The sequence below is a fragment of the Triticum urartu genome, chromosome 2, assembly GCF_003073215.2.
Source record: "Triticum urartu cultivar G1812 chromosome 2, Tu2.1, whole genome shotgun sequence".
NCBI classification, from domain to species: Eukaryota; Viridiplantae; Streptophyta; class Magnoliopsida; order Poales; family Poaceae; genus Triticum; species Triticum urartu.
The window spans coordinates 420,032,431-420,102,098 of NC_053023.1; the positions used below are offsets into that span (position 1 = coordinate 420,032,431).

At 44.0% G+C, this 69,668-nt stretch overlaps 2 protein-coding genes across 5 annotated transcripts; both read left to right on the forward strand.

Annotated features, from left to right (window-relative positions):
• The first annotated feature begins 32,697 nt into the window (after positions 1 to 32,697).
• LOC125537627 lies at positions 32,698 to 52,847 on the forward strand. Of its 4 annotated transcripts, none has more exons than XM_048700953.1 (27): positions 32,699 to 32,955; positions 33,037 to 33,152; positions 33,280 to 33,415; positions 35,241 to 35,339; positions 35,427 to 35,495; positions 35,578 to 35,712; positions 35,812 to 35,880; positions 37,100 to 37,155; positions 37,304 to 37,463; positions 38,569 to 38,733; positions 40,161 to 40,245; positions 40,319 to 40,522; positions 40,686 to 40,777; positions 40,860 to 40,902; positions 42,065 to 42,222; positions 45,514 to 45,624; positions 45,960 to 46,028; positions 46,132 to 46,275; positions 46,373 to 46,447; positions 46,530 to 46,706; positions 46,798 to 46,883; positions 48,183 to 48,237; positions 50,610 to 50,735; positions 50,820 to 50,933; positions 52,157 to 52,293; positions 52,410 to 52,509; positions 52,588 to 52,847. In XM_048700953.1, exons 1-26 carry the CDS (start codon positions 32,800 to 32,802, stop codon positions 52,489 to 52,491), a joined length of 2,919 nt encoding a protein of 972 aa, XP_048556910.1. In that variant the 5' UTR covers positions 32,699 to 32,799; the 3' UTR covers positions 52,492 to 52,509; positions 52,588 to 52,847. The 4 variants fall into 4 exon arrangements, 3 of the variants coding, with proteins under 3 accessions (XP_048556910.1, XP_048556911.1, XP_048556912.1); XM_048700954.1 differs by having other exon boundaries at positions 32,700 to 32,955; positions 52,157 to 52,276; XM_048700955.1 differs by lacking the exons at positions 32,699 to 32,955; positions 33,037 to 33,152 and adding an exon at positions 33,506 to 33,629.
• Positions 52,848 to 53,023: 176 nt separating this feature from the next.
• Positions 53,024 to 54,545, forward strand: LOC125537628 (fasciclin-like arabinogalactan protein 3). The gene has a single exon (XM_048700956.1). It carries the CDS (start codon positions 53,354 to 53,356, stop codon positions 54,227 to 54,229), a length of 876 nt encoding a protein of 291 aa, XP_048556913.1. The 5' UTR covers positions 53,024 to 53,353; the 3' UTR covers positions 54,230 to 54,545.
• The last annotated feature ends 15,123 nt before the right edge of the window (positions 54,546 to 69,668 follow it).

Here is a 69,668-nt window from a genome sequence, read left to right on the forward strand (position 1 = left end):
TAATTCTACGTGGCTTCTCAATTTATGGATATGTGACCATTTGAAGAGGAATGCATTCGTTCATTTTGTTCGGATGTGAAGACTATATGTTGCAATTTTCATTCCGTTGGATTCAGCTTCAATATTTATCTCTCAATGTGCTAATGGTGGTCAACCTCTTCAGGATGGCTCCTCCAACGCGCACGACTCCGAATCCTGATCCGCCACCGCCTCCACCTCCTCCAGAGGCATGGCAAGCTGCGACGGCCGCAACCAATGCAAACACTCAGCTGATCATGCAAATTCTTTAAGAGCGCAATCAGGGCATTCAAGGGAATCAAGGCAGCAATCAGAGTCACTTTGCTACACTCAACCAGTTCCTTGCTAACGGGCCAAAGACTTTCAGCAATTGTGTTGAGGCAACCGATGCTGACGATTGGCTTGTGGATCTGTGTAAGCATTTCGAGTGTAGTAATGTCAGGCCTGAGGACTTTGTCAAGTTTGCTTCCTTCCAACTCAAAGATCAAGCTGCAGAATGGTTCCAGCAGTACAAGGACTCCAGAGGTGGACGTGTTATCACTTGGGATGATTTCCGTCGAGATTTCCGAGCTCATCATATTCCGCAGAGTGTGGTTGAAAGCAAGTGTGAGGAATTCCGCAATCTGAAGCAAGGCTCTTTGTCTGTCTATGACTACAACAAGTTGTTCCAGAAGCTTGCCCGCTTTGCCAAAAAGGACGTGCCTGATGAGAAGAGCATGATATATCAGTTCAGGGGTGGTCTCAGAGAAGAAATTCAGCTCGCTCTTGTGCTCTTTGAGCCCTTGAGATACGATGAGTTCTACAACATGGCACTGAAGCAAGAGGCTGCTCAGTTGAGGTGTGATGCTTCCAGGAAGCGAGTCAGAGATGTTACTCCTTCTTCCTCTACTCAAGTGGCCAAGCAGCAGAAGTTTTGGCTTCCTCCTCCTCCGTTCCGTCAGCCATATCAGCAGAAGAGCAAAGGTGGCAGTGGTTCTTCCCACCCACCCAACCCTGGCTTTCAAAACAAAACTTCGTCTCAACCTCCAAGATCGAGTGCTCCGTATCACCGTCCGCTTTCAGAGGTCACATGCAACAAGTGCCAACAGAAGGGTCACTATGCCAACAAGTGTTTCAACCAGAGGCGTCTTCCTCCTCCTCCTCCTGTCAGATCGGCAAGTACAGTTGTGGTCAAGCATAACCCCAAGTCCGCCAAGGTCAATTTGATGAATGCAGCTCAGGCAGAGGACTCGTCAGATGTGATCATGGGTAACCTTCCTGTTAATGATATTCCTGCTAAAGTTCTTTTTGACACGGGTGCATCGCATTGTTTCATCTCGAGGCCATTTGTTTCTAAGCATGAGTTGCCTTTGCAAGATTTGCCTAGACAGTTATCTGTTGTTTCTCCGGGTAAATTCATGAATGCAAGCGCTATTGCCCCAGATGTTTCTATCACATTGGGCGATTACAAGTTTCTCTCTTCTCCGGTGGTTCTTGGTAACTCGGATATTGATCTTATTCTCGGAATGGACTGGCTTTCTAAGCACAAGGCTCAGCTTGATTGTGCAGCCAGACGATTCAATTGACTCATTCGTCTGAGGATGTAATTGTCTTTGCCGCTCGAGATGATACTATCCGTCTGTTTTCTCTCAATGAGAAGGGTGAATTGGACGCTATTTCGCAAATTCCAGTCGTTTGCGAATATCAAGACGTCTTTCCAGAAGAGCTCCCAGGAATGCCTCCGCACCGGCCAGTTGAATTCGTTATTGAACTTGAGCCTGGCACGGAACCTGTGTGCAAACGTCCTTACAAGCTCGGACCTGAAGAGTTGAAGGAGCTGAAGAAGCAACTTGATGAGCAAGAAAGAATGGGTCTCATCCGGCCTAGTTCTTCTCCCTGGGGTTGTGGTGTTCTTTTTGTGAAGAAGAAGGATGGAACGGACCGACTTTGTGTTGATTACCGTCCGGTGAACAAGAAGACCATCAAGAACAAATACCCACTTCCCAACATCAATGAGCTGTTCGAACAACTCAAAGGTGCCCAAGTATTCTCCAAGCTTGATCTCCGTATGGGTTATCACCAGATTCGCATTCATGAAGAAGATAGTCCCAGGACAGCATTCAGAACAAGCTTCAGTTCATATGAATACACTGTCATGTCTTTTGGCCTCGCCAACGCTCCTCCGACGTTCTCTCGCATGATGAATTTCATCTTCAATGCCTACACCAATGACTTCGTTTTGGTCTATCTCGATGACATTCTGGTTTTCTCGAAGAACAAGGAAGATCATGACAAGCATTTGCGTTTGGTTCTCGATAAGCTCAGGGAACATCAGTTCTACGCCAAGTTCTCCAAGTGTGAATTTTGGCTTGATGAGGTTCTTTATCTTGGTCATATCATCTCTGCCAAGGGCATTGCCGTGAATCCTGAGAAGGTGTCTGCAATTGTGAATTGGGAACCTCCTCAGAATGTGAAGCAACTCCGCAGTTTTCTCGGTCTCGCAAGCTATTGCCGAAGATTCGTTGAAAACTTTTCTAAGATCGCGATGCCTCTCTCAAATCTTCTTCAGAAGCACGTCAAGTACGTTTGGTCTCCGGAGTGTGATATTGCTTTCAACACTTTGAAAGAGAAATTGATCACTGCTCCAGTTCTGACTCCGCCTGATGAATCCAAGCCGTATGAGGTCTTTTGTGATGCCTCTCTCCAAGGTCTTGGCGCAGTATTGATGCAAGAGAAGAAAGTTTTTGCTTATACATCTCGCCAGTTGAAGCCTAATGAGAAGAACTACCCCACTCATGATCTCGAGTTGGCGGCAGTTGTGCATGCTCTTTTGACTTGGAGACATCTTCTATTGGGAAGAAAATTGGACATTTTCACTGATCACAAGAGTCTCAAGTACATTTTCACTCAGCCTAATCTCAACCTCAGGCAAACTCGATGGGTCGAAATGATTCAAGAGTATAATCCGAGTATTGAGTATACTCCAGGCAAGGCCAATGTGATTGCTGACGCTTTGAGCAGAAAGGCCTACTGCAACAGTCTGATTCTCAAGCCTTATCAACCCGAGCTTTGTGAAGCTTTCCGCAAACTTAATCTGCAAGTTGTTCCTCAAGGTTTCCTCGCCAACCTTCAAGTCTCTCCTACCTTAGAAGACCAGATTCGCCAAGCCCAGCTTCTTGATGCTATGGTGAAAAAGGTGAAGATTGGGTTTGCCAAGAGTCAGTCCAAGTACAAGTGCTACCGCCTTGATGACAAGGACACTCTCTTCTTCGAGGATCGTATTGTTGTGCCCAAAGGTGACCTCCGTAAAGTGATCATGAACGGGGCTCACAATTCTCTCCTCTCCATCCACCCTGGGAGCACGAAGATGTATCAGGACCTTAAGCAAGCTTATTGGTGGACTCGAATGAAGCGCAAGATCGCTCAATTCGTGAATGAATGTGATGTCTGCAGAAGAGTGAAGGCAGAACACCAAAGGCCAGCTGGTCTCCTCCAACCTCTTGCCATTCCAGAATGGAAGTTTGACCACATTGAGATGGACTTCGTGACTGGGTTTCCAAAGTCCAAGTGTGGCAATGATGCTATATTTGTTGTCATCGATAAACTCACCAAAGTGGCTCACTTTCTGCCTATCAAAGAGTCGATCACTGCAGCTCAATTGGCGGAACTTTATACCTCTCGCATTGTCTCTCTGCACGGTATTCCTCAAGTGATATCTTCAGACCGTGGCAGCATCTTTACCTCGAAGTTTTGGGATTCTTTCCAGAAGGCCATGGGCACTAACATCCGCTTCAGCACAGCTTTCCATCCTCAAACAAGCGGTCAAGTCGAGCGTGTCAACCAGATTCTTGAAGATATGCTCAGGGCTTGTGTGATCTCCTTCGGCATGAAGTGGGAGGATTGTCTTCCTTATGCTGAATTCTCCTACAACAATAGTTTTCAAGCAAGTTCGGGCAAGGCCCCTTTTGAAATTCTGTATGGCAGGAAGTGCCGTACCCCTCTCAACTGGTCTGAAACCGGTGAACGTCAACTTTTGGGTAATGACTTAATCACAGAAGCAGAAGAAATGTGCAAAGTCATTCGTGATAACCTCAAAGCAGCCCAATCCCGCCAGAAGAGCTACTATGATAGTAAGCACCGTGATTTGGCTTTCGAGATCGGAGATCATGTTTACCTCCGTGTCTCTCCTATGAAAGGTACTCATCGCTTCGGTATCAAAGGGAAGCTTTCCCCTAGATACGTGGGACCTTTCAAGATTGTCAGCAAGAGAGGCGACCTCGCCTATCAACTCGAGCTTCCTTCAAACTTTGCAAATGTTCATGATGTGTTCCACGTCTCTCAGCTTCGAAAGTGCTTCAAGACTCCTGACCGCACCGTCAACTTCGAGGACATTGAGCTCCAAGAAGATCTCTCTTATCGTGAGCACCCAGTTGCTATTCTTGAAGAGACTGAACGCAAGACTCGCAGCAAGTCAATCAAATTTCTCAAAGTCAAGTGGTCACATCATTCCGACCGTGAAGCTACCTGGGAACGCGAGGATCACCTCCGTTCTGAGTACCCGGAGTTCTTTCAGTCCTAGATCTCGGGACGAGATCTTTTCGTAGTGGTGGAGTGTTGTAACACCCCGGATGTAACTTTCCCAATTTGTACTCCAACTCTTGCCGTTTCCGGCGTTAAGTTATATTTATTTCTCGGGTTCGGGTCTTTGTCTCCGTGTGTTGTTTTCGTTGTCATGCATCTCATATCATGTCATCATGTGCATTGCATTTGCATACATGTTCGTCTCATGCATTCGAGCATTTTTCCTGTTGTCCATTTTGCATTCCGGCGCTTCGTTCTCCTCCGGTGGTCATTTCTAGCTTTCTTTCATGTGTGGGGATTAAACATTTCCGGATTGGACCGAGACTTGCCAAGCGGCATTGGTTTACTACCGGTAGACCGCCTGTCAAGTTTCGTATCATTTGGACTTCGTTTGATACTCCAACGGTTAACCGAGGGACCGAAAAGGCCTCGTGTGTGTTGCAGCCCAACACCCCTCCAATTTGGCCCAAAACCCACCAAACTCTGCTCCATCATCTAGAGCGTTCGATCACGATCGTGTGGCCGAAAACCGCACCTCATTTGGACTCTCCTAGCTCCACTTATGCCTATAAATAGCCCCCCCCCCCGTTTTCGGATCTCGGATCTCTCCCCGTCCAACCCTAGTCTAAAAAAACAGATCCCCGCACTGACGGACGTGTCTGCGCCAGGCCGGACAATGTCCGCCGCTCGCCTCCACCAACCCGCCGCCGCCACGTGGCGCCGCCGCCGCGGGCCGGGAGGCCCGGATCCGGCCCCCGCGGCCCGGAGTCGCCGCCGCCAGCCTCGCCTACACCGCCGCCTTGCCGCCCGCCGCGCCGCCCCGCCGTCCGCCGGAGCTCCACGCCGGAGTCGGGCGCCGCGCCACCTGCCACCTCGACGGCCGAGCCGGCCCCGCCGCCCCTCGTCGCGGACGCCGCCGCCGCCGCCCTCCACCGGCCTACCTCGACGCCGGCCAAGCCCCGGCCTCCTCTTCTTCCTCTCCGGCAAGTCTCCGGCGGTGAGCAGTAGAATCCGGCGAGCCTCGGGAACCGTGCAAATCTGGATCTGAAAATATCCCGGTTGACTTTCTCCTCCGAACCCTAATTTTTTATGCCTACTTTGACCTGCCGTATCTCCGCATCCGTAGCTCTGTTTTGGGCATATAATATATCAAAATGTTCGCCTCGACGAGTACATCATTTCATTTCATTGCATCATTTTAATTTGAGCTCATCTTGATGCCCAAAATGCTGTTAGAAGGAGGCTTCCTGAGTTAATTGTCAGATCTGCTAGTTCATCTTAGACTTTTGTCATTTTTGTCATGATTATTGTGTGCATGATATGCCTGTGAGTCCTTCATATGTTTTGTTAAGGATTTTGTCTTCTTTCCAGAGGTGTAACCCATGCATTTTTAGGATGTGTGTGGTGACTTGTGCAAGCTTGCAAAGTGAGGCACCCGGGAAATCTGTTTTCAGAGACTTGGTTGTTTTCACCAAGTCTGGGGTTTTCACTAAGTCTGGGATTATTTAGTTCATGATGCCATATGTTCAGCTTGTTTCCTAGTGATCCGTGCCTCTTTTGAGGATGATCAGTAAAGGAGTTTTGTTAATCATGTTATGCTCTATCCATCCATGTCTTTGTTTGCAATTATGGAGCACCCTAGCTTGAGTCAATCGAGCTCTACTTTTGCTTCATGGTGAATCTGGGCAGATCGTCAACTCGTTTGCGATTTTGCCGATGTTATTGTAGTTGATCCGTGCATGCTATGCATTTGTTCTTGCCATGTATAGCTAGAATTTTGTGCCTTCTTAATGGATGTATGCTTTCCTTGCCATTACTTGCACCGTAGTGATTGCATCGAGCTCGTTTACATGCCTTCGTGAGTAAATTCAGCATGTCTCAGTTTTCACCAAGTCTGAAAACTGATTATGTTTTTGCTATGTTCGTGTGCCCGTTGTATATTTTGTGATCCCTTTTGGCCCCAGGTCACTTTGGGTCTTTTGTTAAGCTTGTTGAGTAGCTCCATCCATGTTCTTCTTTGTCATAATCAGGTCATGTATCATGTTGTTTTTCTGCTCCGAAGAGGGCTTCGTGATCTGAAATTTCAGACAAGTGTTAATTTCACTAAGTCTGGAATCTGTTTTGCATTTGCGTTTTTGCCATGCTTGTTTGAACCTCATAATGGATGAATTGGCCGTAGCTCAGTGCTAGTCTTTTGTTAAGCATCTTGTGTGCATCCCTGCCATGTATTTTGTTGTCATGTTTGGTGGCTGTAGCATGTTCATTTCGCATTGCATTTAGATGCCTACTTGCTGTAAATCGCAGACCGGTGTCATATCTTAAAACGCTTGCCATTTCCAAACCGTAACTCCGATTCCAATGATCTTTATATCGTTTTCAAGCGATTTCATCCCCTCTATCCAGTGGCACACTTGGTTTTCCAAGTTGAGGCCAGGTTCATGCATTTCCTGTCATATCTTGCATTTTGCATCCCGCATAGCATATCATCATTTCATCATATTGCTTGGTCTTGCACGTGGTTGATTGTATCCTTGTTGCTTGTTTGTCTTGTTGGGTAGAGCCGGGAGACGAGTTCGCTACCGAGGAGCCCGTTGAGTTTGCTTGTGAGGATCCAGTCAACTCTGACAACTGTGCAGGCAAGATGATCATACCCTCGAAATCACTACTATCTTTGCTATGCTAGTTTGCTCGCTCTTGCTATGCCAATGCTATGATGCCTACCTTTTGCTTGTCAGCCTCCCAATTGCCATGTCAAACCTCTAACCCACCATGTCCTAGCAAACCGTTGATTGGCTATGTTACCGCTTTGCTCAGCCCCTCTTATAGCGTTGCTAGTTGCAGGTGAAGATTGGAGCCGTTCCTTGTTGGAACCAATTTATTTATTGTTGGGATATCATTATATTGCTATGTTATCTTAATGCATCTATATACTTGGTAAAGGGTGGAAGGCTCGGCCTCTCGCCTAGTGTTTTGTTCCACTCTTGTCTTGTCGCCCTAGTTTCCGTCATATCGGTGTTATGTTCCCGGATTTTGCGTTCCTTACGCGGTTGGGTTATAATGGGAACCCCTTGATATTTCGCCTTGATTAAAGCTTTTCCAGCAATGCCCAACCTTGGTTTTACCATTTGCCACCTAGCCTCTTTTTCCCTTGGGTTTCCGGAGCCCGAGTGTCATCTTATTTTAAACCCCCCCCCCCCCGGGCCAGTGCTCCTCTGAGTGTTGGTCCCACCGAGCGATGTCCGAGGCTACCAGGGGCAACTCTGGGCTGGCTTACCCGACGTCTGGCTCATCTGAGTGTGCCCTGAGAAAGAGATATGTGCAGCTCCTATCGGGATTTGTCGGCACATTCGGGCGGTGTTGCTGGTCTTGTTTTAACCTGTCGAATTGTCTTGTTGTACCGGGTTGCCGAGTCTGATCGGTGTGTCTCGGGTGGAGGTCTATTCCTTCGTTGACCGTGAGAGCTTGTCATGGGCTAAGTTGGGACTCCCCTACAGGGATTGAACTTTCGAAAGCCGTGCCCGCGGTTATGGGCAGATGGGAATTTGTTAATGTCCGGTTGTAGATAACTTGAACCTTAATTAATTAAAATGAATCAACTGAGTGTGTTACCGTGATAGCCCCTTCTCGGCGGAGTCCGGGAAGTGGACACGGTGTTGGAGTAATGCTTGCGCAGGTTGTTCCTCTAGCTTCTCGCTCGTGCTTTGCTTCCTCTTCTCACTCTCTTTTGCGTATAAGTTAGCCACCATAAATGCTAGTCGCTTGCTGCAGCTCCACATACATTTGCCTTATCCTTCCTATAAGCTTAAATAGTCTTGATCGCGAGGGTGCGAGATTGCTGAGTCCCTGTGGCTCACAGATACTATAACTCCAGATGCAGGTCCAGGTGATTCTGCTCCAGGTGACGAGTACGAGCTCAAGTGGGAGTTCGACGAGGACTCTCAGCGTTACTACGTGTCTTTTCCTGATGATCAGTAGTGGTGCCTAGTTGGGGTTCGATTCAGGGCCTTGTCGCATGTTGGGTTTTCTTCTATTTTGGCGCCGTAGTCGGGCCATGAGTGTTTGTATGATGGATGTTATTTATGTACTTTGATGTGACGTGGCGAGTGTAAGCCAACTATGTTTCTCCCCCTTTTATTATATATTACATGGGATGTTGTAATGATTGCCTGACTTGCGACATTGCTTTCAATGCGGTTATGTCTCTAAGTCGTGCCTCGACACGTGGGAGCTATAGCCGCATCGAGGGCGTGACATGGACGTCAAAACGGTATTCCTTAATGGTTTCCTTAAGGAAGAATTGTATATGATGCAGCCGGAAGGTTTTGTCGATCCTAAGAATGCTGACAAGGTGTGCAAGCTCCAACGCTCGATTTATGGGCTGGTGCAAGCATCTCGGAGTTGGAACATTCGCTTTGATGAGATGATCAAAGCGTTTGGGTTTATGCAGACTTATGGAGAAGCCTGCGTTTACAAGAAAGTGAGTGGGAGCTCTGTAGCATTTCTCATATTATATGTAGATGACATACTTTTGATGGGAAATGATATAGAGCTTTTGGACAACATTAAGGCCTACTTGAATAAGAGTTTTTCAATGAAGGACCTTGGAGAAGCTGCTTATATATTAGGCATCAAGATCTATAGAGATAGATCAAGACGCCTCATAGGTCTTTCACAAAGCACATACCTTGATAAGATATTGAAGAAGTTCAATATGGATCAGTCTAAGAAGGGGTTCTTGCCTGTGTTGCAAGGTGTGAAATTGAGCTCAGCTCAATGTCCGACCACGGCAGAAGATATAGAAGAGATGAGTGTCATCCCCTATGCCTCAGCCATAGGTTCTATTATGTATGCCATGCTGTGTACCAGACCTGATGTAAACCTTGCCGTAAGTTTGGTAGGTAGGTACCAAAGTAATCCCGGCAAGGAACACTGGACAGCGGTCAAGAATATCCTGAAGTACCTGAAAAGGACTAAGGAAATGTTTCTCGTTTATGGAGGTGACGAAGAGCTCGTCGTAAAGGGTTACGTCGACGCTAGCTTCGACACAGATCTGGATGACTCTAAGTCACAAACCGGATACGTGTATATTTTGAATGGTGGGGCAGTAAGCTGGTGCAGTTGCAAGCAGAGTGTCGTGGCGGGATCTACATGTGAAGCGGAGTACATGGCAGCCTCGGAGGCAGCGCATGAAGCAATTTGGGTGAAGGAGTTCATCACCGACCTAGGAGTCATACCCAATGCGTCGGGGCCGATCAAACTCTTCTGTGACAACACTGGAGCTATTGCACTTGCCAAGGAGCCCAGGTTTCACAAGAAGACAAGGCACATCAAGCGTCGCTTCAACTCCATTCGTGAAAATGTTCAAGATGGAGACATAGATATTTGTAAAGTACATACGGACCTGAAAGTAGCAGATCCGTTGACTAAACCTCTCCCTAGAGCAAAACATGATCAACACCAAAATTCCATGGGTGTTCGATTCATCACAATGTAACTAGATTATTGACTCTAGTGCAAGTGGGAGACTGTTGGAAATATGCCCTAGAGGCAATAATACGAGTAAAGTGAGTGAAGTAACTAGATTATACGAGTAAAGTGACTTGCCGGTAACGAGATTGAACGAGGTATTGGGATACCGACGATCGAATCTCGGGCAAGTAACGTACCGATTGACAAAGGGAATTGTATACGGGGTTGCTTGAATCCTCGACATCGTGGTTCATCCGATGAGATCATCGAGGAGCATGTGGGAGCCAACATGGGTATCCAGATCCCGCTGTTGGTTATTGACCGAGAGCCATCTCGGTCATGTCTACATGTCTCCCGAACCCGTAGGGTCTACACACTTAAGGTTCGGTGACGCTAGGGTTGTAGAGATATGAATATGTAGTAACCCGAAAGTTGTTCGGAGTCCCGGATGAGATCCCGGACGTCACGAGGAGTTCCGGAATGGTCCGGAGGTGAAGAATTATATATAGGAAGTACTGTTTCGGCCATCGGGAGAGTTTCGAGGGTCACCGGTATTGTACCTCGACCACCGGAAGGGTCCCGGGGGTCCACCGGGTGGGGCAACCCATCCCGGAGGGCCCCATGGGCTGAAGTCGGGAGGGGAACCAGCCCATAGTGGGCTGGTGCGCCCCCCTTGGCCCACCCCCTGCGCCTAGGGTTGGAAACCCTAGGGTGGGGGGGCGCCCCCACTTGCCTTGGGGGCTACTCCACCCTTGACCGCCGCCCCCCTAGGAGATCCCATCTCCTAGGGCCGGCGCCCCCCCTAGGGGAGCCTATATAAAGGGGGGAGGGAGGGGCAGCCGCACCCTTGAGTCTTGGCGCCTCCCTCTCCCCTGCTACACCTCTCCCTCTCGCAATAGAACGGCGAAGCCCTGCTGCGGTGACCCCTGCATCCACCACCACGTCGTCGTGCTGCTGGATCTTCATCAACCTCTCCTCCCCCCTTGCTGGATCAAGAAGGAGGAGACGTCACGCTGACCGTACGTGTGTTGAACGCGGAGGTGCCGTCCGTTCGGCGCTAGGATCTCCGGTGATTTGGATCACGTCGAGTACGACTTCCTCATCCCCGTTCTTTGAACGCTTCCGCGCGTGATCTACAAAGGTATGTAGATGCAATCCGATCACTCGTTGCTAGATGAACTCATAGATGGATCTTGGTGAAACCGTAGGAAATTTTTTGTTTTCTGCAACGTTCCCCAACACCTTCAAGTCTCTCCTACCTTGGAAGATCAGATTCGCCAAGCCCAGCTTCTTGATGCTATGGTGAAAAAGGTGAAGATTGGGATTGCCAAGAGTCAACCCAAGTACAAGTGTTACCGCCTTGATGACAAGGATACTCTCTTCTTCGAGGATCGTATTGTTGTGCCCAAAGGTGACCTTCGTAAAGTGATCATGAACGAGGCTCACAATTCTCTCCTCTCCATCCACCCCGGGAGCACGAAGATGTATCAGGACCTCAAGCAGGCTTATTGGTGGACTCGAATGAAGCGCGAGATTGCTCAGTTCGTGAATGAATGTGATGTCTGCAGAAGAGTGAAGGCAGAACACCAAAGGCCAGCGGGTCTCCTCCAACCTCTTGCCATTCTAGAATGGAAGTTTGACCACATTGAGATGGACTTCATGACTGGATTTCCAAAGTCCAAACGTGGCAATGATGTTATATTCGTTGTCATCGACAAACTCACTAAAGTGGCTCACTTTCTGCCTATCAAAGAGTCAATCACTGCAGCTCAATTGGTGGAACTCTATACCTCTCGTATCGTCTCTCTGCACGGTATTCCACAAGTGATCTCTTCAGACCGTGGCAGCATCTTTACCTCCAAGTTTTGGGATTCTTTTCAGAAGGCCATGGGAACCAACATCCGCTTCACCACAGCTTTCCATCCTCAAACTAGCGGTCAAGTCGAGCGTGTCAATTAGATTCTTGAAGATATGCTCAGGGCTTGTGTGATCTCCTTCGGCATGAAGTGGGAGGATTGTCTTTCTTATGCTGAATTCTCCTACAACAACAGTTTTCAAGCAAGTTCGGGCAAGGCCCCATTTGAAATTCTGTATGGCAGGAAGTGCCGTACCCCTCTCAACTGGTCTAAAACCGGTGAACGTCAGCTTTTGGGTAATGACTTAATCACAGAGGCAGAGGAAATATGCAAAGTCATTCGAGATAACCTCAAAGCAGCCCAATCACGCCAGAAGAGCTACTATGATAGTAAGCACCGTGATTTGGCTTTCGAGATAGTAGATCATGTTTACCTCCGCGTCTCTCCAATGAAAGCTACTCGTCGCTTCGGTATCAAAGGGAAGCTTGCCCCTAGATACGTGGGACCTTTCAAGATCGTCAGCAAGAGAGGCGATCTCGCCTATCAACTCGAGCTTCCTTCAAACTTTGCAAATGTTCATGACGTGTTCCATGTCTCTCAGCTCCGAAAGTGCTTCAAGACTCCTGACCGCACCATCAACTTCGAGGACATTGAGCTCCAAGAAGATCTCTCTTATCGTGAGCACCCCGTTGCTATTCTTGAAGAGACTTAACGCAAGACTCAAAACAAGTCAATCAAATTCCTCAAAGTCAAGTGGTCACACCATTTCGACCGTGAAGCTACCTGGGAACGTGAGGATCACCTCCCTTCTGAGTACCCGGCATTCTTTCAGTCCTAGATCTTGGGACGAGATCCTTTCGTAGTGGTGGAGTGTTGTAACACCCCGGATATGATTTACCCAATATGTAATCCAACTCTTGCCGTTTCCGGCGTTAAGTTATTTTATTTTCTCGGGTTTGGGTCTTTGCCTCCGTGTGTTGTTATCGTTGTCATGCATCTCATATCATGTCATCATGTGCATTGCATTTGCATATGTGTTCGTCTCATGCATTCGAGCATTTTCCCCGTTGTCCGTTTTGCATTCCGGCGCTTCGTTCTCCTCCGGTGGTCATTTCTACCTTTCTTTTGTGTGTGGGGATTGAACATTTCCGGATTGGACCGAGACTTGCCAAGCGGCCTTGGTTTACTACCGGTAGACCGCCTGTCAAGTTTCGTACCATTTGGACTTCGTTTGATGCTTCAACGGTTAACCGAGGGACCGAAAAGGCCTCATGTGTGTTGCAGCCCAACACCCCTCCAAGTTGTCCCAAAACCCACCAAAACCCTCTCCATCATCTAGAGCATTCGATCACGATCGCGTGGCTGAAAACCGCACCTCATTTGGACTCTCCTAGCTCCCTCTACCTCTATATATAGACCACCCTCTCAAAATTCGCGGTTCCACTCTCTCCCTAACCCTAGATCCATCCTCTGTCGCCGCCGGACACGTCCGACCCCCTCCGGACAAACCGCCGCCGCCAACTGGGGCGCTCCACGTGGCGTGGGCGCCCCACATCGCCGCCGACTCCGCGCGGGCCCGCTCGGCCCGTGGCCGGCCCCAGCGGCCCGGGATCCGCCGCCGCCGCCCGGGGCTTCGTCTCCCTCGCCCCGCCGCCTGGAACACCGCGCCTTCGCCGCTCGGCCTCGCCGCCGGGGAGCTCCACCGCGGCGGCTCCTCTCCACCTCCGCCACCTCGCCGGCCACCGCGCGCCCGACCGCCGCTGACCTCGTCGCCGGCGCCTCCCCGTGGTCCCGAGGCCCCCTCCGGCGAGCCCCGCTCCGGATCCGGTCGCCTCCCTCCTCTCCGGCAGCAATTCCGGCAAGATCCGCCACCTCGGTTCGCGTGCACCCGGCTGCTACAGTAAACCCTAGATCTGAGGGTTGACTTCTCTCCTAACTCCCGTAATTTTTAGCATTTTTCCACATGTGGTAACTTTGCATACGTGGCTCCGTTTTGGGCATATAGCATATCAAAATGTTCGTCTCAGAGAGCACATCATTTCATCTCATTGCATCATTTTCATTTGAGTTCATCTTGATGCCTGAAATGCTGTTAGAAGAATGCTATTTGAGATAAGTGTCAGATCTGCTGCTCCAATTAGATATTTGTCATTTTTGCCATGATTATTGTGTGCATGATATGCCCCTGAGCTCTTCATGAGTTTTGTTATATGTTTTGCCATCTTTCCAGAGGTGCAACCCATGTATTTTTGTGATGTGTGTGGTGACTAGCACAAGCTTGTAAAGTGGAGCATTCGTTAATGCTGATTTCAGGGACTTGGCATTTCCACCAAGTCCTTGGACTGTTTATCTCATTATGCCATATGTTCATGTTGTTTCCTAGTGATCCGTGCCTTTTTTGAGGATGATCATTAAGGATGTTTTGTTAATCTTGTAGTTCTCTATCCATCCATGTCTTTGTTTGCAATTATGGAGCACACTAGCTTGAGTCAATCGAGCTCTACTTTTACTATTTCGTGAATCTGGGCAGATTGTCTACTTATTAGCGATTTTGCCGAGGATGTTGTAGTTGATCCGTGCATGCTATGTTATAGTTCTTGCCATGTCTAGCTTGCATAATATGTATTCTTGATGGGTGTATGCTTAGATTGTCATGACATGCTCTGTAGTGAGTGCATCGAGCTCGTAAACATGCCTACTTGATATCTGTTTTAGCATGCTCCAGTTTTCACTAAGTCTGTGATCTGATTATGTTTTTGCCATGTTCACATGCTTGCAAATGTATTTTCTGATCCCTTTTGGCTCAAGGTCACTAAGGGACTTTTGTTAAGCTCTTTGAGTAGCTCCATGCCATGCTTTACTTTGCCATGTTCAGGTCCTGTAGCATATTGTTTTCATGCTCCAAAGAGTGCTATCTGATCTGAAATTCCAGACTAGTGTTAATTTCACTAAGTCTGAGATCTGTTTGCCAAATGCATTTTTGCCATGCTTGTTTGACCCTGTTAATGGATGAATTGGCCATAGCTCAGTGCTAGTCTTTTGTTAAGCATTATGAATGGATCCTTGCCATGTATTTTTTTGCCATGATTGGATACTGTAGCATGTTCATCTTGTTGCATTTAGATGGCTACTTGCTGTAAATCGCAGAACGTGGCCATATTTGAATTGCTTGCCATTTCCAAACCGTAACTCCGATTCTGGTGATCTTTATATCGTTTTCAAGCGATTTCATCTCATCTTTCCAGTGGCACACTTGGATTTCCAAGTTGAGGCCAGGTTCATTCATCCCTTGTCAAATCTTGCATATGCATCACATATTGCATCCCGCATAGCATATTATCCTTGCATCATGTTGTTTGAGTTTGCACGTGGTTGATTGTGTCCTTGTTGCTTGTTTGTCTTGTTTGGGTAGAGCCGGGAGACGAGTTCGCTAACGAGGAGCCCGTTGAGTTTGCTTTCGAGGATCCAGTCAACTCTGACAACTTTGCAGGCAAGATGATCATACCCTCGAAATCACTACTATCTTTGCTATGCTAGATGCTCGCTCTTTTGCTATGCCTATGCTACGATACCTATGACTTGCTTATCATGCCTCCCAAATTGTCATGTTAAGCCTCTAACCCACCATGTCCTAGCAAACCGTTGATTGGCTATGTTCCCGCTTTGCTCAGCCCCTCTTATAGCGTTGCTAGTTGCAGGTGAAGATTGGAGACCGTTCCTTGTTGGAACATTATTTACTTGTTGGGATATGATTATATTGCCATGTTATCGTAATGCATCTATATACTTGGTAAAGGGTGGAAGGCTCGGCCTCTCGCCTAGTGTTTTGTTCCACTCTTGCCGCCCTAGTTTCCGTCATATCGGTGTTATGTTCCCGGATTTTGCGTTCCTTACGCGGTTGGGTTATAATGGGAGCCCCTTGATAGTTCGCCTTGATTAAAGCTTTTCCAGCAATGCCCAACCTTGGTTTTACCATTTGCCACCTAGCCTCTTTTTCCCTTGGGTTTCCGGAGCCCGAGTGTCATCTTATTTTAAACCCCCCCCCCCCCGGGCCAGTGCTCCTCTGAGTGTTGGTCCAACCTAGAGCCCCTTGCAGCGCCACCTCGGGGAAACTCGAGGGCTGGTTTTAGTTGTACGGATTGCTTATCCGATTGTGCCCTGAGAACGAGATATGTGCAGCTCCTATCGGGATTTGTCGGCACATTCGGGCGGTGTTGCTGGATTTGTTTTAACTGGTCGAAGTGTCTTGAAGAACCGGGATACCGAGTCTAATCGGAACGTCTCGGGAGGAGGTCTATTCCTTCGTTGACCGTGAGAGCTTTTCATGGGCTAAGTTGGGACTTCCCTGCAGGGATTTGAACTTTCGAAAGCTGTGCCCGCGGTTATGGGAAGATGGGAATTTGTTAATGTCCGGTTGTAGATAACTTGAACCTTAACTTAATTAAAATGAATCAACAGTGTGAGTTACCGTGATGGTCTCTTCTCGGCGGAGTCCGGGAAGTGAACACGGTGTTGGAGTAATGCTTGCCGCAGGATGCCCTCTAGTTACTCGCTCGCGCTTTGCCTCCTCTTCTCGCTCTCTTTTGCGAACAGGATAGCCACCATATATGCTAGTCGCTTGCTGCAGCTCCACATATTTGCCTTGCCTTACCTATTAAGCTTAAATAGTCTTGATCGCGAGGGTGCGAGATTGCTGAGTCCCTGTGGCTCACAGATTACTTCCAAACCAGATGCAGGGCCTGATGATTCCGCTCCAGATGACGCGCTTGAGCTCAAGTGGGAGTTCGACGAGGACTCACATCGATACTATGTGTCTTTCCCTGATGATCAGTAGTGGTGCCCAGTTGGGGTGATCGGGACCGTGTCGCATGTTGGGTTGTTCTTTTATTTTGGCGCCGTAGTCGGGCCATGAGTGTTTGAATGTTGTAATGTTATTTATGTACTTTGAATGATGTGGCGAGTGTAAGCCAACTATGTATCTCCCCTTTTATTATCTATATTATATGGGATGTTGTGAAGATTGCCTAACTTGCGACATTGCTTTCAATGCGGTTATGTCTCTAAGTCGTGCCTCGACACGTGGGAGCTATAGCCGCATCGAGGGCGTTACACCATGAGGGTGGGGGCGCGCCTACCCCCCTGGGCACGCCCTCCTGCCACGTGGCCGCCTCGTGGCGTTCCAGACTTCAACTCCATGTCTTCTGGTTTGCTTTCGGTCCAAGAAAGATCATCGCGAAGGTTTCATTCCGTTTGGATTCTGTTTGGTATTCCTTTTCTGCGAAACTCTAAAATAGGGGAAAATAGAAACTGGCACTGGGCCTCCGGTTAATAGGTTAGTCCCAAAAATAATATAAAAGAGCATATTAAATCCCATTAAACATCCAAAACAGATAATATAATAGCATGGAACAATCAGAAATTATAGATACATTGGAGACGTATCATAATTTATTTTATTTGGCATTCGATCTATCAATATTTATAACTCTCTCACGTCCGTTTGTCAATTTCTGGCACCGTTACCCGAAAGGGATTGACACCCCTTTTACACTTCGGGTTGCGAGTATTTGTTATTTGTGTACAGGTGTCGTTTAAGTTGTGTTGTTTGGTTCTCCTACTAGTTCGATAACCTTGGTTTCATATCTGAGGGAAATACCTACCGCTATTGTGTTGCATGATCCCTTCCTCTTTGGGGAAATACCGACGTAGCTTCAAGCGACATCAGATGGCAATGCGAATAAAGGTATATTTGATATACATGTTATTGATGTGTACCATGCTAGTATTCGTACTAGCCCCTGGGTATTTGATACCGGTTCAGTTGCTAAGATTAGTAACTCGGAACAGGAGTTGCAGAATAAATAAAGACTAGTTAAGGGTGAGGTGATGATGTGTGTTGGAAATGATTCCAAGGTTGATACGGTCACCATCGCACACTCCCTCTATCTTCGGGATTACTGTTGAACCTAAATGAATGTTATTTGGTGTTTGCATTGAGCATGAATATGATTTGATCATGTTTATTGCAATACGGTTATTCATTTAAGTCAGAGAATAATTGTTGTTCTGTTTACATGAATAAAACCTTCTATGGTCATACACCCAATGTAAATGGTTTATTGAATCTTGATCGTAGTGATACACATATTCATAATATTGATGCCAAAAGATGCAAAGTTGATAATGATAGTGCAATATATTTGTGGCACTGTCGTTTAGGTCATATTGGTGTAAAGCGCATGAAGAAACTCCATGCAGATGGACTTTCGAAATCACTTGATTATGAATCATTTGATATTCGCGAGCCATGCCTCATGGGCAAGATGACTAAAACTCTGTTCTCTGGAACAATGGAGCGAGCTAATGACTTATTGGAAATAATACATACCGATGTATGCGGTCCGATGAGTGTTGAAGCACGCGGCGGGTATCGTTATCTTCTGCCTTTCATAGATGATTTGAGTAGGTATGGGTATATCTACTTAATGGAACACAAGTCTGAAACATTTGAAAAGTTCAAAGAATTCTAGAGTGAAGTGAAGAACCATCGTAACAAGAAAATAAAGTTTCTACGATCTGATCACGGAGGCGAATATTTGAGTTACGAGTTTGACATTCATTTAGAACAATGTGGAATTATTTCACAACTCATGCCATCTGGAACAACACAACGTAATGCGGTGTCCGAACGTCGTAATCGTACTTTATTGGACATGGTGTGTTCTATGATGTCTCTTATCGATTTACCACTATCGTTTTGGGGTTATGCATTAGAGACAGTTGCATTCACGTTAAATAGGGCACCGTCTAAATCCGTTGAGACGACATCGTATGAACTATGGTTTGGCAAGAAACCTAAGCAGCCGTTTCTTAAATTTTGGGGTTGCGACACTTATGTGAAAAGGCTTCAGCCTGATAAGCTCAAAACCAAATCGGAGAAGTGCATCTTCATAGGATACCCTAAGGAAACAATTGGGTACACCTTCTACCACAGATCCTAAGGCAAGATCTTTGTTGCCAAGAATGGAACATTTCTAGAGGAGTTTCTCTTGAAAGAAGTGAGTGGGAGGAAAGTAGAACTAGATGAGATAATTGTACCTTCTCTCAATTTGGGAAGTAGCACATCAGAGAAATCCGTTCCCGTGATACCTACACCAACTAGAGAGGAAGTTAATGATGATGATCATGAAACTTCGGATCAAGTTACTACTGGATCTCATAGGTCGAACAGAGCATGTTTCGCACCAGAGTGGTACGGTAATCCTGTCCTAGAAGTCATGTTACTAGACCATGACGAACCTACAAACTATGGAGAAGCTATGATGAGCCCAGATTCCGATAAATGGCTTGAGGCCATGAAATCTGAGATAGGATCCATGCATGAGACCAAAGTGTGGACTTTGGTGGACTTGCCCGATGATCGACGAGCCATTGAGAATAAATGGATCTTCAAGAAGAAGACAAACGCTAATGGTAATGTCACCATCTACAAAGCTAGACTTGTCGCGAAAGGTTTCTGACAAGTTCAAGGGGTTGACTACGATGAGACCTTCTCACCCGTAGCGATGCTTAAGTCAGTCCAAATCATGTTAGCAATTGCCGCATTTTATAATTATGAAATTTGGCAAATGGACGTCAAAACTACATTCCTTAATGGATTTCTTAAAGAAGAGTTGTATATGATGCAACTAGAAGGTTTTGTCGATGCTAAAGGTGCTAACAAAGTGTGCAAGCTCCAGCGATCCATCTATGGACTGGTGCAAGCATCTCGAAGTTGGAATATACGCTTTGATGAGGTGAATCAAAGCATATGGTTTTATACAGACTTACGGTGAAACCTGTATTTACAAGAAAGTGAGTGGGAGCTCTGTAGCATTTATGATATTATATGTGGATGACATATCGTTGATCGGAAATGATATAAAATTTCTGGATAGCATAAAAGGGTACTTGAATACAAATTTTTCAATGAAAGACCTCGGTAAAGCTGCTTATATATCGGGCATCAAGATCTATAGAGATAGATCAAGACACTTGATAGGACTTTCACAAAGCACATACCTTGATAAAGTTTTAAAGAAGTTCAAAATGGATCAGTCAAAGAAAGGGTTCTTGCCTATGTTACAAGGTGTGAAGTTGAGTAAGACTCAAAACCCGACCACGGCAGAATATATAGAGAGAATGAAAGTCATTCCCTATGCCTCAGTCATAGGTTCTATAAAGTATGTCATGCTGTGTACCAGACCTATTGTGTGCCTTGCCATGGTTTCGGCAAGGGGGTATAATAGTGATCTAAGATTAGATCACTCGACGCTGGTCAAAATTATCCTCAGGTACCTAAAGATGACTAAGGAAATGTTTCTCGGTTATGGAGGTGATAAAGAGTTCATCTTAAAGAGTTACGTCGATGCAAGCTTCGACACCGATTCGGATAACTCTGAGTCTCGATCTAGATACACATTGAAAGTGGGAGCAATTAGGTAGAGTAGCTCCATGCAGAGCATTGTAGACATGGAAATTTCCAAAATACATACGTATCTGAATGTGACAGACCTGTTGACTAAACCTCTCTCACAAGCAAAACATGATCACACCTTAGTACTCTTTGGGTGTTAATCACATGGCGATGTGAACTAGATTGTTGACTCTAGTAAAGTCTTTGGGTGTTGGTCACATGGCGATGTGAACTATGGGTGTTAAATCACATGGTGATGTGAACTAGATTATTGACTCTACTACAAGTGGGAGACTGAAGGAAATATGCTCTAGAGGCAATAATAAAGTTGTTATTTTATATTTATTCATGATAAAGGTTTATTACTCATGCTAGAATTGTATTGATTGGAAACCTTAATACATGTGTGAATACATAAACAAACACCGTGTCCCTAATGAGCCTCTACTAGACTAGCTCATTGATCAAAGATGGTTAAGGTTCCCTAACCATGTACATGAGTTGTCATTTGATAACGGGATCACATCATTAGGAGAATGATGTGATGGACAAGACCCATCCGTTAGCTTAGCATAATGATCATTCAGTTTTATTGTTATTGCTTTCTTCATGTCAAATACATATTCCTTCGACTATGAGATTATACAACTCCCAGATAACGGAGGAATGCCTTGTGTGCTATCAAATGTCACAACATAACTGGGTGATTATAAAGATGCTCTACAGGTATCTCTGAAGGTGTTTGTTGAGTTGGTATAGATCGAGATTAGGATTTGTCACTCCGAGTTTCGGAGAGGTATCTCTGGGCCCTCTCGGTGATACACATCATAATCTTGCAAGCAAACGACTAAGGAGTTGGTCACGAGGTGATTTATTATGGAACGAGTAAAGAGACTTGCTGATAATGAAATTGAACTAGGTATGAAGATATCGACGATCGAATCTCGAGCAAGTAACATACCGATGGACAAAGGGAATTACGTATGTTGTCATAACGGTTTGACCGATAAAGATCTTCATAGAATATGTAGGAGCCAATATGGGCATCCATGGTTTGCTATTGTTTATTGACCGGAGAGGTGTCTCGGTCACGTCTACATAATTCTTGAACCCTAAGGGTCTGCATGCTTAACGTTCGATGACGATATAGTATTATATGAGTTATGTGATTTGGTGACCTAATGTTGTTCGGAGTCTCCGATGGGATCACAGACATGATGAGGAGTCTCGAAATGGTCGATAGGTAAAGATTGATATATAGGACGATAGTATTCGGACACCGGAAGTGTTTTGGGGGGTACCGGATACTTATCGGGTCATCAGAAGGGGTTCCGGGCACCCCCGACAAAAGATATGGGTCTTATGGGCCAAGAGGGGAAACACACCAGCCACAAGGGGCTGGTGCGCCCCATATGAGCTGCGCTAAGAGGAGTAGGAAAGAGGGGAAGGGAAAGGAAAGAGAGGAATAGGATTCCCCTTCCTTCCCTCCCCCTTCTTTCCTTCCCCCTCCGACAAACATGGCAGGGGGCGCGGCCAAGGGCAGGAGCCCAAGTAGGATTTGGACCTACTTGGGGCTCCCCTTGGCCTCTTCCCTCTCCCTCCCACCTATATATATGAGGAGGGGGCGCCTAGCACACCCCAGATCAATTTTTAGCCGTGTGCGGTGCCCCCCTCCACCGTTTACACCCCTGGTCATATTTTCATAGTGCTTAGGCAAAGCCCTGCGAAGATCACTTCACCATCACCGTCATCATGCCGTCGTGCCGACGGAACTCATCTACTACCTCGACGTCTTGCTGGATCAAGAAGGCGAGAAACGTCACCGAGCTGAACGTGTGCAGAATGCGGAGGTGTCGTGCATTCGGTGCTTGATCGATTGAAGCACGAAGAAGTTTGACTACATCAACCGCGTTGTGAAACGCTTCCACTTACGGTCTACGACGGTACATAGACACACTCTCCCCCTCGTTGCTATGCATCTTCATGGATAGATCATTGCGTGTGCGTAGATTTTTTTGTTTTCCATGCAACGATTCTCAACACTTGGTGCTGAATCTAGGCAACTACAGAGTGTTTTGTAGCAACTTATAAGAACAAAAACAAATAATAAGTAACTCTTTCATCAAGAAACTTAAAGAAAAAAGAGTATGCTGTCAGAAAATCATAAAAAAACACATAGGCGGTTACATGGTGGCGCTGGCACAAAAACGTCTTCCAAAAAGTGCTACTGGATGTAGAAAAAAAAAGCAATATTGCTTTATTTAATTACAACTCCCAGAGAAAAGAAGAGGTCTCATTACCCCCTTCATCTGGGTGATGCCGTCTACATGGGCAACTATTTGTTCTATTTCCTTGCAGATGCGTGAGAAAAATTTGAGCAACTACTGTCATATACCTATACAGCTGTTGGGGAACGTAGTAATTTTAAAAAAATTCCTACGCACACGCAAGATCATGGTGATGCATAGCAACGAGAGGGGAGAGTGTTGTCTACGTACCCTCGTAGACCGAAGCGGAAGCGTTGACACAACGTAGAGGAAGTAGTCGTACGTCTTCACGATCCGACCGATCCAAGTACCGAACGGACAGCACCTCCGAGTTCTGCACACGTTCAGCTCGATGACGCACCCCGGGCTCTGATCCAGCAAAGCTTCGGGGGGAGTTCCGTCAGCACGACGGCGTGGTGACGATCTTGATGTTCAACCGTTGCAGGGCTTCGCCTAAGCACCGCTACAATATGATCGAGGTGTAATATCGTGGAGGGGGCACCGCACATGGCTAAGGAACGATCACGAGGATCAACTTGTGTGTCATGAGGTGCCCCCTGCTCCCGTATATAAAGGAGCAAGGGAGAGGGGGGGCGGCCTAGGAGGGGCGCGCCAAGGGGAGTCGTACTCCCACCGGGAGTAGGACTCCCTCCTTCCTTGTTGGAGTAGGAGAAGGGGAAAGAGGGGGAGAGAAAGAAGGAAAAGGGGGCTGTGCCCCTTGTCCAATTCGGACCAGAGGGGGGGCGCAGGCCTCCTTCCTTTTGGCCTCTCTCCTCTATTCCCGTATGGCCCAATAAGGCCCATATACTCCTCCCGGCGAATTCCCGTAACTCTCCGGTACTCCGAAAAATACCCGAATCACTCGGAACCTTTCCGAAGTCCGAATATAGTCGTCCAATATATCGATCTTTACGTCTCGACCATTTCGAGACTCCTCGTCATGTCCCCAATCTCATCCGGGACTCCGAACTCCTTCGGTACATCAAAAGTCATAAACTCATAATATAACTGTCATCGAAACCTTAAGCGTGCGGACCCTACCGGTTCGAGAACAATGTAGACATGACCGAGACACGTCTCCGGTCAATAACCAATAGCGGAACCTGGATGCTCATATTGGCTCCCACATATTCTTCGAAGATCTTTATCGGTCAGACCGCATAACAACATACGTTGTTCCCTTTGTCATCGGTATGTTACTTGCCCGAGATTCGATTGTCGGTATCCAATACCTGGTTCAATCTCGTTACCGGCAAGTCTCTTTACTCGTTCCGTAATACATCATCTCGCAACTAACTCATTAGCTGCAATGCTTGCAAGGGCTTAAGTGATGTGCATTACCGAGAGGGCCCAGAGATACCTCTCCGACAATCGGAGTGACAAATCCTAATCTCGAAATACACCAACCCAACAAGTACCTTCGGAGACACCTGTAGAGCACCTTTATAATCACCCAGTTACGTTGTGACGTTTGGTAGCACACAAAGTGTTCCTCCGATAAACGGGAGTTGCATAATCTCATAGTCATAGGAACATGTATAAGTCATGAAGAAACCAATAGCAACAAACTAAACGATCAAGTGCTAAGCTAACGGAATGGGTCAAGTCAATCAGATCATTCATCTAATGATGTGATCCCATTAATCAAATAACAACTCTTTGTCTATGGTTAGGAAACATAACCATCTTTGATTAATGAGCTAGTCAAGTAGAGGAATACTAGTGACATTCTGTTTGTCTATGTATTCACACATGTATTATGTTTCCGGTTAATACAATTCTAGCATGAATAATAAACATTTATCATGATATAAGGAAATAAATAATAACTTTATTATTGCCTCTAGGGCATATTTCCTTCAAACGGGAGTTGCATAATCTCATAGTCATAGGAACATGTATAAGTCATGAAGAAACCAATAGCAACAAACTAAACGATCAAGTGCTAAGCTAACGGAATGGGTCAAGTCAATCAGATCATTCATCTAATGATGTGATCCCATTAATCAAATAACAACTCTTTGTCTATGGTTAGGAAACATAACCATCTTTGATTAATGAGCTAGTCAAGTAGAGGCATACTAGTGACACTCTGTTTGTCTATGTATTCACACATGTATTATGTTTCCGGTTAATACAATTCTAGCATGAATAATAAACATTTATCATGATATAAGGAAATAAATAATAACTTTATTATTGCCTCTAGGGCATATTTCCTTCAGTCTCCCACTTGCACTAGAGTCAATAATCTAGATCGCATCGCCATGTGATTTAACATCAATAGTTCACATCTTTATGTGATTGGTTCACATCTCCATGTGACTAACACCCAAAGGGTTTACTAGATTCAATAATCTAGTTCACATCGCTATGTGATTAAGACCCAAAAAGTGATCATGTTTTGCTTGTGAGGGAAGTTTAGTCAACGGGTCTGCCACATTCAGATCCGCATGTATTTTGCAAATTTCTATGTCAACAATGCTCTGCATGAAGCTACTCTAGCTAATTGCTCCCACTTTCAATATGTATCCAGATTGAGACTTAGAGTCATCTGGATCAGTGTCAAAACTTGCATCGACGTAACCCTTTACGACGAACCTTTTGTCACCTCCGTAATCGAGAAACATATCCTTATTCCAGTAAGGATAATTTTGACCGCTGTCCATTGATCTACTCCTAGATCACTATTGTACTCCTTCTCTTAACACAATGTATGGTATACAATAGATCTGGTACACAGCATGGCATACTTTATAGAACCTATGACTGATGCATAGGGAATGACTTTCATTCTCTTTCTATCTTCTGCCATGGTCGGGCTTTGAGTCTTACTCAACTTCACACCTTGTAACACAGGAGAGAACTCTTTCTTTGACTGTTCCATTTTGAACTACTTCAAAATCTTGTCAAGGTATGTACTCATTGAAAAAACTTATCAAGCGTTTTGATCTATCTCTATAGATCTTGATACTCAATATGTAAGCAGCTTCACCGAGGTCCTTCTTCAAAAAACTCCTTTCAAATACTCCTTTATGCTTTGCAGAATAATTCTACATTATTTCCGATCAACAATATGCCATTCACATATACTTATCAGAAATGCTATAGTGCTCCCACTCACTTTCTTGTAAATACAGGCTTCACCACAAGTCTGTATAAAACTATATGCTTTGATCAACTTATCAAAGCGTATATTCCAACTCCGAGATGCTTGCACCAGTCCATAGATGGATCGCTGGAGCTTGCACACTTTGTTAGCTCCCTTTGGATCGACAAAACCTTCTGGTTGCATCATATACAACTCTTCTTCTAGAAATCCATTCAGGAATGCAGTTTTGACATCGATTTGCCAAATTTCATAAAATGCGGCAATTGCTAACATGATTCGGACAGACTTAAGCATAGACACAAGTGAGAAACTCTCATCGTAGTCAACACCTTGAACTTTGTCAAAAACCTTGTTCGACAAGTCTAGCTTTGTAGATAGTAACACTACTATCAGCGTCCGTCTTCCTCTTGAAGATCCATTTATTCTCAATTGCTTGCCGATCATCAGGCAAGTCAACCAAAGTCTACACTTTGTTCTCATACATGGATCCCATCTCAGATTTCATGGCTTCAAGCCATTTTGCGGAATCTGGGCTCATCATCGCTTCCTCGTAGTTCGCAAGTTCGTCATGGTCAAGTAGCATGACCTCCAGAACAAGATTACCGTACCACTCTGGTGCGGATCTCACTCTGGTTAACCTACGAGATTCGGTAGTAACTTGATCTGAAGTTACATGATCATCATCATTAGCTTCCTCACTAATTGGTGTAGTAGTCACAGGAACAGATTTCTGTGATGAACTACTTTCCAATAAGGGAGAAGGTACAATTACCTTATCAAGTTTCTACTTTCCTCCCACTCACTTCTTTCGAGAGAAACTCCTTCTCTAGAAAGGATCCATTCTTAGCAACGAATGTCTTGCCTTCGGATCTGTGATAGAAGGTGTACCCGACAGTCTCCTTTGGGTATCCTATGAAGACATATTTCTCTGATTTGGGTTTGAGCTTATCAGGATGAAACTTTTTCATAGAAGCATCACAATCCCAAACTTTAAGAAACGACAACTTTGGTTTCTTGCCAAACCACAGTTCAGATTGTGTCGTCTCAACGGACTTAGATGGTGCCCTTTTTAACGTGAATGCAGCTGTCTTTTAATGCATAACCCCAAAACGATAGTGGTAGATCGGTAAGGGACATCATAGATTGCACTATATCCAATAAAGTACGGTTATGACGTTCGGACACACCATTATGCTGTGGTGTTCCAGGTGGCATGAGTTTGTGAAACTATTCCACATTGTTTTAATTGAAGACCAAACTCGTAACTCAAATATTCTCCTCCACGATCAGATCGTAGAAACTTTATTTTCTTGTTACGATGATTTTCAACTTCACTCTGAAATTCCTTGAACTGTTCAAAATGTTTCAGACTTATGTTTCATCAAGTAGATATACCCATATCTGCTCAAAATCATCTGAAGATTCAGAAAATAATGATAACCTCGCGAGCTTCAATATTCATCGGACCACATACATCAGTATGTATGATTTCCAAACAAATCTGTTGCTCGCTCCATTGTTCCGGAGACGGAGTCTTTAGTCATCTTGCCCATAAGGCATGGTTCGCAAGCATCAAATGATTCATAATCAAGTGGATTCCAAAAGCCCATCAGCATGGAGTTTCTTCATGCGCTTTACACCAATATACCTAAAACGGCAGTGCCACAATAAGTTGCACTATCATTATTAACTTTATCTTTTGGTTTCAATATTATGAAATATGTGTATCACTACGATCGAGATCCAAAACCATTTTCATTGGTGTTATGACCATAGAAGTTTTATTCATGTAAACAAACCATATTCTCTAACTTAATGAATAACCGTATTGCAATAAAACATGATCAAATCATATTTATGCTCATGCAAACACCAATAACACTTATTTAGGTTCAAACTTAATCCCGAAGTAATAGGGAGTGGTGCGATGATGAATCATAATCAAATCTTGGAACCACTTCCAACCACATCGTCACTTCACCTTAAACTAGTCCTCTGTTTATTCTGGCACTCCCGTTTCGAGTTACTAATCTTAGCAACTGACTAGTATCAATACTGAGGGGTTGCTATAAACACTAGTAAAGTACACATCAATAACATGTATATCAAATATACTTATGTTCACTTTGCCATCCTTCTTATCCGCCAATCTTGGGGTAGTTCTGCTTCAGTGACCAGTCCTTTGCAGTAGAAGCACTTAGTCTCAGGCTTAGGACCAGACTTGGGTTTTTCACTTGAGCAGGCACTTGCTTGCCGTTTTTCTTGAAGTTCCCTTTCTTCCCTTTGTCCCTTTACTTGAAACTAGTGGTTTTGTTTACCATCAACACTTGATGATTTTCTTGATTTCTACCTTCGTCGATTTCAGCATCACGAAGAGCTTGGGAATCGTTTCCGTTATCCCTTGCATATTATAGTTCATCATGAAGTTCTACTAACTTGGTGATGGTGACTAGAGAATTCTGTCAATAACTATTTTATCTGGAAGATTAACTCCCACTTGATTCAAGCGATTGTAGTACCCAGACAATCTAAGCCCATGCTCACTAGTTGAGCGATTCTCCTCCATCTTTTAGCTATAGAACTTGTTGGAGACTTCATATCTCTCAACTCGGGTATTTGCTTGAAATATTAACTTCAACTCCTGGAACATCTCATATGGTCCATGACGTTCAAAATGTTTTTGAAGTCCCGATTCTAAGCCGTTAAGCATGGTGCACTAAACTATCAAGTAGTCATCATATTGAGCTAGCCAAACGTTCATAACGTCTACATCTGCTCCCGCAATAGGTCTGTCACCTAGCGGTGCATCAATGACATAATTCTTCTGTGCAGCAATGAGGATAAACCTCAGATCACGGATCCAATCCGCATCATTGCTACTAACATCTTTCAACTTAGTTTTCTCTAGGAACATATCAAAATAAACACAGGGAAGCAATAACGCGAGCTATTGATCTACAACATAGATATGCTAATACTACCAGGACTAAGTTCATGATAAATTAAAGTTCAATTAGTCATATTACTAAAGAACTCCCACTTAGATAGACATCCCTCTAATCCTCTAAGTGATCACGTGATCCATATCAACTAAACCATGTCCGATCATCACGTGAGATGGAGTAGTTTCAATGGTGAACATCACTATGTTGATCATATCTACTATATGATTCACGCTCGACCTTTCGGTCTCCGTGTTCCGAGGCCATATTTGTTATATGCTAGGCTCGTCAAGTTAAACCTGAGTATTCCGCGTGTGCAACTGTTTTGCACCCATTGTATTTGAACGTAGAGCCTATCACACCCGATCATCACGTGGTGTCTCAGCACGAAGAACTTTCGCAACGGTGCATACTCAGGGAGAACACTTTTACTATGATAATTTAGTGAGAGATCATCTTATAATGCTACCATTAATCAAAGCAAGATAAGATGCATAAAACATAAACATCACATGCAATCAATATAAGTGATATGATATGGCCATCATCATCTTGTGCTTGTGATCTCCATCTCCGAAGCATCGTCATGATTTCCATCGTCACCGGCATGACACCATGATCTCCATCATCTTGATCTATATCAATGTGTCGTCATATGGTCGTCTCGCCAACAATTGTTCTTGCAACTATTGCTATCGCATAGCGATAAAGTAAAGCAATTATTTGGCGCTTGCATCTTATGCAATAAAAAGACAATCATAAGGCTTCTGCCAGTTGCCGATAACTTTAACAAAACATGATCATCTTATACAACAACTTATATCTCATCACATCTTGACCATATCACATCACAACATGCCCTGCAAAAACAAGTTAGACGTCCTCTACTTTGTTGTTGCAAGTTTTACGTGGCTGCTACTGGGCTTTAGCAAGAACCGATCTTACCTACGCATCAAAACCACAACGATAGTTTGTCAAGTTGGTGCTGTTTTAACCTTCGCAAGGACCGGGCATAGCCACACTCGGTTCAACTAAAGTTGGAGAAACTGACACCCGCCAGCCACCTGTGTGCAAAGCACGGCGGTAGAACCAGTCTCGCGTAAGCGTACGTGTAATGTCGGTCCGGGCCGCTTCATCCAACAATACCACCGAACCAAAGTATGACATGCTGGTAAGCAGTATGACTTATATCGCCCACACTCACTTTGTGTTCTACTCGTGCATATACATCAAAACCATAAAACCTAGGCTCGGATGCATTGTTGGGGAACGTAGTAATTTCAAAAAAAATTCCTACGCACACGCAAGATCATGGTGATGCATAGCAACGAGAGGGGAGAGTGTTGTCTACGTACCCTCGTAGACCGAAGCGGAAGCATTGACACAACGTAGAGGAAGTAGTCGTACGTCTTCCCGATCCGACCGATCCAAGCACCGAACGGACGGCACCTCCGAGTTCTGCACACGTTCAGCTCGATGACGCACCCCGGGCTCCGATCCAGCAACGCTTCGGGGGGAGTTCCGTCAGCACGACGGCGTGGTGACGATCTTGATGTTCAACCGTTGCAGGGCTTCGCCTAAGCACCGCTACAATATGATCGAGGTGCAATATCGTGGAGGGGGCACCGCACATGGCTAAGGAACGATCACGAGGATCAACTTGTGTGTCATGGGGTGCCCCCTGCCCCTGTATATAAAGGAGCAAGGGGGAGGGGGGCCGGCCTAGGAGGGGCGCGCCAAGGGGAGTCCTACTCCCACCAGGAGTAGGACTCCCTCCTTCCTTGTTGGAGTAGGAGAAGGGGAAAGAGGGGGAGAGAAAGAAGGAAAAGGGGGCTGCGCCCCTTGTCCAATTCAGACCAGAGGGGGGGCGCAGGCCTCCTTCCTTTTGGCCTCTCTCCTCTATTCCCGTATGGCCCAATAAGGCCCATATACTCCTCCCGGCGAATTCCCGTAACTCTCCGGTACTCCGACCCGAATCACTCGGAACCTTTCCGGAGTCCGAATATAGTCGTCCAATATATCGATCTTTACGTCTCGACCATTTCGAGACTCCTCGTCATGTCCCCGATCTCATCCGGGACTCCGAACTCCTTCGGTACATCAAAAGTCATAAACTCATAATATAACTGTCATCGGAAACCTTAAGCGTGCGGACCCTACGGGTTCGAGAACAATGTAGACATGACCGAGACACGTCTCCGGTCAATAACCAATAGCGGAACCTGGATGCTCATATTGGCTCCCACATATTCTTCGAAGATCTTTATCGGTCAGACCGCATAACAACATACGTTGTTCCCTTTGTCATCGATATGTTACTTGCCCGAGATTCGATCGTCGGTATCCAATACCTAGTTCAATCTCGTTACCGGCAAGTCTCTTTACTCGTTCCGTAATACATCATCTCGCAACTAACTCATTAGCTGCAATGCTTGCAAGGCTTAAGTGATGTGCATTACCGAGAGGGCCCAGAGATACCTCTCCGACAATCGGAGTGACAAATCCTAATCTCGAAATACACCAACCCAACAAGTACCTTCGGAGACACCTGTAGAGCACCTTTATAATCACCCAGTTACGTTGTGACGTTTGGTAGCACACAAAGTGTTCCTCCGATAAACGGGAGTTGCATAATCTCATAGTCATAGGAACATGTATAAGTCATGAAGAAACCAATAGCAACAAACTAAACGATCAAGTGCTAAGCTAACGGAATGGGTCAAGTCAATCAGATCATTCATCTAATGATGTGATCCCATTAATCAAATAACAACTCTTTGTCTATGGTTAGGAAACATAACCATCTTTGATTAATGAGCTAGTCAAGTAGAGGAATACTAGTGACATTCTGTTTGTCTATGTATTCACACATGTATTATGTTTCCGGTTAATACAATTCTAGCATGAATAATAAACATTTATCATGATATAAGGAAATAAATAATAACTTTATTATTGCCTCTAGGGCATATTTCCTTCAACAGCTACCCATGTAGATCCAAGCAACTCCACGACACCGAAACGAAACCTCACCTCTACCCTCCTCATGAACCCCAGCCCCTGCCATATCCCCACCCCCCGAATTGAGCAACTATTGTCGCATACATACATAACTGCCCCTGGACGTACAAGCAACTCCACGACACCCACACCGCCAGGGATTTCGTCAAGACAAATTGCCGTAAACCACACCTCTACCCATCTCCGAACCCCAACCCCCGCCGCACACCCAATCTCAACTGCCAACCTCAACCCCCCGACCCCAACCCCAGGCGACACGATTGCCATGGCAACGCCGTGCCCCGCGGATGCCATGGACAAGCCCCATGCTCGCTCCTCCTTGCGCGTGATGGAGACAACCCTATCGCACCGGCACATCACCTAAACCCTATGCCAAAAAGGAACAGGGACGGACCAGCACGAGGAGATGCCAGGATTACCTCCGCCAGTAGCCGCCGCCGCGCCGCACCCACGGACGGCCTCCAGCGCCGACGAATCCTCGCCGAACCCACGATCGCAGCCCCGCGCAGGTCGTCGTCGTGGAGAGGAGCAAAGAATGGGAGGACAGTTTCAAATCGAAAATGGAATAGGAAGGAGTTCGAGTATGGAGGAGGCAAGTGGGGCGTGCGGGCAGTTTCACCTGGGAATTTAGGACGCGGGGCCCACCACTACACCGCGTATCCGACCTCTCTCCTACCGCCACCTGTGTCGGGACGCTGCAGATCGCTCCGTTGCAATCGCGTGTGATGGACGGCTGAGACGCGTGCGCTCGCGAACGCCGAATCGTGCAACTGCACGATTGTGAATTTGGGTTTTATTTTAGCCATCTATTGGAGCACTAATGCACTATTTTAGGGCATCTATTAGAGTTGGAAGTTTTTGATGTCATATAAAAAGTTTTGGGTGTTGTAAAATTTACTCCAACTACTTTTGGTGCCTTTTACTGGGCAGATGACTGTTTTTCTTTTAAAAGAAGCTCCAACACCCTTTCTCCCTCTCTCTCTCTCAACAAAAATAAAAAAGAAAACAAAAAACTCGAGCTCCTCTGAAAAAAGAACTCAAGGAGGGAGAAGCATTTTTCTCCCCCTTCTTTCCTTCGTCCGCACTCCACCTCGTCGCCATGGATGCAGACCTCCTGCAGCGCTGCCTCGAGGCCGGCGGCCGCGACTTCCTGCTCCACCATCCTTCGTCCCCTCCCTCCCCCACATCCGCCTCTGCCGCCGCCGCCGCCTCCTCCTCCTCTTCTTCCATCCTCCAGTCCCTCCCCCTCCATGTGGTAAACCCTCTCCCCCTTCGCCCCCCTCTCTGTTCTCCTCCATTACTCCCCCCTTAATCCCACCCGCTGCGTTTGATGCAGTCATTCGACCGCGGCTACTACCTCCTCGTGAAGGCGATCCAGGAGCTGCGGGAGCGCAAGGATGGCCTTGTCGTCACCGTCGGCATCGGCGGGCCTACCGGCTCCGGCAAGACCAGGTAGATTATAACCATATTCTCCCCCATCCCTGCGACCGTTTCGCGATGGCTGTTCGATACTATCTATTTCGTTTGGTAAGGAGCTGATTGGTTGTTCATTTGGGGCTGGTGGTGCCGTGCTGCGCAGCTTGGCGGAGAAGGTGGCATCGGTGCTGGGGTGCGTCGTGATTGTGTCCATGGAGAACTACCGCACGGGGGCAGGGGCTGACGAGGGGAGCGACATCGACTCCATCGACTTCGACGCCCTCGCGTGCAACCTCCAGGTCCGTGTCCGCTTCTCTCGGAGCCGTTCAACATGCGGATGGGATTGGATGCGTGCAGCTTGTTTGCTTTAATGACGGGTCAGAGTGCAGCCAGAATGGTGGGCGTGGATTCCCTGCTCGATCGTATTCTGAAGGCGCGTGTACTGGTTGTTGCTGTTGGAAGGAGAATACCAGCACTAGTACAATTTATGCCTTCATGGGTGGCTGCATACGGGTAAAGCGGAGTTGTTTCCAGAAAGAGGAGTGCCCAGTTTCTAGTGTTAGTGACACTTTCTGTTATAGTCCTCTATGCAAGAAAATAATAGAACAGAGTCCAAAGATGCATATGCTCCGTGAAATTTGGCCGAACCACCAACTTCCGTATTGTGATTATTATTTGAAATAGTAACCGTCCCATGCTAATGATCTTTTAGCCACCTCAGGAGTAAGGTCCAAGCCTAACTGTATGACTTATGATTCACATGTCCGACCTAACTGTATGACTTAGGATGCACATGCCCGAGAAGTCGACGGAAGATATGATCATGCCTAGTGGTTTTATACTATGTATGTAGTTGAATTAGAGAAGTTGCCATATAAATTTGGCAAGCAGAATATATGGGGGTAGCTAACATGGGAAAAGGGTTTATGCTTTAATTTGTATCTTTGTTGCACTATTGCTTTCCACCGCAACCCTCATACATCTGGATGCTGCAGAATATTTATACTCATACCAGCAGGGGTTATTAGTATGTTTGATTGTTTATGTATTTATTGTCTTGGCTCTGGAAGTAAGCACATGTTAGAAAAGAACCAAAATCTGTCTTAGGACTGTTTTCCGGCAAATGGTTCGGAGTGCTTCTTTCTGACTCTTGATTGTCTCTCAGAAGGGATCAGAATCATGTCAGCAGTGACCAAAATGCTACCAGAATATTAATAGAGGCAGAAAAAATATATTTGATGGAACTGGATAATGCTTGCTTTTATCAGATAAATATGTTAATAATCTATCTCATGAGAGCAAGCATGATCACCTGCATCAATTATTATTTCAATGTTGTGCCCCCTAGGTATGCGATTTGACAGATATTGTGAAATGGACTAGTAAAAGATATTAGCTTATGGCACGAAGACATGTATACATGAGCTACCTACCATCCTTAAGTTCCGTGCATATGTTCCTACTTGATTATGTAACTTGATCAACATGGCCACTGGCACAAAGCATATCTCACCTGTTGAGCATGCTCTTGGTATTGACTGGGCTTGGTCTTGTTCTTATGCATTTGTGCATGGGCTGCGTGATCTTGTTTTTCTTCTATACTTTTCATTTTGTGGTGTTTTACATACAAAATGTAGTGCATGATCTTTGTGGAGCACTCATTTGCATGATCAGAATATAGCTCAAATAATCCGGGGACCCAACAATCCAAATTTGCATTGGTTCTGATCTGCTTATTTGCAAATATATAATAAACCAAATTTCATTTCATCGGGTGAAATTTCAAAACATGCCTTTGTGAATGAGTTTGCAATTCTGATCTTAAAAGACCAATCTCTCTGGTGTACCATTACTTTTTAATTGAGCATCTAGCAGCCGATTGATTTGGTCTTGTTGGGCCGTGCTTAACCAGCTGGAATACACAAATTGGAATTTCTGCTTTGTCCATGTTTCCAAAAGTAATGATTGCTCTTTTTATCTACACTTGATGTTCTTATCAAATCAATATTCCGTTTGTAACCACTGTTAGGTAATGTTTAATATTCTTGCTTGCTTGCTATATTGACAATTTTCTGCTTATTTAGGTGTATGACAAGTATCCTTACAATCATGTTTGCTGAGCAGGAACTAGTGAAGGGCAAAGATACGTTGATGCCACTGGTTGATTTTCAAGAGAAGAAACGTACAGGATGGAGACAACTGAAGATTTCATCATCTGGAGTGGTGTGATATCTCAGACTACATGCTAGACATTATTGACAACCTTAGGATCAGATAATCTTGCTATATTGATACAAGTTATCCTTGTAGGTGATTGTTGATGGTGCTTATGCTCTGCATTCAACACTAAGGTCACTGCTCGATATTCGTGTTGCTGTGGTAAAACATTGGTTTGAAATCTTTTTGTTACATGACAATAGCAATGGCCCAAGTTAATGTTTAATCTTTTACACAATTTCAGGTTGGTGGTGTTCATTTTAGCCTGCTTTCTAAAGTTCAGCATGATATTGGAGATTCTTGTTCATTGGACTATCTGATTGATAGCATATTTCCGCTGTTCAGAAAGCACATTGAGCCAGACCTGCATCATGCTCAAGTATAAATATAATTTCTGTAATTCTCTGTTTTTCCTTTAGTTTGTAGCTACCATTTATACATTCAGTCTGGACATAACCTATTTGAGTTGCTGGTGCAGATTAGAATTGATAATAGCTTTGTCTGCTCATTCCGTGAGCCGTACTACAAACTGAAATGCAAAAATGAGGTCAGCAATGGTTTACAGTTGATTAATAACATTTTGTGTATGCAGTTTTTTGTAATATAATGCAGCAGCTTTTGTTTACGCTATAGTTATGTAAACTACCTTTGATTGGAAGGTCTTAGGCTGAAAACCCCAAGCTGCTGAGCAAAGCCTGTTCTTTGCTAGTGGGTGTCAGAGCACCGAAATTGAAACATGGTGTTGCGCTGTTTACCTTAACGGCCCACCAGCATAGCTTGTCATCTTTGTTTACATTGACAATATTCCGTTCCTCTTCAGTTTCAAATGACTACTATGTGACAGTGCAAATCTACTTCTCTGTGGAATAGTAGATTGAGGTGTATAACATCATTGCTAGGACTTTAGTTGCTTATCGCTAGGTTTTTATGCAGTCTAGACTGCATGCAGTCAAAGCACTTTAACTTTGGCCATTAATGTCTTTATGAATGTTCCGATCAGATGTATGAAATTGTGAGTATAAGCCTTAAAAAATGCATGTAATAGTAAATTTATTGGGTTCTATAGATATATTTTAGTGGAAATTGCTGGTTAAATTTGTACTTTGGAGACCGTATCAGTTTTCGAATTGTCATTTATTTGCATTTTGATGTAGGATAGTATTATTTAATTAAAATGCTCATTGCCTCATTGGTCAAACATTGATATATTGTCCGATGATGGATACAACCATATATTTTCATCCAGTCAGCATTAATTGCAACCATACTACTTCATCGTACTCTTACCTGATGTCCTAAAATGCATGGAATAAATAAACCTTTCAAAACTTTGACCACCAATATAACCATCTTGATTTGTCACATGAAAATGGTAATATTATATTTGTCATCAGAAGTAGTAGTTTCATATTATTAGAACTAGTAATAATCAAGGATGTGTGTGGAGACTGTCATTGGTCCAAAATTACAAGAAAAGGAAATGGAGGTGTACATATTGACACGGAACCTACAATCAGAATGTGCAGTTACTGTTGCTTAGGCCCCGCTTGGATTGTCGGTTGCTTTCCAAATACCTCCGTAATTGATACAGACCTCCGGCCGTCGTTTTTATTCTAGACAGAAAACGCACTGTGGCCTGTAATTTACACCTGTAAATTAAATCTGGGTGTATAAACTTACACCGAATCCAAGCGGGGCCTTAATTGTTGTTATGCCTACTGTTTTCTTGTATTTTGATTCTTTAACTTTGCCTATTGTCTTTGTAGTTACCAGATGGCCAGAAATTCTATTCTTTTGATAAAAGTAAATCAGAAACTGAGAAGTGCGTATCCTTTCTTCCTTCCTTTCTGAATTCATATTTACATTCATCCAGAGTTGTTCTGTTGATATCAAGTTCTCTGGTAGATTTATCATGCTTATGCCTATTCAACATTTCAGTTTGTGACAATTGTTTGCTTAAACTATTTCAGCTTTATTGAGATGTACCTTAGGCCACCTTTTGCTTCTGAAGAAATTAAAATTGATGATTGGATTAAAGTTACGCAATGTGGTATAAGATACTACCTGTCTCTCGGGGACCAGAGGATTGTTGACAAGTTCTTTATTATCCGTCCAAAAGCTGAGTTTGAGGTAATGATCTTATCATCCTAAACTTCTGAAATTGTTAAATCGTATAATAACAACATGATATCTTCATTGAATATTCAAATTAGCCCCAACTACCAGGAAGAAAATTGGCGTTGACTTAGTGAGACCATCCACACTGTGTGTGAGAGATAGAGGGCGTATGAGGGAGAGGCGCACGAAGGATTGTGGACGTAGGATTTTTTCCCCCCTTCGATCCGATCTGAAACATTGTGCAAAACAGGCTGATTCAAAGTAGGTCCCATTTTGTATGTTGACCAATTCACCGGAGATGGCCTAAGATCAAATACTATGTGTTTGGCTGTTTACCAATGTTTGGAAGAGGCCAGACGCAACTAGAGGTGTTTTGGCTATTGCATTATTGCATATTCACTTGCAGTTTCTTCTGCATGGCTTCCATAACTGATGAAAGAAAAGAGAAGGATATTTGTTCTTCATTGATTTTATCCATTATAAATAACAAATACAACAGAGAAATGATATGTGTTAAAGTGGGTATTATTTGTTGCTGGTTTATACCATAAATGTTTTTGTGAACTGTTATGCTGTTGTGCATAAACAAAATCAAAGTTGACATGGCTATTGATTTGTAAGAATGTCTGGCATAAATCAATTGAATTATGTGCCACTTTGGTTCCATTTGTTTCTGATGGATGTCTTACCTCAGAACTTCAGATTTTTCCAGTGTATATGAAATATGTAGGATTAAATAATTTGTTTTCAGTATTATCTTGCAAGATTTTCTAGTAACAGGCAAATGGAATAGAACAATTTTTTCTTTAGAACACATTACCAGATATATAACTGGAAGCTCTAGCTTCAAGCCTTCAACTTCATTTATTTGGACAAAATTAAAAATAACCCAATAGTTAGGAATACTCCGTCTGTTCCTGAATAGATGCCGTTCCAGCATTCAAAAATTGTTCTTAGATACATGTCAGTGTATCATTTCGAGATAACTTCACACCAATTTTTGCTTGGCATACCCCTCCTTTTGGCTATCTCTAATGCTTAGTATGTACTAGAGTTACAGGAATTACAACTGGATTTGACTCTCTTATGTGTTTGCCAATTTTTGAATGTGTCTCAGGTTGGACGGACAACTCTTGGAGGATTGTTGGCCTTGGGATATAGTGTTGTTGTTAGCTTTAAACGTACGTCCAGAACTGTCAAGAGAGATCAGTTATTAATCGCAGCAGAGACTATTGATAGCCTGAACGAGTCCTTTTTGGTATTAAAAGGGCCAAGTAGGAAGGTATGAGCTCCTGCATACAGTTTTTTTTTACATTATACTTGTATGGAGCAACAATTACTTGGAAACCGTGATCACCCTTAACAACTAGTCTCTGTCATCTCTGGTACTTGCATGCCTATATCCTCATCCTGGTACTCTAAATAATTTTGAAAGTTCTTGTGCTAAAACTGGAACCTTGACTCCTGCAGTACATGCTTGTGGACACCCTAGAAAAGCCTGATGTTTGTTTGCTTCTGGCTTGTAACAATTTTGGTCCTTTAAATGATCAATGGATCCAATCTCCTCTTATCTGGAACATACCATATATTTATATGACTGAGTTGTATACTACATCCTCCTGCATCATCAATGATGCGGTGGATTCGTTCAGGGGAAACTATTACGACACCGCCCGATTTTCCTCCAGTGCAAGCCGAATTGAGTTCAGCTAAGGTGCACCCATCCTGAGTCCAGCTATACGTCCGGAGTAATCCTAGACCAAGTTGAATATGTCACTTGTATGTTTAGTAGTCGTATTAGGGCAGGGTTCGTATTAAGAATCCCTTCCTACGAATTTGAATCGCCATGGTTGGCTGATCTAAGCAAAAATGGCGGCAGCAGCAGTAGAGTCAAGGATGAGTGGTGATCCTAGCGACGGGTATGTGTCATGCATCAGCAAGAGCTAGGAATGCTAAGCGAGTCCTCCAGAAATGTGCAAGGCAGAGGAGGCGACGGTCTGTTGGTGGTAGTAGATGGGGTCACAGAAGAGATCGATCGTGAGAGCGGCTAAAAAAATGATCTAAGAGGCCGAGGCCTTAATTGGCTCTCGTTACCATGTTAGAAGGAATAGCAACTTGTACTACCATGAGGCCCTAGGTTACAAGTACAAGGTATTTGTACATCAAACCTTTTACAACAGGGTCATACATGTAACGTCACGAAACTGTAATTGTCCATGGAGCTGAAGTTCTACGATTCCCCCCCTTCTAGTTGAGCTATAAGGCTGTTTTGAACTTGTAGATGGCTGTAATTTCTAATTATGTTCTCAATTGATAAGCTTAGTGCTTTAACAGTGCTTTATTATTGCTTTTCTAGTGAAGGAAGGGTGCTTTTGCATTCTTAATTATTTGAATTTCCTTCAAGTCCTACATGTTAGAACCTTTAGGTGTCTTTCTAATTATGTTCTCAATTGATAAGATTAGCGCTTTAACAGTGCTTTATTATTGCTTTTCAAATGAAGGAAGGGTGCTTTTTAATTCTAAATTATTCAAATTTCCTTCAAGTTGCTTTATTATTGCTTTTAAAGTGAAGGTGGGGTGCTTTTGAATTCTAAATTATTCGAATTTCCTTCCAAGTCCTACATGTTAGAACCTTTAGGTGTCTTTTGATGTTCGTTATTATTGAACTTCAGATGCATTTGGAAAATGTTACTTACTTGCATAATTTAGATTGTTGCAGCAGAAGCTTCCAATCTAGGCATAAAGGGTCCGTGGATAACAAAGTCCTACCTGGAAATGATCCTGGAGAGCAAAGGTAGAAGTCTTGTTTAACTATTTTGTGTTTCCAGTCAAAGCTGTCTGCTAATATGTATCTTGTTTGTTTTTAGGAGTTCCACGAGTTAATACACCCCCACCAGTCTCCAGCACACTACTGACTGACAGTCAAGAAAAGAAAATTGCTGTGCCTAAACCAATTCGTGTTCTTACCGATAGAGTTGCAAATCTTGATGACTTTGTGCAACCATGGACTAGGTCTCCACCCAAAAAGTTTGACCAGGAACCTTCTCTGGGAAAATGGCAGTTTATTCCAGGTTTTCAACTTTTCACTTCAGACCAGAAATCTGTGATGCATTTTTCCACACGTTATCTATATGAAAAAGGAGAAGCCTGTTTTTCCGTTTCTTCTCGTTGGAGCACCAACTCCAGGGCTTTCCTCTGTACAATGTCTCATGATTATCTCTAACGCGTTCTCAGATTCTTCTTCAAGAGGTAACATCCAGCTAGCACCCCTGCCAGATTCTTATGACTTAGATAGGGGTCTTCTTCTATCAGTTCAAGCAATTCAGGTAAGGTACCACACATATTTTTTCGGGCAGTAGTTTATGCATACGCAGATCTAAGAATGTTCCATTAATCGTTGTCTTTCAGGCAGTGTTGGAGACCAAAGGATTTCCTGTCATTGTTGGGATTGGTAATGGATGTCCCTTTTGGCCTTACCTTATCTAGCGGACTGATGTAGTATTTTAAGTAAAATTTATAGGCCAAGTATCTCCTTTAGGATTGTTGACAAGTACTTTACCCATACCACTTTGCTGGCACAACTCAAAATGTTAAGCCCTTTGCCTCAGATATTCTTGGTAGCAATTTCACATTTCCGTGTTCACTTTATGGTGTCACCATCACTCAAGTGTTTTTGAAACCTAAGTTACCCCCAAGTTTCACCTAATTCTAATTGAATCGATATCTTTTACACGTACTGTACTGCATGACTACTGCAATACGGGAAATTCTACTTATAGTTTTTAAGAAAACAACATGTGATAGTTATGCCATTTGCTTACAAGTCATGTCAACTGTGCTGGATTCCCGGCGCATTACAGTCCATGCCTGTACAGTTTTTCTTTTAGGAATAACTGGTGTTCAAGTGTCTCTTCTTGCTTGTGTTTTAATACCAGTACTGGCTGCTTGTACCTTTCTGGTAATCGAATAAACATATATGTGTACTGGAAAAACTGTCTGCTAAACAGAGGCAGCCTTTCTATTTACTAAATCTAACTACTATACCTGTCAAAAGATGAGTTAAAAGGAATTAGATAACAGTTAGAAGGTCAGAATTCACATCACAATTTGTAAATCGTACCAGTCAAAATAAATTCAATATGTATTTATTTGGTAATAACCAAATCAATCAAGGTGGAAAACAAATGCAAATTAATACTCCCTCCGTCCGAAAATACTTGTCCTCGAAATGGATGTATCTAGACTTATTTTAGTTATAGATACATCCATTTCATCCATTTCTAGGACAAGTAAGTCTAGATACATCCATTTCGAGGACAAGTATTCTCGGACGGAGGGAGTAATAATCTTAGTTTAGTGTAATTGAAAATAATAGCCTTAAAGAAAGTTACTCTTTATTTTAGCCTGTGGGACTGCACCGGTTTATGACTAGTTTACCCTCCGTCCCATAATATAAGAGGGTTTTTGACAATACCCTAGTGTAAAAAACGCTCATATATTATGGGACGGAGGGAGTAGAACTTTATAGCAAAGATCTATGTTTCTCTCCCTCTCATTGAAAGTTTCTTCTCTAGGTGTTTAAGTTGTCAATATTTACCTGCCCTTATTTGTAGGTGGTCCTAGTGGATCGGGAAAAACAAGTTTAGCTCAGAAGATGGCCAATATAATTGGTTGTGAAGTTATAAGCTTGGAAAGCTATTACAAGCCTGAGCAAGTGAGGGACTATAAATATGACGAGTATAGCTCATTGGATATTGCCTTGCTGACTAAGGTGATGCCATTTTCATTAATTAAATCCACAGATTTTTTGGGTGCGAATTGACAAAATTGACCCTCTATTGAAAGTTCCAGCCAAAAATGACCCTAGTCTGAAACTTTAACCAAATCTGACTCTTTTGCTCAGCGCCAGCCACCCTGGCTCTCAACCTTGCTAGGTCAGCACCATGCTTCTCGGTGCTGAGAAAAACCTAGCAATTTTTGCGAGCCAAACGATGATACGCATGTCAGCGTCACGGTTGCCGGAGCTAAGCTTTGAGTGCTCAGCGCCATTCTCTTTGGCGCTGAACAGGTAGTGAGAGCAAGCATGCAGAGCAAAGCAAGTGAGCAACACAAAAAGGCATTTCCTACTATTTATCACTAGGCTGTGACTATTGTTGACTTGTTCCTGTCCCCCTAGTACTAGTACTACCATGCAGGCAGCAGCTTTACATATTTTGATGTACCTGCTGAAACGTGGCTCCCTATTCTGCTACCCTGAGTTAGCATTACCTTCTTTATTCGCCATGCTTTGCCCCGCACGATTGTTTCTGCTCGGGAGCTGCACTCCTGCCTTGAGTCAGTATTCTTTTTTAATTCGCCATGCATTTCTGCTGCATGATTTGCTCACTACCTGCGCAGCTCCAGTGTGAATGGTGACAGTGCCTCTGGCCTACAAAACGACTTTTGGATCACAAAAAAGCCAAGTTTTTCTCAATGGCAAGATGTATAGTGCTGACCTAGCCAAGACCATCATCGGAATGGTTGGTGCTGAGCAAGAGGGTTGGATTTGGTTAAAAGTTTTGGACTACGGTCACTTTTTACCGATATTTCCACAAGAGTCAATTTTGTCAAAAACACCACTTTTTGTGTATTGTCAAGTGAATTTCGAGTTCCTGTGCCAGAAGATATACGATTGCTTAATCTGAAATTTCTTAACATGCTTCCAAATTTCCGGCCATGCAAACTTAGTTGAAGAGCTGGGATTCCGTTAATTTGTCGTAATCAGCAGATTTACCAGATTTGTTGCCTACAAAACTGAACGGAGCTCGTGCCCAGCCGCACCATGACTGCTGCCCCAAACACAGGTCTGACTGCCTCAACTGGTGGTTCAAGTGGTCGCTCCTTTGGAATCATCTCTAGCTCTATCCCAGCCTGTTGCCCCTAATATAGCCTATGCCGCCTTTACACAGGCTGCCGTAGTTGTGATATCAAATCTGGTCGCCGCTTCCTTGGAACTTGTTCGTGCTGCCACCATGGGGCATCCACCCAGGGGTGGGCATTCACCATTCGGTTTAAACTGAAATTTAGTCAGGTTAATTTGGTCTATTCTAATATATTTTCAGCAAATTCCAACAGAAATAGCTGCCAAAATCAGAGACTCCGAAAACAGAAAGGCCGATCCTTTTCTTGGTTTGTTGGTTCAGTTTACTGGTCAACCGAACAATATCAGATCAGCCGTCCTTGCCACTAAGGTTGCGAAAAATATCACGTCCAAGACCATGCCTCCGTGGAGTGACCGCCTTCATCCTTGTTGATGTTATCTGTGATGCTCCCGACGGCACTACCATGCTCATTTACCCACCGAGGTGCAGCACTGGGTGGCTTTGTGACTAGTGTGGCTGCATGGGGAACAAGGGGGGGATGCCACCGCCAGCTGGAGCGTGGCCAACTAGAGTGGAGCGGTGTTGCTAAGGTGTGGGACTTTGGGGTATGTCAGGACTCAGAAGCTTGGTGGCGGCACGATGAGTGTCTCAGACTGATGGGCATACAACTTTAGGAGGGCAATGGGCTTAGGCTAGCAAAATGCTGATTGATGGCTATTGGGCTGCCCAGTAGTAGCCTTTTAGTAGGTTCGGCAGTAAAGCTGTTGCAGCTATGTTGGTTGGATCAGCGAAGTTCGTTTCCAAGACCCAAAAACCAAATTAAGTGAAATAAATTTGCTTCATCATAAATGCAAAACCGAAAACCGAATCAACAGCAAACTTGGTTTCGGTTTAATGGTTATTTTTCCCATCCCTGTATATCTACCAAGATCAGATGTCTTCCTCTACATTGTGCTGGTAATACCAATTGGCCACCGGGTCCTCTGCAAGTCATGCCACTGCCACTGGGGCTACTCTAACGTCAGCTCTGTCTCGGCTCTTCTCCTGCCTTGGGCAGCACTTAGCAGATTGGTGATCGCCACCAGTTGGTCTGGTTTAGGTGATGCTGGCATTGTTGTTGTGGGTCCATTTGAGGGTTGCTATGGCTTCACCTGCTTGAGGAATGCCGCCATTGCCTCTCTACAGGGCATACTTGGCAACTGTTATCAACTACCACAATGGCTCTTGCTGTAACACTACCGACGGTATTAGGTAATGTGTATTGTCTCCCGCTCCAGTACTTGCTCCACCATCTTTGCTCACTTGTCCTCATCGAGTCATAAGACTTACTGTATTTTGGATCATGGTGCCTCCTCCTGGATGGCACGACACTTCTCTGGGTCATAACGATCTTCTAGCTATTTACTTGTCTTTTCAGACATGTGATCGTACAATCGATGCCTGCACCTACCAGAACTCTTTTGCCTCATTTCTATACCTGTGATGTTTCCCATATTCCTCAGCTTGCTATGCAGCTTATCTCTATTGACCATCTTTCTGATCTTGGTTTGGCAGCTCCTGCTTTCTTCTGTCAAACAGCAGCACTAGTTGGTAGTGGTTGGTGGTCGCTGCTGTTGAGATCCGTGATAACACTACATCATTGACTGACTTCACATTCTTTTGCTTCCGGTACATCGCATACCATTGCTTCTTCCTTGCACACTGTCACTGCTTTTGATACCACCACCATGTGAAGCTTTGCTCACTGGCACAAACGTTTTGGTCACCTGTGTGGATCACGTCTTGTGTCTGGCTACGACCTGCAAACTTGGTGAGCAGGCACAACTCCCCTGCCTTTCCAGGCACAATGTTTCTACTCCCCTCTTTGTATATTCTTCACTCAGATGTCTGGGGTCTGCCCCCTTTCATTTCAAATTGGGCCATTGCTATGTGATCTTCATCAGATTTTTGTGCCTATTGTCAGGCTCCTTCGTACAAATACAATGAACTTCATTGTTTTGGCGGTGTTCGTAGCAAAAGGGAGAAAACAATGTTCTTTTAGTCAACATAGGTATCAAGGATCACATCATTCTGTTTGCTGCCGTTCCGGCATTTTGTTTTTTGACTTATGCAGTTTAGATTCTTTGTACACATGGTTTGAGTAAGTATGTAGTATGTTCTCCCTTCCTGCCTGTTAAATGAATCCTTTCTTTGCACTGCAGAATATTAAGGAGATTAGAAATACTCATAAAGCAAAAGTCCCTTGCTTTGACTTTGAGAAGTTCAAAAGAAATGGATTCAAGGAGTTCCAAGTGTCCGAGGAATGTGGAGTGGTAAACTAACTCATCTAACACTTCTGTAGTTCATTTGAGTACCTTTTGTTATGGTTCATTTTGCTCAGCAGGGAGCGCCTTGCCACCTTGGTGAATAATGAGTTCAGCAGGGAGCAATTTTTCCAGTCCTTATTTCTTAATAACTGTCTCTGTAGCTTGGTACTTGTTAAGATCCCAATGCTTTTCCACAGATAAAAATCACATTAGATGATAAAAAATCACTGTAGTGCTATGTTTCAGACTTCCAGCCCAACATTATTTGTTCATGCCCTTAGATTTGTACACATTACAGCTTAGCCTAAATTGTTTCTTGCCTTGCATTTTTCGACTACCAGGTAATCTTTGAAGGTGTCTATACTTTGCATCCTGCCATAAGGAAATCACTGGATTTGTGGATTGCAGTTGTAAGACTCCGTGTTTTAAATATTGAAGAATTGTTGGCCTAGTCGCATTATCTGCTACTTCATTATATTTATATCTGGAGATTAACTATATTCCCTGTACTAGGTTGGGGGAGTTCATTCTCATCTTATTGCAAGAATACAGAGAGACAAGAATCGTGCTGGCTTTTCTATTTCCCAGAATGAAATTATGACCACCGTGTTTCCACTGTTTCAGCAATACATAGAACCACATCTTGTCGATGCTCATGTTGGTACAAGAGACATGAGTGTTAACTTATTTGATTTATGCCATATGTGAAGGTGGTCTGGACTCATGAAATATTTCTTCTTTATGTACTTTGCAGCTTAAGATTCAAAATGATTTTGATCCTGTGCTTTCTCCTGAAAGCTCGCCTTTTGTATTAAAAAGCACAAAACAGGTAAGTTATGTAGCTCTATTTGTCACTCTTCATGTTTCCATTGGTTTGAGTTTTTTTTCCCTTTTATTTATTTTAAAAATAGGTATCCTACCAAGACATACTAAAAGTGCTTGATGCCAGTAAGGTCTGCAGCTCTGTCCAGAATTTTACTGATGTGTACTTAAGGCTTCCTGGCATACCATCAAATGGACAGCTGACAGAAGGTGAGTGTATTAGGGTCAGAATATGTGAAGGAAGATTTGCAGTGTTAATACGAGAGGTTTGTGTACCTTCCACATTTCCATTTTTCGTTCTGTTTTATTGACTCAGTTCAATGGCATGTTACCATCTCATCTCTTCTATTTATCCAGCCTATAAGGGAAGGGAATTTTATTATCCAGCCAAAGGTTGATTTTGATATTAGTGCCAGTACTGTGGCAGGACTGCTTAAGCTTGGGTACGTTGTGTGTTGTATGGCATTTTCCTTCACCTGTCATACTTTCATAAGAAATTCGTGTAGTCCATGTGATACTTGAGCAGATTGTCTTGGAAAGTTCCTATACTTGTCTAGTGGGCCAGTGGGACCATTTCTAGTATAACTAATGTTACAGATGGATTAGTAATAAGATGCTATATCATATAACGACAATATGACCTCTTCCCTCTAAAATTCCACATCGACTTGCCATCACTAGACCCTTCAACCACATCATTCAAACATATAGCTAAATGCATGCAAATAACAAAAGCAGAACATTGTTCAAAAGTGGCCTGAGTTGTGACTTTTGATGCATCAAGATCTATGTGTGACCCTTCAACCACATCATTCAAACATATAGCTAAATGCATGCAAATAACAAAAGCAGAACATTGTTCAAAAGTGGCCTGAGTTGTGACTTTTGATGCATCAAGATCTATGTGTGACCCTTCAACCACATCATTCAAACATATAGCTAAATGCATGCAAATAACAAAAGCAGAACATTGTTCAAAAGTGGCCTGAGTTGTGACTTTTGATGCATCAAGATCTATGTGTGACCCTTCAACCACATCATTCAAACATATAGCTAAATGCATGCAAATAACAAAAGCAGAACATTGTTCAAAAGTGGCCTGAGTTGTGACTTTTGATGCATCAAGATCTATGTGTAGTTTAGGGACCCACTGTACAATTTTATCCTCATTAATTTTGTAACCAAGTGCATTTTCCTATCTTCTTGAAATATGCTCCAGTATCCAACATGAGGATGATCCGTCCAGTGGTCCTTATGCCGCCGGCTTGGTAGTTTGTAGATCTGCAATAGTTAGTGTTGTTTTTTGAGGAGGGATGTTAATAGTATTATGTTTTTTTTCTTGACTAGTGTCAAAAATGCCTAGTGTCAAAAACGCTCTTATATTATGGGACAGAGGGAGTAGGTAGTAGTCATGAGTCATTGTAGCATTGACTACATCTTTGTTCCTTTGTGCTGTGCAATACAACAAACTCCGTTCATAACAGTTCAGTAGTTGATCAGTCGGGAACTGATCTGTTGCATGGTTGCTGGAAATTTTAGGAGATATTAGTTGGTAAAAGAATGTTGTGGCAACATATCTAGAAATCTAAAACTTCTGCTGTGTGATCACTCACGAAAATGTGATTCTAGGCAGTTAAATTCTCAGTTGATACACCAAAAGCTTACTATCTGCATGCTAAATTATTTCCAGCTCTTTGGGAAGTGAAGTAGTATGATTTATTATTTTGCTTCCCACTTTGTAGCTACCAAGCTGTTGCATACATTGAAGCTTCTGCCGTGATTTACCAAGATGGAAAGGTTATTATTTTCCTTCAGAGTTATACTCATTTTCCTTTCTTGGAAAGAAATTTACTGGAATATGCATGCTCCATGATCTCTGGTTGATGGTTCTTCTATAAGCTTATGACTATTGCTGAGTTGTGGTTAAGGACCAAAGGGGATAGCAATTGTACCACATTGAAGGCGTATTTGCCTAGAACGCCATTAGCAAGTTGGCAGAAAGATGTCCACATTGACATTCTGAACCCTGGGGCTTTCTACAACATATTTCTCACGCGATGTCACTGCAGAGCCAACAGCCTTTTGGAATGCATCTCTCATATTATAACATTGTATACCTAGGAGTTTTCTTATAACTCAAAAGGTGTGCATTTCTTATGAACGGCTAGTGCTGTTCGTCAATGGGCAACCTGTGGTGCAATAATCACCATGTTTGAGCCGTTGATGTATAGTTAAGTGGTCTATAGTTAAGGACAGACACATTGAACACATTTTTAGCATTGAGTTAACACTTACACATGATTTGAAATATGCTGAATAGGGTATTTTTTTAATGTGGTAGTTTAGTATTGTGACCTGAAAAAGATTTCTCACAGATGTAACTGCAGTGTTCTCAGTCGGAACATCCTACTTGCTAAAAATGTCCCCATAAAGCTATGTATCCTCATATTAAACTAAGAATTGGAGTATAATGGGCTGTTTGGTTTGTGACTAACTTTGCCAAAGATTGCCACACCTAAGGTTAGGCAAGTTTGACCAACTTAGGTGAGTGTTTGGTTCAAGCCACACCTTAGGCAAGCCACACTTGAGCCCCACATAGCATACACACAAAAAGTGTGGCAAGATTCCCTTAGGCTTGCCAACTTGTGGCTCTCATTTTGGGACGAGACTTGCCTGCTCCCCCAGCGTGCTCCCATCCGTGCTCCCGCATACGTGGCATGATTTAATTGGAACAAAATAAGGCCCGGCCCCACCCCCTTAAAATCAGGGGGGGAGATGATTAGATTAGAAAAAAAAGGAGAAAAGGACAGCCGTAGGATGGAGTGGGAGCACGGATGGGAGCATGGCGAGGGAGCAGGCAAGCCGGATCCCTCATTTTGATGAACTAACCTTAGGCAAGTTTGGCCAAAATGTGTGGCAAAGTATGGCAATGCTAGTCCTAAAACCAAACAGCCCCTAAATTTCTGGGCCTGGTTCCCATTAAACTAAAAATGTCCCCATAAAGCTGTGTATCCTCATATCCACATCTATGCCAAATTACTGCGCCTGGTTCTCCGTCGACGAGCACCCTGGTGCTTGCCGAGAACAAGATGGCCAGCCAATCTAGGAACCTGGTGCCAAAGCCGTATCGGCGAAGGGCATCGAACAGGAATGGCCACCTGACCGAGTCAAAGGCGCGTGCCAGGTCCAGCTTCAGAAGTACGCGTGGGGCGCCAAGCTGATGTAGCAGACGGGCAGACTGGAACACGAGAATGAAATTGTTGTGTAGGCTGCATCCTGGGATGAAGGCGTTCTGGCTTGTGCGGACGAGGGAGTTGAGCTTGGGCGCAAGGCGCAGCGACAGTACTTTGGCGAAAATCTTGGCGACCAAGTGGATGTGGCTTATGGGCCTGAAGTCACCGAGGGCATGGGCGTCCGCGCGCTTGGGGAGCAGGGTGAGCAGCGCCTGGTTAAGGCAGCTGAAGCCGCGGCCTCGCAACGCGTAAAGCTGGCTGAAGACGTTGACGAAATCCTGCCGGACGATGGGCCAGCACGCGCGTAGGAATTCGGCCGTGAAGCCGTCGGGGCAAGGGACTTTGCGCGCGGGGAGCCGTTTAACCGCCTGCCAGATCTCCTCAGCGTCGAAGGGGGCGTCCAGGTCCTCCAGGCTGGTGGGAGTGATGAGCTCCGAGAGGTCGAGGGCGCAGTCTCGGGGCGCCTCTGAGCCCAGGAGCGCGTTGAAGTGAGCATAGGCCGCGGCAGCCATCTCCGAGGGGTCGGTGATCACGTCCTCGCCGACAAGGATGCTGTGGATCCTGTTCTTTTGGCGCCGATACGTGCATTGTCTATGAAAGAACGATGCGACAGTGCTTTTCTGAACTGGTAGTTATACTGATTCATATTTAAGGTCATATACCATGCTGGCACTCCCTGTGACAGTGCTTTTCTGAACATGACGATTCCAATTGCATACAATTTGGAAAAAAAGTATGATTTAGCTCGTTCCTCACATTTATCTGATTTAGGACTGATTTGCGCATTGTGTTACCATTTACCTTTTTCTCCACACCAATTTTGATTTCTGCAATTTTTATCAACAATGCCTGTGACAATAGATTCATTCTTTCTGCCTTAATCATCATTGGCTCTGCAAGAGCTATCTACTAACACATTATCTTATTCAAATGAAGATTCTTATAGAAGTTGACCATTTACAAGGCGTGACAAACCCATATATTCAAATTAAAGGAACAAATAAGGAGATAGTTTCATCTGCTGCCTCTTCTCTCAGCCTAGATGGTTCATATACAACAAAGGTCTTAAAAATCTTTAGCTAGTTCATCTTAATCGTATATGTACATTCTGCGTATATTTTTCATGGTTTTATTGGTGCTTTGCAGAGCTATCTTCAAATTATTCTGGAGAGTTTACCAGTGGATGATAATGTTACTGCTGGTATTCATAACCAACAAGCTGCTAGGCTACAGGAACTAGTTGAGTTCATCCAGTCACAAGTATGTTAACTTGGAAGACAACACTTTGCATCTTATTTGTACATTATATTCCTGTTACATCTTTTTGAGGAACCTGTCTTGATAGCTATTTTTCAAGGTAAACCAAAGCATCAGTACCTACTTGTATCTTTAATCTCCAATATTACATTATTAGTGTTCCATGGATGATTTGTTAACTTCTGTTTTCAAGTCACATGAGAATGACTTGTAGACTAATGAATATAAATTCTGGTTAAACTTGTTGGCACAGGAGATATGAAGATATGATTGTGAGCGACCTTTACCTTATGGCTGACAGTTAGATTGCTTAGCACGTGCACTTCGTGGTTTAAATCTATGTAGCATCATATCTGCCAGTTACTTTTGTCTGAAAACGGACAAGAAGAAAAGAGAAATACCTAACTCCCAATTGTCCACCCCCATTGGTAGGCTTGAATGCCAACAGGGTGCAGGCCAGCAGTGGAGCAGATTGCATTGCAACAAATCTTGTTTGCTTGTTTCATACTCTATCGTAGAAAAGCTTGGTACTTGAATTGTCTTCTGTGGAAGCGTAGGTATTTTTTGTGGTAATTTGGATCATATAGAGAAAGGACATTGTTCCAGTATCTGGTAGCCTGCAGTTTCTGCTTGAATTTACCAGCATGGCAGCATCACGTTTGCCCTCTTGAACATCAAATTCCTCAGGATGTTTTTATTTTCTGCATATGTGTTGGACTTTGCTCGGGTCCCAAGAATTCCTTGCTCTGCCACTTCCTGAACGTCATCAAATTGACAGTTCACTGCATCACCCTGATAATGCTTTTATAATCGAGAATTATAATGGTTTTAATAGTGGTGTTCATCACTGTTCCCAGTGGGTTGGCTAAACCGTTGTTGAAGCATGAGTAGTAATTTTGTATTTTCAGATGCATGTGTGATTTAGTTATATTTTGTCGGTTTGAACGGCTTGGGAAAATCGCACTTGAACGCCCCTAATCATAGATCATGTAGCTCCTGGAATTCCCGCAAAGAAAGTGTTGGTTTGGCTGATCAGCTGGTATCATGAACAATTTCATCAGACTTGAAATAATTAATACTGTACATAGTAGATTAGTTGTAAATTGGATTTAAAATCAAATGACGATTTAATATCAAAGTAATCAGGTTTTGTGGCTGCTGTTTTTTTTTCTCAATTTATGCTCAACTCTTTCTATTCTTATATATTAAAATACCCCCTAATGCAGGGAGGGAGCTTCAATTCTGATTTATCTTCACCTATAAGAGAAAATTCTTCAACAGATGGTGTGCTTGATGATTTGCAATCCAGAATAAAGAGGCTTGAGAGATGGAATACAATAAATATGGTGATTGTTATGCATCTGTTAGCTTTTAGATCCATTAACTTTGTTGACATCAGTTTAATTCAATTTACATTATAAGCATATTTGAATAATTGAATAGATAATCTATATTTAACTAATATTTGTTCTTCTGCAGGTTTTATGGACTATACTACTGTCTGCTCTTGTTGGGTATTCACTATACCAGAAAAGACGTCATTAACAAGTCACAAAATTGACTCAAGCAAACCACGCCAGTATGTAGTGCTGCTTTGAGAGTGCTCTCAGAAAAGTCACAACATTGACTCTGACATCATCTTTTATCCTTTTTGCAGGGATTTTTCTTTATTTCCAGATGTTTTGGCATGGTTGATGAACCGAATCATTTGACAGTTTATTGATAGGTTAGTGCATATAAAATCGTGGTGTTAGTTTCGGAGTTGACATGTAAAGTCATGCATACCACAGGTATACTGTAGCTTAGTTGCGAGCGCTAACTGAAAATAAAGAGGATGTATGTTATACAGGGTGCTGTCAGAGTTTATTCTTGACATGGCCTTTCAACAAATGGACAGATGAACTGTGATTGTTTTCATGAAGGAAAGGGGGGCACTATTTTGAAACGGAGCTCCATTTTTGAACTAGTAAAAATCAAAGGAACGAAAAAAGAGAGCAAGAAGAAAAAGATAAGCTGGACCCTTTGGACTCCTGTAAATAAAGATGATCATAGATGTGGCATGTCAACCTTGTTAGGTGTATCTGCTCGCTCGCATAAGGCCAGCCTGGGTCGAGCTTCTCTGCCAGAGCACCATGGGCACCGTCGAGAACACATGAATTCTGAATCGAAAATCAACACACAGTGATCGGATCTGAGCACCCGTTGCAATGGTTGAGCATCGCAGACAGACTGTCACCACAAACCATGCAGATGCAGATGTCCAGGTTTAGCATCACCATGTCCAGCCATTGACGTCTAAGTTTAGGATCGCCGTGTCCAGCCATGGACGTCCAAGTTTAGCATCCTAACCACACCTGAATGACAATTGTCTTCCTTAACCAGCGACAAGCCGCTCAATCTCCGGCGAAGCAAATTGCACCACCATGGCTCCGATCGCCTCCTTTGCCGCAGCGGTGCTTCTACTCCTCGCACTGGCGTCACCGGCGGCAGCCTTCAACATCACCAGAATCCTTGGCGAGTTTCCCGACTTCTCCACGTTCAACGGCCTCCTCAGTCAGACGAAGCTCGCGGACGAGATCAACCGCCGGCAGACTATTACGGTGCTGGCAGTCAACAATGGAGGGATGGGCGCCATCACCTCGCTCCCCTCGGACGTCCAGCGGAAGGTGCTCGCCGTGCACGTGGTCCTGGACTACTACGACGCGGAGAAGCTGGGCAGCATGAAGAACCGCTCGGCCGTGCTCACGACGCTCTTCCAGTCTACCGGCCAGGCCACCAACCGGATGGGCTTTATCAACTACACCAGGCGCGCCGCCGACGGCGTCATGATGTTCGGCTCCGCCGAGCCCGGCGCCCCATTGACGTCCCAGATGGTGAAGCCCGTCATGTCCCGCCCCTACAACATCTCCGTGCTGGAGGTCAGCTCTGCCATCGTGCCGCCCAGCATCGGCTCCGTCGACAACAGCAGAGCTCGCGCTCCGGCGCCTGCCCTTACTAAGATTCCTGCGCCAGCACCGGCGCCGTCCAAGAGCAAGAAGCCAAAGACGGAGGGAGCCCCCACCCCTGCTCCTGCCCCGTCCGACGACGATTCTAGCGCTAACGCACCTGCCGACGCGGATGGGCCCGACGCGGACGGCCCGGCGACGGATGGGCCCGATGCGGACGGCCCGGCGGCGGATGCGCCGGCAGATGATGATGATGACAAGAGCAGCGACGACACCGGGGACGCTGCGGGCAGGGTGGTTGCCCGTGCAAGTCTCGGTATCGTGGCGCTTCTGGTGATTCTTGTTTCGCTCTGACTTATGCCCCCTGCGTACAAGTAGGTTAGATATGGTTCAAAGCAGCACTACGATGGTGTGTAGGCAAAAAACGTGATCGGATTGGCTGTCAAATCGAAATTACTGTACCAAGAGAAGGCACACTGGCAGGATGTGCGAGATAGGAGGGACGCCGTAGGCGATTTACTGCTCAGTATCGTTCGGTGCGTAGTCGAGTGTGTGTGTCACCTATTTAGTTCTGTAGGACTAGCACAAATGCCCGTGCGTTGCAACGGGGAAAAATAGTTTATTTTCAAGTTCATTTAAAATAATATGTGTAAAAATACATTCGTTGTTCATGCAAATTTTAGTCAATTTTTTTAAGATCCAAAATTATTGAAATAGGACATGCTAATCTTATAGAATATTTCTTTATCTACATCAACATATTTTCTTCTATGATTTTTTTAGGAACTCATCCTTAAAAGAAATTAGAAACTTGATAAAGTTTAGCCAATACCGCTAACAAAATTCGGAGAGAGATAGCATACCTTCGCAGCAATTATTATATTTTTGGGCTTCTTCGTGTGGATGAACATTCACATTCAACGGAAGTGATCTATTTGGATATTTTTTATGTTAAAAATATTGTACTAAAATAGTGTTTTGGCTCCCCACGTTCCTTGTTTAAAATAAAATCTATTTATTTTTTTCATTAACATTCTTAGCTTCACCGACAACTCAACATGGACATAGCAAAATCCCCTGCGCAGCAGGAAGCAGGCCTTGCATTAGAATTTCAACTACAATGGTTTTGTCGAGCGCCGAAAGCAGTATGTATTTCAATGTACCTCAGCATTTCAGGACACGACCTGCGGCCAATTGGACATGCTAAGGAGCAGAGCCTGATCGATCAGCGGCTTCCTCGAGAGCTGCACTTCATTTTTAGGATCAATAAGCCACTTCATTTCTTAAAAAAAGCATTAGGAAACTTGTCTGGATTTTCTAACCCTGCCAACCTTTGAGCATCATCGCCACAGCCTTGCTATCCACCTCTAAGTGAACGTTGTATTATTAGTAAGTATACAATATAATAGATATAGATAAAGTCAAGTATTTTGGCAAAAACAAGATATAGATTTTTTTAAGAGGTAAAAGAATATAGATAAAGTAGCATGGAGTAATAAACAGGCTCTTTTTCTACCTTATTGGGGCCGGTTGGCATAGCCTCCCCTGCCAGCTCACGGTGTTGTAAGTGCATCTAGTGCCATCCCTAATTGGTTTTGGAGTATTGACGATAAACCTAGTTGAGGGACTAATGTGTTTGTGAGAATTGCAGGATAACATAGGTAGAAGTCCCTCATTGATTCAGTTTTCCTACCAGAGATGATCCCTAAAAATGTATGAAGACATTGATGTCAAAGGTGGTATGTGAAGATATTCACATTGAAGACTATGACAAGAGAAAACATCGCATGAAGCCTATGGAGCTCGAAGACTCAGATCTTTCGTAGTTCTTTTTCTTCTTTATTGAGTCATAGGAACCATCGTACTGTTAAGTGGGGTCCAAGAGAAACAGTCAGAATGACTGAAGTGATGCTTAACCAAAACCTATGTCTTCGAGTGAAGACTATGAGAGCAAATCTTGTCCAGAGTCGGACAAGTCAGCTTTGCTTGTAGCCCAAGTAAAGTTGCCGTGTGTGTTTGAAATCTGACCGTTGGAACACGTGTTAGTTCCTTAGTGACCCAGGGTCATTTCGAACAAATCAGGTCGGGTTGCCTAGAAAGAGAATTCCTTGCGAGGATAAAGCCCTAACCACCCAGAGCCAAAGAGTGTTAGGCATCACTTAAGTCTTCCTGTCTGTGTGATCTGAAGACTTATTACACTTGAGGACTGTGAATCCTCCAGCCGGTTAGGCGTCGCGTTCTGAGCATCCAAGAGTCATTGTGGATCGCCGGTGAATGAAGTCTGTGAAGATTTGGGAGTCTACTTTGAAGACTTACCAGAGTGATTGGGCGAGGTCTGTATGACCTTAGCTCAAGGGGAATACGGTGAGGACTGGGTGTCCTGAGCTGCGTGTCCGGGACTGTGTGTCCTCAGGTTTAAATACCTAGCGGCCCTAACCAGACGTACAGTTGTCACAGCAACTGGAACTGGTCCAACAAATCATTGTCTTCAACGAGTCACTGGCTTCATCCTTCCCTCCCCTTTACTTACTGTTGGTCCTTGTGAAGTCATTGTATGATTGCACTATCTTTTGTCTTCACTGAGTGTCTGCTTGTTTTGATTGGCTTCATAATATCTTCCTACCTGATCCTTACTACCTAGCTGCTATCAGTCATTGTGCTTTCACTTCATTGAATACTTGACTATGGTTTGCCTAGTGTAGTCAGAGTTCGTGGGACGTCACCGAGCCGAACGTGTGCAGATCGCGGAGGTGTCGTACTTTCGGTACTAGGATCGGTCGGATCGTGAAGACGTACGACTACATCAACCGCGTTGTCATAACGCTTCCTGCTTACGGTCTATGAGGGTACGTGACAACACTCTTCCCCTCTCGTTGCTATGCATCACCATGATAGATCTTGCGTGTGCGTAGGAATTTTTTTGAAATTACTGCGTTCCCCAACAGTGGCATCCAGCCAGGTCTATGCGTAGATGTTATATGCACGAGTAGAACACAAAGGAGTTGTGGGTGGGTATATACATATTGCTTGCCGTCACTAGTTGTTTCTTGATTCGGCGGTATTGTTGGATGAAGCGGCCCGGACCGACATTACATGCGTACGCTTACGCGAGACTGGTTCTACCGACTCGCACTGTTGGGTGTCTAGAACTTTCATCGTCAAACAATCGCGTCATAGACATGTGACTGTGGATGGCACTCGGTTGGGGGATCGTGTTCAGTAACTTCTAACAAAAACTATACCTACGCACACGCGATATGTTCGTATATGGTAGAATCGCATGAGCAGACAGAGTTTGCAAGAAAGGTGTAGTCTAAATACCCACATGTGATGACCGTTAGTCTAGTAGCGAGTGTATGACTAATCGAACAATTAGAGCGTAAGCGTAAATATCCACTCTCACCCGGCATGTCGTAGCCGAAATTTGCCTAGTACGCTGGAGAAGGTGCGCCAGCAGTTCCGGATCGTGCACATGTTCAACTCGGTGACGTCCCACGAACTCTAGATCCAGCTTAGTGTCGAGGGAGAGCTTCATCAACACAACGACGTGATGACGGTGATGATGATGCTACCGGAACAGGGCTTCGCCTAAGCACCGCTACAATATGATCGAGGTGGATTATGGTGGAGGGCGGCACCGCACACGGCTAAGGGATCAATGATCAACTTGTGTGTCTAAGGGCTGCCCCCTGGCGACGTATATAAAGGAGGGGAGGGAAGAGGTGGCTGGCCCTAAGGGGGTGCGCCAGGTGTTGGGAATCCTACTAGGACTCCCCAGTCCAAGTAGGATTTCCCTCCTCTTTCCTATTCGAAGTAGGAGAGAAGGAAAGAGAGGGAGAGGGAGAAGGAAAGGGGGGCCGCGCCCCCACCCCTTGTCCAATTCGGTTTGGGTAGGGGGGAGGCGTGCACCACCTCTTGGCCCTTCTCCCCTTTCTCCACTAAAGCCCAATAAGTCCCATTACTTCTCCTAGTGAATTCCCGTAACTCCCGGTACTAGACGTCTACACTGACCAATATTTCTGCGATGGAGTCATCTTGGAAGCCTTTGTGATGTCTGAATAATAGGCGTCCTATCAATATATCGAATCATGTATGGAAATATACGTTTTGACTGCAGTGTTACTGAGACGTGGATCCTAACTTCAGTCGCATTTTGTCTCGTATTATTCAGTGAGAATTTCGTGACATCTGCCGACAAGATTAGCCGGCCTGGTATGGTTTTCGGTATACCGGTAACTCGATTAACCATTACATTCTGGGTATCAGTCGATGAGATAATATTGCCTACAATTAACTCTATTAAGGTATTGCTCGACATATCGTTGGTTACATCGAAACGGCTATTGTTGTGGCGAGGCGGCACGTCTAAACCGGTTCCGGAGAGAAAGCTTTAGGTAGTAGATTGTAATGATCGACGCTCAGTAGAGGAGTTAGAGTTCGTCTCTCTCTGGGGTGTACCACAGTGATAGCCAATAGGAGTAAGATACGGACTAGAGGGATGCAATTTGCAGAGATGGAGTATCACATGAGGCCATCCAGTAAAATTAGTAATTCTGGAAATTGAATCATCATTAATATTCAGGTGCAATCTCCTACCCGCTATACACAATCATGGAACAGATTGTATCCATTTGGTATGTCATGTATGATGTTTTATTACTTGCAATAGATGGCGGCCGCCAATCTCGTTCACCTATTCTCTAATATCCTACGATTCGTTGCAATTCTCGTCTCACCGGTAGGATTCTTTCAGAGAAATCTCCACCTATTTTGAATCCTTCACTTCTAGAGCTAAATGGTTGAACAAGGTAAGTAAGTTAGTTCTTCCTGAAAACATATTGCATCTATTCGCTTCTCCATAATCTACAGATCGCGATTAAATTGAATGCGGAAGTGCCGCGGAAATAAGTGATCGATGCATCGCGAGGTAGGGCCGCGCCGGAAGAGATACCTCTCCTCTGTACGAAACGGGCTTGTGATAGCTTTTGGTAATCGACGTATTTCTAATCGGAAGCCGATCACAATCTAGACTGCTCAGATGAATAGTGTCCGGCACTTAAAACGTAATTCATCGGGCACTCGAAGACAACACGGTACCGTAGCCAAATCATTATAATGCACTACGTTATGGTTGTTGAACTAAATTCGTAAGTGAAGACAGCACAGATAGAATTCGTAATTCATGGGGCGTCGGGCCAAGATACTTTCGATAGACACTAAGTGTTCCTCCTGGAGGGTGTGCATAATCTCATAGTCATGAGGAACATGTATAAGTCATGAAGAAAGCAAGTAGCAATAAAACTAATGATCATTAAGTGCTAAGCTAACGGATGGGTCTTGTCCATCACATCATTATCTAATGATGTGATCCCGTTCATCAAATGACAACACATGTCTATGGCTAGGAAACTTAACCATCTTTGATTAACGAGCTAGTCAAGTAGAGGCATACTAGGGACACTCTGTTTATCTATGTATTCACACATGTACTAAGTTTCTCGGTTAATACAATTCTAGCATGAATAATAAACATTTATCATGATATAAGTATAAATAAATTTATTATTAGTATTTGCCCTTCTAGGATTATTTCCTTCAGTCTCTTGCACTCAGTCAATAATCTATCACATATAAGCTGTCATGTATGTGGTTTGGTAAATCTTTAGAGAAATAGCGCCGATGTAGCCTGTTTTTTGTTTTTACGGGTAGTTGAAGTGTTAGTACACCAATGACCTGAGAACTCTGTATATGAGGATTATCCTCATGCGTATTATTCTTGATGCTACTAGCGTGACAGAAGTTGCAACTGAACTCAATCAACAGATGGAGCGACGATCTGCAAGAAAACAGCCATAACTGCAATAAGTGTGTGTCAGCAAGCTCGGCCTGAATGACTTACTTGAGTTTAGTGCTGTTTACGGCTTGAACGGGGACTTCAAAAATGTTTTGAACGACTGGAGACATAATAATATGTAAGATGCCGTCTATGTCACAAAGAAGTTGATTCTTGAGATAAGTATGGTATATAGACAAAGATGGGATTCATTCCCGGGCAAACATCCCCGAAGGCCCCATGTTGGGTACGACGCTCTTTGGGTTCCGAATACGCAGTGTGATATATGTTGGACCTTGGCGGTGTCGATTGGGACATCACCAAGTTGCCACACGCCCTATTGCCCAGACGGAGAGCTAATATGCTCAACCAGTGAGCATGGCTGCTTCAGATGGGGCTCTGGTACTCTTGTTCCAAATATAAAATCTTCTAACCCAATTAAGAAATGCAACTAACAAGCTAAGCAGAGATTAATACCTTAATAGAACACAATCGTACTACAAAGCTGGACACGTGATTTAGTCATAAGAAGTTTCTTCAACTGGAAAAATAACACCAGCAAGCATATTTTTATTCAGATATATTTGCTAAAAATACTTGAACAATCATGTCTGAGTAGAATACTTGGTGGTGAAGGGACTCTGAAATCGTATATGACAAACTTACTTATATGTGTCACCACATTGGAAGCATGCAAACGAAATGTAGTCAAACGGCGCGCTAACTTACGAGCCCTAAGGACTCATCATAAGAGTACAGCAAACACACACGAGGGAAAACAAGAATTTCGAAAGAACAAAGAATCAGGGTCTGTAGCAATCTGCGAGGGGTTTGAATTTTCTGTAACTAGCGAGAAAACTGTAAGGATTATGAGAGATGAAACGAAACCTAAATAATCAAAGTATAATCTTATGTATTACTAGGTTGGCAGGAATGGCTCGGAAAAGAAAGTACAATGCCCTATCGCTCTCTGTTTCATCAGTACAATAAGACGGACTGAGAGGATGTAATCGTCAGAGGCGAAGACATAGACTTCTTGATAATTGTTTCGAAGTCACAAGATTAGACAATTATCAGAGCACAAATACACAGCCTTCGACACCACATAGATCCCATAACCAGGTCTGTTAAGACATGGCCACAAACACAGCTAATAGTATAAAACATCACTAAACAACAAGATCAGCTCAAATTATGATGAGTAGAAAGTATAGCTTATGGCTTTTACTTACTGAAAACAGGGAACAAATGAGATACGATTAAATAACGAAGATAATTGGAGGGTAGAACGGCCTCCCAGACAGCGCCTATCGTTTACGCTCCAAGAATACTTTAGGCGGCACTAGGCATTGAAGAGAAAATTGTGATTGGTGCTCTTAATGAGAAGCACAAGAAAAAAATTGATAGCACTAAAGAAAGCATTCATGAGTAATGACAAATATGCAACAAATAGCACACTCATTATAGTCTAATACATACGTTCCTATTGGGCTATATCGAGGCATCTTTATAAGGCACACATAAATTAATCAGAGCTAAGGCAAAAACTAACATGTTTATTGCCACAAAAGAAGCAAGTTGAGAACCCAATAACACACTAACAATCTGCAGACATATACGTATGAGGTAGAAATATTTGTAAGCATAGAACATAGGTCTTTACAAGAGTCCTATAGCTATGTTTCCTCTCACGTTCAATGATATAAATTATGTGGATTCCGCGATATGGGAGAATCGTAGGAAAATGATTTATGAACAAAAAGACTTCGCAACAAACGACAGAAGAGATCTCATAGGTTTAATAGGACATAGCAACAGAGCAGGGGAGAGTGTGTCTATGTACGCCTCGTAGACCGGTAAGGACTCGGGATAAGCGTTATTTTAATCGAGGATAGAGTCGGATTTCTGAAAAGTGATGTTGCATAGAGATACGTATCTTCATTGGACCGACACCAGTACGCTCAAGAGCGAAAACTCCCACTCCCTTTAACGGCTACCGCTACGCGAGTCAGTATCACAACTGTTGCAAACGACCTAAAAAATAACATGTTATTTGGTGTTCTTCGACGTTGAGATAAGCCCGGACCTCCCGATAACTCAGGACAGAATGTCGGGGAAGGAAGTTTCGCGGTGAGAACTACAATGCGTGTGTTGATCGATTTGTTCAGAATATGGTTATTTCATGTTCTATAAAGTCACACGTCCACCAGGGCGATCGATACAAAGCACCTTGCGTTACAGTTCACATATTATCTTCGCTTAGGATTAGATGGTTGAGAGGGGGCAAACGCCACCATGCCTAAGAAGATCAGATGAATCAAATTTGTTTGTAATTATGGGACGTGCCGGCCCGTGCTCCCCGTATATAAAGGAGAACGGGAGGGATGGAGAGGGAGGCGCGTACCTGGAGGAGGCGCACCAAGGGGCGCAAGTCTACGACCCGACCTTGGCGTGATTCACGTGACTCCTCCCTTCCCTGTTGGAGTAGGAGAGAAGGAAAGAGGGGGAGAGGAGACAAGGAAAGTGGGCTGCACCCCTTGTCCAATTCGGACCAGAGGGGGCGCGCCTCCTTCCTTTTGGCCTCTCTCCTCTATTCCCGTATGGCCCAATAAGGCCCATATACTCCCCGGCGAATTCCCGTAACTCTCCGGTACTCCGAAAAATACCCGAATCACTCGGAACCTTTCCGATGTCCGAATATAGTCGTCCAATATATCGATCTTTACGTCTCGACCATTTCGAGACTCCTCGTCATGTCCCCGATCTCATCCGGGACTCCGAACTCCTTCGGTACATCAAAACTCATAAACTCATAATATAACTGTCATCGAAACCTTAAGCGTGCGGACCCTACGGGTTCGAGAACAATGTAGACATGACCGAGACACGTCTCCGGTCAATAACCAATAGCGGAACCTGGATGCTCATATTGGCTCCTACATATTCTACGAAGATCTTTTTATCGGTCAGACCGCATAACAACATACGTTGTTCCCTTTGTCATCGGTATGTTACTTGCCCGAGATTCGATCGTCGGTATCCAATACCTAGTTCAATCTCGTTACCGGCAAGTCTCTTTACTCGTTCTGTAATACATCATCCCGCAACTAACTCATTAGTTGCAATGCTTGCAAGGCTTATGTGATGTGCATTACCGAGAGGGCCCAGAGATACCTCTCCGACAATCGGAGTGACAAATCCTAATCTCGAAATACGCCAACCCAACATGTACCTTTGGAGACACCTGTAGAGCTCCTTTATAATCACCCAGTTACGTTGTGACGTTTGGTAGCACACAAAGTGTTCCTCCGGCAAACGGGAGTTGCATAATCTCATAGTCATAGGAACATGTATAAGTCATGAAGAAAGCAATAGCAACAAACTAAACGATCAAGTGCTAAGCTAACGGAATGGGTCAAGTCAATCAGATCATTCATCTAATGATGTGATCCCATTAATCAAATAACAACTCTTTGTCTATGGTTAGGAAACATAACCATCTTTGATTAATGAGCTAGTCAAGTAGAGGCATACTAGTGACACTCTGTTTGTCTATGTATTCACACATGTATTATGTTTCCGGTTAATACAATTCTAGCATGAATAATAAACATTTATCATGATATAAGGAAATAAATAATAACTTTATTATTGCCTCTAGGGCATATTTCCTTCAGTCTCCCACTTGCACTAGAGTCAATAATCTAGATCGCATCGCCATGTGATTTAACATCAATAGTTCACATCTTTATGTGATTGGTTCACATCTCCATGTGACTAACACCCAAAGGGTTTACTAGATTCAATAATCTAGTTCACATCGCTATGTGATTAAGACCCAAAAAGTGATCATGTTTTGCTTGTGAGGGAAGTTTAGTCAACGGGTCTGCCACATTCAGATCCGCATGTATTTTGCAAATTTCTATGTCAACAATGCTCTGCATGAAGCTACTCTAGCTAATTGCTCCCACTTTCAATATGTATCCAGATTGAGACTTAGAGTCATCTGGATCAGTGTCAAAACTTGCATCGACGTAACCCTTTACGACGAACCTTTTGTCACCTCCGTAATCGAGAAACATATCCTTATTCCAGTAAGGATAATTTTGACCGCTGTCCATTGATCTACTCCTAGATCACTATTGTACTCCTTCTCTTAACACAATGTATGGTATACAATAGATCTGGTACACAGCATGGCATACTTTATAGAACCTATGACTGATGCATAGGGAATGACTTTCATTCTCTTTCTATCTTCTGCCATGGTCGGGCTTTGAGTCTTACTCAACTTCACACCTTGTAACACAGGAGAGAACTCTTTCTTTGACTGTTCCATTTTGAACTACTTCAAAATCTTGTCAAGGTATGTACTCATTGAAAAAACTTATCAAGCGTTTTGATCTATCTCTATAGATCTTGATACTCAATATGTAAGCAGCTTCACCGAGGTCCTTCTTCAAAAAACTCCTTTCAAATACTCCTTTATGCTTTGCAGAATAATTCTACATTATTTCCGATCAACAATATGCCATTCACATATACTTATCAGAAATGCTATAGTGCTCCCACTCACTTTCTTGTAAATACAGGCTTCACCACAAGTCTGTATAAAACTATATGCTTTGATCAACTTATCAAAGCGTATATTCCAACTCCGAGATGCTTGCACCAGTCCATAGATGGATCGCTGGAGCTTGCACACTTTGTTAGCTCCCTTTGGATCGACAAAACCTTCTGGTTGCATCATATACAACTCTTCTTCTAGAAATCCATTCAGGAATGCAGTTTTGACATCGATTTGCCAAATTTCATAAAATGCGGCAATTGCTAACATGATTCGGACAGACTTAAGCATAGACACAAGTGAGAAACTCTCATCGTAGTCAACACCTTGAACTTTGTCAAAAACCTTGTTCGACAAGTCTAGCTTTGTAGATAGTAACACTACTATCAGCGTCCGTCTTCCTCTTGAAGATCCATTTATTCTCAATTGCTTGCCGATCATCAGGCAAGTCAACCAAAGTCTACACTTTGTTCTCATACATGGATCCCATCTCAGATTTCATGGCTTCAAGCCATTTTGCGGAATCTGGGCTCATCATCGCTTCCTCGTAGTTCGCAAGTTCGTCATGGTCAAGTAGCATGACCTCCAGAACAAGATTACCGTACCACTCTGGTGCGGATCTCACTCTGGTTAACCTACGAGATTCGGTAGTAACTTGATCTGAAGTTACATGATCATCATCATTAGCTTCCTCACTAATTGGTGTAGTAGTCACAGGAACAGATTTCTGTGATGAACTACTTTCCAATAAGGGAGAAGGTACAATTACCTTATCAAGTTTCTACTTTCCTCCCACTCACTTCTTTCGAGAGAAACTCCTTCTCTAGAAAGGATCCATTCTTAGCAACGAATGTCTTGCCTTCGGATCTGTGATAGAAGGTGTACCCGACAGTCTCCTTTGGGTATCCTATGAAGACATATTTCTCTGATTTGGGTTTGAGCTTATCAGGATGAAACTTTTTCATAGAAGCATCACAATCCCAAACTTTAAGAAACGACAACTTTGGTTTCTTGCCAAACCACAGTTCAGATTGTGTCGTCTCAACGGACTTAGATGGTGCCCTTTTTAACGTGAATGCAGCTGTCTTTTAATGCATAACCCCAAAACGATAGTGGTAGATCGGTAAGGGACATCATAGATTGCACTATATCCAATAAAGTACGGTTATGACGTTCGGACACACCATTATGCTGTGGTGTTCCAGGTGGCATGAGTTTGTGAAACTATTCCACATTGTTTTAATTGAAGACCAAACTCGTAACTCAAATATTCTCCTCCACGATCAGATCGTAGAAACTTTATTTTCTTGTTACGATGATTTTCAACTTCACTCTGAAATTCCTTGAACTGTTCAAAATGTTTCAGACTTATGTTTCATCAAGTAGATATACCCATATCTGCTCAAATCATCTGTAAAGATTAGAAAATAATGATACCTGCTGCAAGCCTTAATATTCATCGGACCACATACATCAGTATGTATGATTTTCAACAAATCTGTTGCTTGCTTCATTGTTCCGGAGAACGGCGTTTTAGTCATCTTGCCCATAAGGCATGGTTCGCAAGCATCAAGTGATTCATAATCAAGTGATTCCAAAAGCCCATCAGCATGGAGTTTCTTCATGCGCTTTACACCAATATAACCTAAACGGCAGTGCCACAAATAAGTTGCACTATCATTATTAACTTTACATCTTTTGGTTTCAATATTATGAATATGTGTATCACTACGATCGAGATCCAACAAACCATTTTCGTTGGTGTGTATGACCATAGAAGGTTTTATTCATGTAAACGGAACAACAATTGTTCTCTAACTTAAATGAATAACCGTATTGCAATAAACATGATCAAATCATATTCATGCTCAATGCAAACACCAAATAACACTTATTTAGGTTCAACATTAATCTCGAAAGTATAGGGAGTGTGCGATGATGATCATATCAATCTTGGAACCACTTCCAACACACATCGTCACTTCACCCTTAACTAGTCTCTGTTTATTCTGCAACTCCCATTTCGAGTTACTAATCTTAGCAACTGAACTAGTATCAAATACTGAGGGGTTGCCATAAACACTAGTAAAGTACACATCAATAACATGTATATCAAATATACTTATGTTCACTTTGCCGTCCTTCTTATCCGCCAATCACTTGGGGTAGTTCCGCTTCCAGTGACCAGTCCCTTTGCAGTAGAAGCACTTAGTCTCAGGATTAGGACCAGACTTGGGCTTCTTCACTTGAGCAGCAACTTGCTTGCCATTTTTCTTGAAGTTCCCCTTCTTCCCTTTGCCCTTTTCTTAAAACTAGTGGTCTTGTCTACCATCAACACTTGATGTTTTTCTTGATTTCTACCTTCGTCGATTTTAGCATCACGAAGAGCTTGGGAATCGTTTCCGTTATCCCTTGCATATTATAGTTCATCACGAAGTTCTACTAACTTGGTGATGATGACTAGAGATTTCTGTCAATCACTATTTTATCTGGAAGATTAACTCCCACTTGATTCAAGCGATTGTAGTACCCAGACAATCTAAGCCCATGCTCACTAGTTGAGCGATTCTCCTCCATCTTTTAGCTATAGAACTTGTTGGAGACTTCATATCTCTCAACTCGGGTATTTGCTTGAAATATTAACTTCAACTCCTGGAACATCTCATATGGTCCATGACGTTCAAAATGTTTTTGAAGTCCCGATTCTAAGCCGTTAAGCATGGTGCACTAAACTATCAAGTAGTCATCATATTGAGCTAGCCAAACGTTCATAACGTCTACATCTGCTCCCGCAATAGGTCTGTCACCTAGCGGTGCATCAATGACATAATTCTTCTGTGCAGCAATGAGGATAAACCTCAGATCACGGATCCAATCCGCATCATTGCTACTAACATCTTTCAACTTAGTTTTCTCTAGGAACATATCAAAATAAACACAGGGAAGCAATAACGCGAGCTATTGATCTACAACATAGATATGCTAATACTACCAGGACTAAGTTCATGATAAATTAAAGTTCAATTAGTCATATTACTAAAGAACTCCCACTTAGATAGACATCCCTCTAATCCTCTAAGTGATCACGTGATCCATATCAACTAAACCATGTCCGATCATCACGTGAGATGGAGTAGTTTCAATGGTGAACATCACTATGTTGATCATATCTACTATATGATTCACGCTCGACCTTTCGGTCTCCGTGTTCCGAGGCCATATTTGTTATATGCTAGGCTCGTCAAGTTAAACCTGAGTATTCCGCGTGTGCAACTGTTTTGCACCCATTGTATTTGAACGTAGAGCCTATCACACCCGATCATCACGTGGTGTCTCAGCACGAAGAACTTTCGCAACGGTGCATACTCAGGGAGAACACTTTTACTATGATAATTTAGTGAGAGATCATCTTATAATGCTACCATTAATCAAAGCAAGATAAGATGCATAAAACATAAACATCACATGCAATCAATATAAGTGATATGATATGGCCATCATCATCTTGTGCTTGTGATCTCCATCTCCGAAGCATCGTCATGATTTCCATCGTCACCGGCATGACACCATGATCTCCATCATCTTGATCTATATCAATGTGTCGTCATATGGTCGTCTCGCCAACAATTGTTCTTGCAACTATTGCTATCGCATAGCGATAAAGTAAAGCAATTATTTGGCGCTTGCATCTTATGCAATAAAAAGACAATCATAAGGCTTCTGCCAGTTGCCGATAACTTTAACAAAACATGATCATCTTATACAACAACTTATATCTCATCACATCTTGACCATATCACATCACAACATGCCCTGCAAAAACAAGTTAGACGTCCTCTACTTTGTTGTTGCAAGTTTTACGTGGCTGCTACTGGGCTTTAGCAAGAACCGATCTTACCTACGCATCAAAACCACAACGATAGTTTGTCAAGTTGGTGCTGTTTTAACCTTCGCAAGGACCGGGCATAGCCACACTCGGTTCAACTAAAGTTGGAGAAACTGACACCCGCCAGCCACCTGTGTGCAAAGCACGGCGGTAGAACCAGTCTCGCGTAAGCGTACGTGTAATGTCGGTCCGGGCCGCTTCATCCAACAATACCACCGAACCAAAGTATGACATGCTGGTAAGCAGTATGACTTATATCGCCCACAACTCACTTGTGTTCTACTCGTGCATATAACATCAAACCATAAAACCTAGGCTCGGATGCCATTGTTGGGGAACGTAGTAATTTCAAAAAAAATTCCTACGCACACGCAAGATCATGGTGATGCATAGCAACGAGAGGGGAGAGTGTTGTCTACGTACCCTCGTAGACCGAAGCGGAAGCATTGACACAACGTAGAGGAAGTAGTCGTACGTCTTCCCGATCCGACCGATCCAAGCACCGAACGGACGGCACCTCCGAGTTCTGCACACGTTCAGCTCGATGACGCACCCCGGGCTCCGATCCAGCAACGCTTCGGGGGGAGTTCCGTCAGCACGACGGCGTGGTGACGATCTTGATGTTCAACCGTTGCAGGGCTTCGCCTAAGCACCGCTACAATATGATCGAGGTGCAATATCGTGGAGGGGGCACCGCACATGGCTAAGGAACGATCACGAGGATCAACTTGTGTGTCATGGGGTGCCCCCTGCCCCTGTATATAAAGGAGCAAGGGGGAGGGGGGCCGGCCTAGGAGGGGCGCGCCAAGGGGAGTCCTACTCCCACCAGGAGTAGGACTCCCTCCTTCCTTGTTGGAGTAGGAGAAGGGGAAAGAGGGGGAGAGAAAGAAGGAAAAGGGGGCTGCGCCCCTTGTCCAATTCAGACCAGAGGGGGGGCGCAGGCCTCCTTCCTTTTGGCCTCTCTCCTCTATTCCCGTATGGCCCAATAAGGCCCATATACTCCTCCCGGCGAATTCCCGTAACTCTCCGGTACTCCGACCCGAATCACTCGGAACCTTTCCGGAGTCCGAATATAGTCGTCCAATATATCGATCTTTACGTCTCGACCATTTCGAGACTCCTCGTCATGTCCCCGATCTCATCCGGGACTCCGAACTCCTTCGGTACATCAAAAGTCATAAACTCATAATATAACTGTCATCGAAACCTTAAGCGTGCGGACCCTACCGGTTCGAGAACAATGTAGACATGACCGAGACACGTCTCCGGTCAATAACCAATAGCGGAACCTGGATGCTCATATTGGCTCCCACATATTCTTCGAAGATCTTTATCGGTCAGACCGCATAACAACATACGTTGTTCCCTTTGTCATCGATATGTTACTTGCCCGAGATTCGATCGTCGGTATCCAATACCTAGTTCAATCTCGTTACCGGCAAGTCTCTTTACTCGTTCCGTAATACATCATCTCGCAACTAACTCATTAGCTGCAATGCTTGCAAGG

Bases quoted from the DNA above. Each gene is read 5' to 3' on its own strand.
- LOC125537627 (XM_048700953.1), top strand. From the start codon at position 32,800: ATGGATGCAGACCTCCTGCAGCGCTGCCTCGAGGCCGGCGGCCGCGAC. The intron at 35,340-35,426 runs GTGTGATATCTC...TTATCCTTGTAG, and splicing joins AGATTTCATCATCTGGAGTG to GTGATTGTTGATGGTGCTTA. The intron at 45,625-45,959 runs GTAAACTAACTC...TTCGACTACCAG, and splicing joins TGTCCGAGGAATGTGGAGTG to GTAATCTTTGAAGGTGTCTA.
- LOC125537628 (XM_048700956.1), top strand. From the start codon at position 53,354: ATGGCTCCGATCGCCTCCTTTGCCGCAGCGGTGCTTCTACTCCTCGCA.